Source organism: Phoca vitulina, unplaced genomic scaffold, assembly GCF_004348235.1.
Source record: "Phoca vitulina isolate PV1807 unplaced genomic scaffold, GSC_HSeal_1.0 scaffold17, whole genome shotgun sequence".
NCBI classification, from domain to species: Eukaryota; Metazoa; Chordata; class Mammalia; order Carnivora; family Phocidae; genus Phoca; species Phoca vitulina.
In genome coordinates this window covers 33,494,143-33,564,161 of record NW_022589720.1, presented here as the reverse complement: position 1 = coordinate 33,564,161, position 70,019 = coordinate 33,494,143, and the positions used below count along the sequence as shown (strand labels likewise).

Below are 70,019 nucleotides of genomic sequence, written 5' to 3'. Positions count from 1 at the left end.
CTGCTTCTCCCTCTTCTTCTGCTGCTCCCCCTGCTTGTGCTCTCTCACTCTCTGTCAAATAAATAAATCTTAAAAAAAAATAAAGAACGCTATTTGTGCATAGGGTTCACATACTACTGAAATGGTCTATTAATATGTCTCTCTCTCCCTGAGATTGGAATTTTCTTGAGGATTGATAATATGTCTTACCTGTGGTCTCTCAGAAATCAACAGGGCATGGCCACTTTCGTTTTTGGAGGTTCCTGGTATGTTAAAAAAAATCAAGAAATCCCAAAACAAGTTTCTAAAAATTTAAAATTTCTAAAATTTAAAATATTTAATAAATTTCTGCTTTTTCACAAATTAAAATATAATGCAATAGTTATGCTTTTCAAAAGATAAATGACAGGACTTTTTGTAAAGAATATATTAAGGGACACCTGGGTGGCTCAGTTGGTTAAGTGTTTCTCTCTTGATTTTGGCTCAGGTCATGATCTCAGGGTTGTGAGATTGAGCCCCGCATTAGGCTCTGCATTGGGCATGGAGCCTGCTTAAGATTCTCTCTCTCCCTCTCCTTCTGCCCCTCTTCCCACCTCTCTCCCGCTCAAAGAAAAAAAAAAGGGGGACGCCTGGGTGGCTCAGTTAGTTAAACGTCTGCCTTCGGCTCAGGTCATGATCCCAGGGTCCTGGGATTGAGTCCGGCATCAGGCTCCCTGCTCAACGGGGGGAGCCTGCTTCTTCCTCTGCCTCTTCCCCCTGCTTGTGCTCTCTCTCTGACAAATAAATAAAATCTTTAAAAAAAAAACAAAAAAATTAAAAATGAAAAGAAAAAAAGAAGATATTAATTTATAGTGCAAGAAGGGACAAAAATGTAAAGTTGTAGAATTACCATCTTCCCTTCCTGTCACTGCAGCTCTATGGGTGAGACCTCTCAGGTATATGAAGCTTTGCTTCAGAGGGGCCTCCCGCCTCCTCTGGCACCAATTCTCGAGCCTAGGACAGTGGTTGGTTCAGAGCAGTCAAAAAATGTATGTTGACATTTGTTTTTAAACTAAACTCTTTTGAGAATGATTCACTTGGCTTCTGAAAGTCAAGGTACCAGAATATGAGTTTTCTATTATGACTCTTAAAGTTCCATTCTACACATAATTTTGAGACTTTGCAGTGCTTTCACTAAACTGCCAGTGCATGACTCTCCCTCAGGCTTTCCTAGCATGATTAAAAATTCTCATATGGAAAAATCTAAGCTGAATTCAAGGAATGTGCATATAACGAGGAAGGGAGTGGGGAACAAATAAACGGGAAATCCATGCCTCAGCTTTTGACTCTGTGAACCCATTTTATTAGGGATAAACCCAAGGGATGACCCAATCAGAGAATTATAGAGCCATCTTAGGTGCATGCTAAAGCAGGTGAAAACTCTGGAACATCCTAGATCCATCTTAGCCATCCCAGGCTCCCCTAGACTGGGAAGACCCAGACCAAGTCTTTGGGATAGTGGGAATTCCCCGGAACTCAGCTTCTATCCTCTTCTTATTCCACACACTTGAGGTAGGTGATCTCACTCTTGGTCTTTCTTAATACACAATCCACACCTGTATCTCCAGCTTAGGCATTGATATTCAGCTCCAGGCTGGTGTCTCTGTTGGGATGCTCCTAGGGTACCTCAAAACCACATCTGTACATTGGTTTTATTCCCCTCACTGAAATTATAATCTTGGTTATTGATACCTACATCTACCCATTAGTAGAACAACTCATAAACCTGAAACACTTTTTCCTCCACTTTTCTCTCTCTCACACACAAAAATCTAACTGATATATTACCAAGTCCTGTTGATTTTTTTTTTTTAAGATTTTCTTTTTAATCTCTACATCCAACATGGGGCTCGAACCTACAACCCCAAGAGCAAGAGTCATATGCTGTACTGACTGAGCCAGCCAAGTGCCCCCCAAGTCCTGTTGATTTTAAAGTCTAATAACTTTCAGACAACTGACTAACAGTATTTCTGGAAAGATGTTTGGCCATTTTTTTTTTTAAATTTTTTTTATTATTATGTTAATCCCCATACATTACATCATTAGTTTTAGATATAGTGTTCCATGATTCATTGTTTGTGCATAACACCCAGTGCTCCATGCAGAACGTGAGATGTTTGGCCATTTTTATAAAGAAAGTTTGACAGTTCATATCCTTTCACAAGTTGTATAGTATTATGTAAGTCAGGGGTACAATAAAATCTCCAATTTTTAAATTGTATAGATGTGTGAGTATAGGGATAACAAAAGTGAGCAAAAAGAAAATGCAACAAAATATCAACTCTGGCTGTCTTTTGATGGTGGAGTGAGAGAATATTTTTCTTTTCTTCCTTACAATGTTCAGTATTTTCTAAATGTTTTACACTAAGCATGTGTTATCATTAAATGTGAGCTCCATGGAGACATACATTTTTTTGTTTACTTATGTATTTGAAGTTCCCAGAACAGTGTCTTAAGTATAGTAGGTGCTTAATAAATATTTGTTGAATGAATCTTTATCATGTAAAAAATCATATGAAAAGGATTAAATTATTAAAATTCCATTTCTTCCTCTTCCTGGGTTTATCTTATTTTAATATATTATTCATCCTTTCCTTTAGATCACCTGTGGCTGAAATGGTCATCAGTGGCCATGCCTTCAGAAGTTGTTTCTGGCTCTTGATTTTTTTTTCCCCCGACATTACAAAGATTTGCTCTCTCCTCTTTCCTTTTACCTTCTCCAGCAGACACTGTTAGGCAGACTGGTCCAAAATGAATTTTCAGAGAAGTGACATCAGCATCATGATGGAATAAGATTTTCCCGCATTTTTGTCTGCCCCCTCAACGACGTTAATTTAACAGCCATCCACAGACAAAAGTGCCTTGTGGGAGCTGTGGGATGCAGCACCATACACTAAGGGACCCAGGAGAAGTCTTGCTCACCTTTATGTCAGGTAATAGGCATATATATTCCTGGGTCCTGACTGTGGACCCTGCAATGGTCCATGAGCCAGCTCCACCCCTCTCAGCTATGGTCCTGGAGCCCCTGGAAAACACTGTCTTAGATAATCCCCAACAGACAAAAAGAGCCTTTGTGGAAGTCCAGGTTTCTGAAGAAGTTCTAGCACGACGTTGGAGGAAAACAAACAAATTTGGATGCACTAGAGAGAGTAAGAAAACAGCTTGACTTTACCTTCACCATCCCTCCCCTAGGAGAGCACAGCTTGGGGCCCAGATCTTGGCATGTGATTTCTCTGGAGTGGGAATGGGGAGCGAGAGTGACGTAGTTAGCACTCCCCAGCTGTGCAGGATGCCAACAAGGAGGCTCTCTCCCTACTGGGGAGCAAGAACAAGCTTTGGCAGATGGCTACTGAGCATACACAGAAAGCCAGCTCGAATCTGCAAGCCAGAAACCATAAACTTGAGCTTTAGTGCCACCTTTTGGGAAAACAAAGGAGAAGCCGTCAGGGCTAGGCCAGGTTCACTGCAGGATCCAGAGAAAGCATACAAACTTAAGACTTCTGCCACAAGAGGGAGCAAGAAGCATGAAGCAGGTGTACCCTTAGAAGGTTGAGAGAGCTTCAGAATCTCTAGCAGAGCTAACAAGGCATTTCTCTCCCAAGAGCAGCTAGTAAAGACTGGAGAAAGGTGACTCATTTCAGATGAGAAGATAGCAATGCAAAACTGTAAAGAACATGAAAAATCAAGAAAACATGATACCACCAAAGGAGCACAATAATCTTTCAGTAACTAACCCCATAGACAGAGAGATCTGTGATTTACCTGATTAAGAATTCAAAACAGCTATTTTAAGGAAGCTCAGTGATCTACAAGAAAACACAGAAAGATAATTCAAGGAAATCAGAAAAACAATGTGTGACCAAATGAGAAGTGTAATAAAGAGATAGAAAACATAAAACAGGACCAAACAAATTCTTGAGATAAAGAATGCAGTGAATAAAATGAAAAAGGCAACAGAGAGCACCAACAGCAGAATGAATCAAGCAGGAAAAAAGAAAGGAGAAATTCAGAGGAGGACAAAAGCAGAAGAATAAAAGTGTGAAGAAAGCTTTCTCTTGATAGAAGAGAAGCAATCGGCAAATTATTGGAGAACCAGAGGGGCCAGAAAGTTTATTTAAAGAAATAATGGCTGAGAACTCCCAAATCTGGTGGAGAGATCTCTCAATCCAAGTTCAGGAAGCTCATAGGATCCCAAACAAATTCAACCTAAAAAGATGTTCTCCAAGATGCATTAGAATAAAGGTGTCAAAAATCAAAGAGAGAGAATCTTAAAAGCAGTTAGAGAAAAAGAAACCTTACTTACAAGAGAACCCACATAGACTATCAGTAGATTTCTCAGCAGAACCATTATAGGTTAGGAGAGAGCGGGATGATATGTTCAAAGTTCTGAAAGAAAAAGCTGCCAATCAAGAATACTCCATCTGGTAAAGTTATCCTTCAGAAATGAGAGATAAAGGTATTCCCAGATAAACAAAAGCTGAGAGAGAGCATCGCCACTTGACCTGCCTTACCAGAAATGCTGAAAGGAGTTCTTCAAGCTCAAATGAAAGGGCACTAATGAGTAGCATGAAAACATATGAAAATACACACACGCATACATGGTCAAATTCAGAATACTCTAAAACTAATATGATGGTGTGCTAACCTCTTAACTCTAGTATAAAGGTTGAACATATTAAAAATAACGATAGCTACAATACAGGCATGCCTCAGAGATGTTGCAGGTTCAGGTCCAGACCAAGGCAATAAAGCAAATATTACAAGAAAGTGAGTCAAATGAATTTTTTGGTTTCCCAGTGCATATAAAGATTATGTTTATACTTTACTGTAGTCTATTAAGTGTGCAATAGTATTGTATCTAAAAAAAATGTACATAGGGCGCCTGGGTGGCTCAGTTGGTTAAGCGACTGCTGTCGGCTCAGGTCATGATCCTGGAGTCCCAGGATCGAGTCCCGCATCGGGCTCCCTGCTCAGCAGGGAGTCTGCTTCTCCCTCTGACCCTCCCCCCTCTCATGCTCTATCTCATTCTCTCTCTCACATTAAAAAAAAAAAATCTTAAAAAAAAAACTAATGATGTGATGTACGGTGATTAACATAACATAATAAAAGAAAATTAAAATAAAAAAATAAAAAAATAAAAAAAATGTACATAACTTAAAAATATTGCTAAAAATGCTGACCATCATCTGAGCTTTTAGCAAGATCATAGATCACCATAAAAATATAATAATAATGAGAAAGCTTGAGATACTGTGAAGATCACCAAAATATGACACAGAGATGTGAAGTGGGCAAAGGCTGTTGGAAAAATGGCACCAATAGACTTGCTCAAGGTAGGGTTGCCACAAATCTTCAATGTGTTGAAAACACAGTATCTGTGAAGCACAATAAAGTGGAGTGCAACAAAATGAGGTATGGCTGTAATCTGTTAATGAATATACTGCATAAAAGGAGGTCAATTGTGACATCAAAAACATAAAATGGGGAGTAAATGGGTAGAGTTTCTGTAAGTGAATAAAACTTGTAACCAGCATAAAATGTGGTCATAGGTAAAAGATATTTACAAAAGCCTCATGGTAACCAGAAAGCAAAAATCTATAGTAGATTCGCAAAAGATAAAGAGAAGGGAGTCAAAGCATACCACTACAGAAAATCATCAATTCACAGAGGAAGGCAGTAAGAGAGAAAGATGGGAACAAAGGAAGTATAAAAAAGCCAGAAAACAGTAAGATTGCATTAGTAAGTCCTTACCTATCAATAATTACTCATGTAAATGAATTAAATTCTCCAATCAAAAGGTATAGAGAGGTTGGATAGATTAAAAAAACAAGGCCCAACTATATGCTGCCTACCAGAGACTCACATCAGCTTTAAAGACACGCATAAGCTCAAAGTGAAGGATGGAAAAAGATATTCTGTGCAAGTGGAAATCAAAAGAGAGAAGGACTAGCTATACTTACATCAGACAAAATAGATTTTAAGCTAAATGGTAACGAGACAAAGAGGGGCAGTATATAATCATAAAGGGATCAATTCATCATGAAGATATAACAATTATATATATCATATCAAACATCAAACACCTAAATATATTAATCAAATACTAACAGATCTGAAGATAGAAACAGACAACAATTCAGTGATAGCAGGGGACTTTAATACTCCACTTTCAACAATGGACAGATCATCCAGACAGAAAATGACTACGGAAACATGAGACTTGAACTATATTTTAGACCAAATGAACCTTATAGATATATATAGAACATTCTATCCAACACATTCTTCTCAAGCACATGTGGCATGTTTTTCAGGATAGATCATATGATACATCACAAAACAAGTCTTAGCAAATTTAAGAAGATTGAAATCATACTAAATATCTTTCCCAACCACAATGGTATGAAACTAGAAATCAGTAACAGGATGAAAGCTGGAAAATTAACAAATATGTGGAAATTAAACATTACACAACTGAACAACCAATGGATCAAAGAAGAAATTAAAAGGGAAATTTAAAAAAAATTAAAATTCAAAGGGAAATTTAAAAAAATTCTTGAAACAAAAATGAAACACAGCATATCAAAACTTGTAGGGTGCAGCAAAAACAGTTTATAGTGAAAAATGCCTATGTTAAGGCGTTCACACCTTAAGGAACTAGAAGAAGAACAAACTAGGCTCACGCTAGCAAAGGAAGGAAATAACAAAGAGCAGAAGGAATGAAATAGAGACCAGGAAAATAACAAACAGGATCAATGAAATTGAGAGCTGATTTTATTTTATTTTAATTTTATTTTATTATTATTTTTTTTGATGTAGTGTTCCATGATTCATTGTTTGAGTATAACACCCAGTGCTCCATGCAATACGTGCCCTCTTTAATACCTGTCACTGGGCTAAGCCATCCCCCCACCCCCCTCCCTTTAAAACCCTCAGTTTGTTTCTCAGAGTCCACAGTCTCTAGTGGTTTGTCTCCCCCTCCGATTTCCCCCCTTCATTTTTCCCTTCCTACTATCTTTTTTTTTTTTTTTAACATATAATGTATTATTTGTTTCAGAGGTACAGGTCTGTGATTCATCAGTCTTGCACAATTCACAAACCATAAGAGACTCTTAATCTCAGGAAACAAACAGGGTTGCTGGAGTGGTGGGGGTTGGGGGGGGGGCTGGGTGATGGACACTGGGGAGGGTGTATGCTGAGTGCTGTGAATTGTGTAAGACTGAGAGCTGATTTTATTTTTAAAGATATGAAACTACCAAAGACCCCAAATAACCAAAGCAATCCTGAGAAAGAAAAAAAAAAAGAGGTATCACACTTCCTGGTTCCAAACTATGCTACAAAGATAAAGTAACCAAAACATTATGGGACTGGCACAAAAATGGACCAGTGGAACAGAACTGAGAGCCCAGAAATAAACTCAAGCATATACACAGCCAACTAATATTTGACAAAGCTGTCAAGAATTCTTAATGGGGAAAGGATAGTCTCTTTCATAAATGGTGTTGGGAAAACTGGATGACCACATTCAGAAGAATGAAATTGGATCTCCTTCTTAAGCCACTCACAAAAATTAACTCAAAGTGGATGAAAGACTAAACAAAAGACCTGAAACCTTAAAACTCCTGGAAAAGATAGGAAAAGATATAGGGGAAAAGCTCCTTAACATTGGTCTTGCCAGTGATTTTTTTGGATATGACACCAAAAGGACAAGTAACAAAAGCAAAAACTAACAAGTAGGACTATATAAAATATAGTTTCCTTCTGCATAGCAAAGGAAACAACAAAATGAAAGGTAACCTACAGAATATAAGAGAATATTCACAAATTATACGTCTTATACACACACCATATCTTCTTTATCCACTCATCTGTTGATGGACACTTCGGTTGTTTCCATTTCCTTTGTATATATACCCAGAAGTGAGATTGATAATATCCAAATACATAAAGAACTCATACAACACAGTAAAAAAAAAAAATCCCTTTAAAAAATGGTCAGAGGAACTGAATAGATATTTTTCTAAAGAAGACATACAAATGGCCAATAGGTGCATGAAAAGATACTCCACTGCTAATCATCAGGGAAATGCAAACCAAAACCACAATGAGATATCACCTCACACCTGTTAGAATTGCTATCATCAAACAACAAGAGGTTAAGTGTTGGTGAGGATTTGGATGTGCACTCTTGGTGGGAATATAAATTGGTACAGCCACTACAGAAAACGGGATGGAGATTCCTCAAAAAATTAAAACTAGAACTCATATTTTATTAATCTCACTTCTGAGTATATAACCAAAGGAAATGAAATCAGGACCTCAAAGAGATATCTGCACCCCATGTTCAATGCAGCATTATTCACAATAGCCAACATATGGAAATAACCGAAGTGTCCATCAACAGATGAGTGGATAAAGAAGATAGGGTGTGTCTATTATGTATGACTACTATTCAGTCATGAAAGAGAAGGAAATCCTGACATTTGTAACAACACGGATGGAACTTGAGGGAATTATATTAGATGAAATAAGTCAGGTGGAGAAAGATAAATAGTGTATGCTCATACATGTAGAATCTAAAAACGATAGAAACAGAGTAGAATGATGTTTGCCAGGGGCTGGGGGGCCTGGGAGAAATACAGAGATGTCAGTCAAAAGGCACAAATTTCCAGTTAGAAACAAAAAAGTTCTGGGGATCTAATGTACAGCATGGTGACTATAGTTAACAATACTGTATTGTATACTGAAAGTTGCCAAGAGAGTAAATCTTAAACGTTCTCACCACAAAAAAGAAATGGTAATTATATGAGGTAATGGGAGTGTTAACTAAAGCTATGGTAGTAATCATTTTGCAATAAATAAATCAAATCAGTACCTTGTACACCTAAAACTCACACAATGTTATGTATCAATTACAGCTCAATAAAGCTGGAAAAAAACAAGAACAAAAGGAGTTTTCAAATTTCACTTTTTGGGGGAAGGCAGCATCGCCTCCTAGTGGCTGTATCTAGAATGGCAACGTTGATCAATCCTCAGGACGGTGTGCCGCATTAGGCCCCTTCAAGTTCCAGGCTCGCCTATGAAACCGCAAGGTCCTGCGGAAGCCCGGCGTGCCGCTGCCCCCTAGTGGTGAGTGAGCAAGCACAGGCCTCACAGCTTTTCCCCCAGGCTGAGGGGGTCCAAAACTTCCAGCGGGAGGTTATCAAACGCTGAAATTGGCTGGGCTATTGAAACCAGCCACAGTCCATCGACCTCCCTTCAAGCCTCCGGAAATAATGGAGGAGGCAGGAGGAATCGTCAGGCCCTGCACTGGGAGGGCGGGCTGAGATGTGGTCCCTCAGCTGAGGTGCAGGATTTGAGCACTTTCTTAGTCAATGCCATTCCCCTGCTTGTGGATGCACAATGAACACGACGGGAAGAGAGGACAGAGTGGATCATTCCCCAGCGACCCAGGGCCAAATTGTCTTTTTTTTTTTTTTAATTTATTTATCCATTTGAGAGAGAGAGGGAGAGCACAAGCGGGGTGAGGGGCAGAGAGAGAAGCAGATTCCCGGCTGAGCAGGGAGCCCCAATCGGGGCTCAATCCCAGGACTCCGGGATCATGATCTGAGCCGAAAGCAGACGCTTAACTGACTAAGCCACCCAGGTGCCTCCCCCCTTTTTAAAATGAATTTAGGTGACCCTTGGTTTGCAGGGGGGACGGGTGTCTCTAGTGGACAAAAGGTGACATGTCCATCACAGTTTAATTTGTCTCTCAATTCTACAGCTGTTTTTGTTGTTTTAGTTTTGGGTGTTTTGTTTTCTGTTTTTTGCCTCCCAACCCAAGGTTTTGAAAGAGGATTTCCTCTACCCCCATTTTGACTTCAGTCGGTACTTTCTAATTGATTAAGTTCTTCTTTCCAGCTTATCTCTTAACTCAGGCAAAAGACTCTGTGGACAAAGCATCCTGTGATGGGAACAGGTTACCCCCTTCCCCAAGCAATAAGGACTGCCCTGAGCCAGCAGGACCCTAGGTGATTGACCCCAAGACAATGATCGGCCTGACCTTTACTGCCTGCCGACCTTTGTCTCACATTTTCTTTATATAAACCTAGAAATATTTTCAGCACTTTGGACAGTCTTTGTGATGTTATCAATGTCCACAGTCTTCCCAGTGTTGGCCTCACTGAAATAATATTCCTTTCTTGTTTTACCACTGCTGGTCTCTCTGCCTTGGATTTTGTCAGCGGAGAGTGGCCACACCTGGTCTGTTTGGGACCCCCAGAGCCAGGTGCTCTTGCACCCCTGCGCCCTGGTCAGTTTCCTTCTCTCTCTTCTTTCCTTTCTTTCACCTTATTTTTCTCCCTGGATTCACCTGCTCTGATAGCTCTAAGCCTCTGTGCCATCATCTTTTCCAAGTCTAGAACCAAGACTCATGCAGCCTTAAAGGATTGTGGCATAAATACAGGTGTATTTAAAATGAGCCCATATTCTCCCTTGTTCTCTTCATTCCTCTCTGCCTCTCACAGATACACCTGAGTCCATTATCATGGAAATGGATAGATTCAGTATTGTAAATGGAGAGGGATGACCAACAGACCAATAGAACACAATACTGAGCCTAAAAACAACGCTGCACGATATGGAAGCCACAGTGTCTCAGAGACTATAAACACCACTATTTGTGAGACATATCCTGATTCTCAGTATGCCCAGTCTTCATGGCATTCCCAGTCTCTCCCAGCCCAGTGGACTTCACACCCTATTGTTCTCCATGAATGGATGTTCTTTTCATACCACTTGGGCCCAGAACCTTGCCCAGTGGGCAGGTAGCCTGTAAGACGGCCCCCAGTGATCTAGTATTCATGTCTCTCTTGTAATCTCCTTCTGTTGAGTGTGGGCTGGACCTGATGATTTCCTTCCAAATATAGCTGGGTGTACTCAAAAGCTGAGTCAGGCTTTGCTGAAGCTGAGAGCTGGAGGTTGTCCGATAACTAGGCTCCCCATAGCTGGGCATCAAGTCCTTTTATTCAATGGGGAACTGAACAGTTAGTACCAAACAAACCAAATATACCAAAAAACCAAGTGTTCATACTGATACTTAAAACTAACAAAACCTTTAATAATCAGCATTGGATGTTGCTAGAGCATACCTTTTCTCTGCAAACCGATAAAGGGCAAGAATTAAACATTTATTCAGTCATTGCCATATGAATTGCACTGTAGTCTAAGAAAATAATTACTGAAAGTACATATTTATAGTAGACATCCAATAATAAATGAAGATGAATGGTAGGATGAAGTAACCATCATTTTGCAACCCCCATGATATAATGGATCCAGGTAATAATCATTAACAGATGCTAATGCCATTTATTAACACATTAATGGGAGCATCTGTAACAGAGGGATCAAACCTATATCACCTAAATCCAGTTACAATTCTTAATCTCACTATATTATGTGCTTTTTAATTGACAGGGAGACACAGCATCACTTATGAAGTATTTTTGTCTATAAAATCCAAACTAAATCTAACAAACATCAAGATCTTATGTTCACAAAGCTATGAGTAATAAAACAAACAGCACACAGGAAGCGATCAGTCAAATCCAATGACTGCAAGAAAAAGGGCCTTGGTAAATTGCTACAAATAAAAAAACTATGAGGCAAATCAACCATATGCAATGTGTGGATCTTCTCTGAATCCTGATTTAAAGAAATCAACTGGCGGCTCCTGGTGGCCTCACCCTTTTAACAACCCAGGCAGGGCTCTTCCGTTTGCGTATCTTATTCCAATCTTCAACTCAGCTGTGAGAATCCGAAATTGCTCCCATGAACCTTTCAACTAGCTAGAGCTTTCAATCATCTACCATCTTTACTATTGTTCAATTTTCCTATTTTGTTATTTCTCATTTATTACTTCTGCTGTAGTCTATTTTTTCCCCTGCAGTTAAGCAAAGAATAAAAATCTGGCTTTGAAGGGAGGTATCATGTTTAGAATATTTCTTTCTGGTCATTAAATCATCTCTGGCAATGCTCACAACATTGGCTGTGTTCTGAATGGTCTCTTGACTGTGTCTTTCCTCTCTCCCTAGGATGTAAGGTCTGAAAGCCATAGGCAGTTTTTTTTTTTTTTTAAGATTTTATTTATCTATTTGACAGAGAGAGACACAGCGAGAGAGGGAACACAAGCAGGGGGAGTGGGAGAGGGAGAAGCAGGCTTCCTGCAGAGCGGGGAGCCCGATGTGGGGCTCGATGTGGGGCTCGATGTGGGGCTCGATCCCAGGACCCCGAGATCATGACCTGAGCCAAAGGCAGACGCTCAATGACTGAGCCACCCAGGCGCCCCTATAGGCAGTTTCTTCATCTTTGTGTTGTGTGGGCTGCCGGTACAGCACCTGGAACATGGGAGGATATCAAAATGTGCTTCCTAAGTATTGGGGATAACTAGATGAATATCTAGCTGAGGAAATTCATAAGGTATCCATGGATGCTTTTGTCAATAGGTTGTTTGACATAGACGAAGAGAGATGTATTACTATGCAAGACACCATAATGATATACTAAGGGAAAAAAATAATAATTCATTTAGAGAAAGGAAACTCCCCCAAAAGGCAGTATTTAACATTTGTTCTCATTAAGATTATAATTCTATCCATGAGAATATTGAGAATGATAAATCACAATAATGCAACAAATTAAATTCATGAATGCTACCTTGTAATGAGAGGTGATTTGCTCCCCATTTCAGAGATGACAAAGGGAGACCTAGAGAGGTGAGATTATCTGCTGAGGGTCACTCATCTAGAAAGGGGTGGAACTTCCCCTTCACCCAAGCAGTCCCTTTCTGGAGCTTCTGGGGGGTAACACTGGTCCAAACACAGTCTGAAGTCTTTTGGGTTGAGCAATTATCAGGAGAATGCAACACTGGGGAAGTCAAAGTCCATTTTAAGAATTGGGTCACCACCCTTGTAACCTCTTTCACATCACAAATGATCTTTTGTCACTCCTCCCATTCATTGTTCTGCTTGGAGACCTGGGTTTCTGTTTCCGGTCCAACACTGCAACCCAGTGTCCCCAGTTTTCTTCTCTGAGGTGCGTTAGTACCTTTTATTTTCAAACCCAATTCAATCTACCATAAAAGAGAACTTGACCTTGGATAATTTCACCCAAGATGATTGGTTTTTATTTGAGTATCATCAGGTCTTCTGATCGGGTGTGAGCTGGACGCGGCGCGACCTTGCAGCCCTTTTCCCGGCTATGAGCAGGGGGCCTGGGATTCCGCAGCCGGGGCTCCAGGGCCCCAGGCGCCCCCAGCCCCGAGCTCCGCAGCCTCTGAGCCCTGGCCTCTCCCCTTCTCTCCCGCCCTGGGCTGTCTCTCTTGGGACCGCCAAGACGTCAACTGGGAAATGCTTTCCAGTCGCTGCGGGCTTCCGCGCTGGCGCTACTCGAGCATCCGAGAAACCGACACCTGTAGAGCGCGGAAGACCCGACGCCGGGCAGAGAGCCCGCTGTCGGGACCGGACGGCCGGCCCCCACCAGGGAACCCACGGGGAACCAAGGCGCCCCCGCCAGCCGGACGCCACTGAGGAGCCGCGCCGCCCGCCCCCGCAGTCTCCGGGGGGCGCGGTCGCCTCCCGCCAGGGCCCACGAGAGGAGCCCGAGGCCATTGACGGCGGGGACTCTTCGGACGGTCGCCCCGTTCCTGCCCCCAGGAGCCACCACCGCACGGCCCAAGGCACTGGATCCGAAGCGCTGTGGCCCAGACGACCCTGGCCACCGAGGAGCCCTGAGATTTCCGCCGAGGCCCTTCTGGGCACACCAGCCTCCGCAAACAAAAGATGTTACAGTAACACCTCTGCGTTTGCACGATATCCACGCAAGCAGTTTTGTCTTCAGAGTCCTTAGATAATTTTCATTCCGCTACTCGGGCCAAGAACAATGCCAAAGTCCTTTATCTCTCCCCTGTGTCCCTGGTTTGTCTGCTGGGGAAGGACGAGGCGCAGGGGTGCAGGGGACGCTGCGGGTTCCCACGCGGGACCCTCGGTCGCCTGGCCTCCCGGGGCGCGGGGAAGGCGGTGGGGTCTGCGGTGCATTGGGGCGCGGTGGGGGCCGCCAGGGGTCCAGCGTGGCCCTTCGTCTAAGCTGCCGACTATCGCGGAGCCTTCCAGAACGGCAGCCAGGCAGCAGGCCGCCGCCTAGCCCGGGAAGCGCCCGCCGCGTGGCCCCCGCCCTTCTTGGCGGCGAGTCCATCTCAGGGGCCGCCCGGGCCTCCGCCTCCTTCCCCCACCCCCTCTCCAAACTCACCCAGAAGTTCAGGGTTCCTGACCAAATCCCAGCCAGTGTCCCTCACCCCTCCGACTCTCTTAAAACCTTTTTGCCCAGCACCAGGTTCCGCCGAGCTGCCCCGCCGCACGTTCTCTAAAGTGCAAAGCGGAGGCGGGCGTGACCTGCACACGTGACCTGGGAAACCAGCCACCCAGCGGAGAGGGTGATCCTGGGTCCCGGAGTGGGCGTGCTCGCTTGCAATCCCAAGGTGCCTTAACTCCCAATACCAAAGGGGCTGGAATTAGAGTATCTACTCCAACCTGGACGTGAGAGGGAGCTCTGCCTTGAAAACAATGCCTAACAAGATGGTAATAGTATCAGGCTCAGCATGTGCGACCACTTTGGAATTCCCGAACTAGATGAATTCTAACACAATGTTAGAATGTTTCTGAGAAGCTATTGTGAACCTGTCAATTTTCTAGTTATATATGCATATAAATATGTAACACAGAAATGGAATAATATATATACCCTTATGTAGCTATCTTTTTCATTCCATTTCTTGTAGCTACAAAATGAACTTTTATTTTTTTAAGATTTTATTTGACAGAGAGAGAGAGAGCACAAGCAGGGGGAGTCGCAGGCAGAGGAAGAGGGAGAAGTAGGCTCCCCACCGAGCAGGGAGCCCCATGCTAGGCTGGATCCCAGGGTCCTGGAATCATGATCTGAGCTGAAGGCAGATGCTGAACCGACTGAGCCATTCAGGTGCCCCCAAAATGAACTTTCTTAATCTCATTTACCCACTAGATACATTTCTTTTGGGGTTTAAAATGATTTATTTCAAATTTCCTATTGTTACATTCTTCCCAGTTCTTAGTTTTGACTATAAGCATGCTGAACTTGTGGGCATACTGTGTGTGTATGTATGTGTGTGTGTGGGGGGGAGAAATATGTGTGCTCATTTGTGTGCTGTGTGTAACAGGCTGCCATTTAAGTTTTGTTTTTGGAGGATATGTGCTTTGTAAACTTCATTACCTCTTTATCTCACTGTACTACTGTACCAAATACAGCCCCACTTGCAGTATATGAAATATGTATTACCTTACAATGTAAAGATCATTGGTACTATAGATGTACAATATCTTTTCAATTTGGTAGGTGAAAGATACATGCTGTGGTTTCAATTTCTGTTTTTTTTTTTTATTTTTAGGAGTTTGAACCGTGTTTAATAAACTTAAAAAAAAAAGAAATTTATGTGACATGAATGGTATTTTGCTTCCAACAAAACTAGGTAGCTAAATTTTACTAGTTTGAGATTAAGTTTAAATTCCCCGGCTGGGGCGCCTGGGTGGCTCAGATGGTTAAGTGACTGCCTTCGGCTCAGGTCATGATCCCAGGGTCCTGGGATCAAGTCCCACATCGGGCTTCCTGCTCAGTGCAGAGCCTGCTTCTCCCTCTCCCTCTGCCATTCCCTCTGCTTGTGCTCTTCTGTCTATCTCTCTGTCAAATAAATAAATAAAATCTTTTTAAAAAATTAAAAAAAAAAATAAATTCCCCCGGCTGATGTTGGCTGGGAGCTGCCCTGAGTTCCTTGCCAAGTGGGCTTCTGCAGGGGTCAGCTAGCCAGAAGGCATCCTGCTTCAGCAAAGCAAGCATGAGAGAAGAGTCTGAGAGAGGGAGTATGAGTAGGCTGAGGCAGGAATCAGATTAAGCATGAAGTCTTTCTCTTAGATAATTTGCTTGGTCTAGCTAAGGAGCTATACTTTGGTCTTTAGTTTCAGGGTCCTCTCAACCCTCCACACTCACTACCAGTACCAGTGTCAGCCCCTAAACACATCAGACTCTGGATGCCCCTATCTCTGGACTACTTTGTGCCCATGGGGATTGGAGAGGCTCCTTGTTCCTATCCCAGGACCCCTGTGTTAAGAAAATTAACACATACAGAAGATATCAAATTATTTATTAAAATGGTTTATTTAATTGATGGGAGGATGTGTAAGAAAGGAAAGATGTAAAATTTCAAGATGGAATATTGAGAGAAATTTTTCTTCTTTTAAATTTATGGTTTCATCTAAAAATCATGATTAATATAAAACAAACATTCTTAAAATATCCTGAAAACAGAAAGAAAAACTTTAATATTTACACATTATTAAGGAAATCTGGATTCATTCTTCTGATTGTTAAAAGGAAAAGATTGTAATAAGCAAATATAATGTTGACTGTGATATCACTGTTGTATTTCTTTTTTTAAAGATTTATTTATTATTTTAGAGGGGGGAGAGGCAGTGGGAGAGGGAGAGAGAGAATCTCAAGTAGACTCCCAGCTGAGCGGGGAGTTCTGGAACCCAACGGATGGAGCTCGATCTCCCAACCCTGAGATCATGACCTGAGCTGAAATCAAGAGTCAAATGCTTGGGGTGCCTGGGTGGCTCAGTCGTTAAGCGTCTGCCTTGGCTCAGGTCATGATCCTGGCGTCCTGGGATCGAGCCCCATATCAGGCCCCATATCGAGCCCCATATCAAGCCCCACATTGAGCCCCACATTGAGCCCTGCATCGGGCTCCTCCCTCTCCCACTCCCCCTGCTTGTGTTCCCTCTCTCTCTGTGTCTCTCTCTGTCAAATAAATAAATAAAATCTTAAAAAAAAAAGTCAAATGCTTAACAACTGAGCTACTCAGGTGCCCCTGTTGTATTTCTTTTTATGCTTTTTAGGAATAGAAATGAAATATGCTCAAATAGTTTAAGCATGAAATAATTTATTAGGGGATAAATTTTTTTAATTTCATGGAATAATGAGGACACAGATTTTTGCCTGAACATCAGGAATGGCTTTCAGAACCACACAGCAAAGTGGCTCCCAAAGAGAAATCAGAAACCCTGAATCATAGCTACCACCACTGCTGATCTGTTCAGAATCACCAAGTCCCTGGCAGATGTTAGAATATTGGGTCATTCCAAATATTTGTGGGGAATGTGTGCATTGAGCAATCCTCATGCGTTACCGTTGGAGGGTAAAAGTTGCATGTATCCTGAAGAACAATATGGCATTACTCAACAAATTTAGGTTTTTGTACTTTTTTATATGGCATAATTCTTTTTTTTTTTTTAAAGATTTTATTTATTTATTTGACAGAGAAAGAGACAGCGAGAGAGGGCACACAAGCAGGGGGAGTGGGAGAGGGAGAAGCAGGCTTCCCACCGAGGAGGGAGCCCGATGCGGCGCTCGATCCCAGGACCCTGGGATCGTGACCTGAGCTGAAGGCAGACGCTTAACGACTGAGCCACCCAGGCGCCCCTATATGGCATAATTCTATTCATGGGTATATATAATCTTAGAGAAATTCTCTCACAAGGAGACTATCATATGTGGTGAAGGTGGGTAATTACATTCTGAACGTCCACTGTGGGCAGCAGATAGGTAAAATGTAGCAGGGTTCATCAGATGTTAATATGTCAGCCTTGGAGGGGCACCTGGGTGGCTCAGTAGTTAAACGTCTGCCTTCGGCTCAGGTCATCCAACGTCCTGGGATGGAGTCCCACATTGGGCTCCCTGATCAGCAGGAAGCCTGCCTCTCCCTCGCCCACTCCCCCTGCTTGTGTTCCTGCTCTCCCCCTGCTTGTGTTCCTGCTCTCGCTATCTCTGTCTCTGTCAAATAAATAAATAAAATCTTAAAAAAAAAATATGTCAGCATTGGAAACAACAGATGAAACGTACATGTAGCATGGGCACCTGACTGGCTCAGTTGGACGAGCATGGGACTCTTGATCTTGGGGTTGTGAATTCAAGCCCCACCTTAGGTGTAGAGATTACTTAAAAAAAATTTTTTTTTAATGTTTTAAAAAAGAAATGTACAGGGGGCACCTGGGTGGCTCAGTCGGTTGGGCATCTTCCTTTGGCTCAGGTCATGATCCCAGAGTCCTGGGATCGAGCCCCATGTCAGGCTCCCTGCTCAGTGGGGAGCCTACTTCTCCCTCTCCCACAACCCCTGCTTGTATTCCCTCTCTCACTGTGTCTCTCTGTCAAATAAATAAGTAAATCTTTAAAAAAAATGTACATGTAACAATCTTAGAAACTTGCAAATAATACTAAATTAGATATATAACTTAATAACCTTACATGAACTAAAGATATATATACTTAAAAGAATGTCATTTATTACAAGACTGATACAAAAACACACATAAAAATAGTTTCTAATGGGAAGAATTACAATAGAAGTAGGGAAAGCAGAGAAAGGGCAATCACTAATGATAGAATGGACATAATCACATAAAACAGGATAGGGGTTCTGCAAAAAATCACTCAAAAATGTGGCATTAACTCAATGCATTTACCCAATAGGTATGAAAAGCATAGCACATTTGAAGTCTCCCTTTGATTCAAATAATCTAATGTAGACAAAAATAGAAAAAATACAATTTTAAGTAAGACACTGGACTTTCCTTTTCCCACCTCTAACTAATTACTTCTTTACCCATTTACCTACCTGATATGCATGCATGAGGACCTATACTCTCCATTCAGCTCCAGCTAAGCCGTTTTTGTCATCTTGTAAGAATCTAACCCTCCTGGTCTCATCTCTAAAACCAGGCAATCCTCTCGGATGCCCTAAAAGTGTGGTTTGTCTACGTGTGCCTGACAAGTAGAGGGGCTTTCTCCTTTTTAAATTTTTTTTTATTTTAAAGATTTTATTTATTTATTTGAGGGGGGAGAAAGCACGAGTGGGAGGAGGGGCAGAGGGAGAGGAACAAGCAGACTCCCCGCTGAGGGGGCCTCAATCTGGGATCCCGACCTGAGCTGAAGGCAGACGCTTAACCGACTGAGCCACCCAGGCGCCCCTAAGGGTTTTCTTCAGCGAATGGAAACAGCCAGGAACTGGACCTCTCTTTCCAAAGACCATCCTTTTTCTCCCTGCCCCTCCCTTAATCCAATCACGGAAACCCTTCAAACTTTCAACAGCGCCCGCCAGAATGATGCGATTTTCTCCTTAATCCTATCAGGCTCTGAGGCAATTTGCAGGGCAAATACTCCAAGGATTTGGATTGTCTTTTCCTACCTCCTAGACCCGCCAGAGCAGTATAAAAGGGCCCGCTCAGCGCCGGCCTCCATCGTTTGCCTCTTCTCCCAGACTGGCGGCGCGCCCCGCCAGCTCGGGAGCCCCAAGCTATGGATCCGCACCTGCCGGCGCTGGAAGAGCTGTGTTGCTGGCGGGCACGTCCGGAGCCCCACGTGCCGCCGGGCCTGAGCCGAGAACAGGCCTGGGCCTGGGCGCTGGATAACTTCCCGGCGCTGAGCCGCCGCTCCTGCCAACACCCCCACTTCTGCGGGGACGGGCACTACTGTGCGTGCGGGTTGCCGCGCCACGCTTGCCCCGGGCACGGAGCCGGTCCCCGAGTTGAGAGGGGCCGCAAACGCTGCCGAGACCCAGGTGTCCAGGCTGACACCGCGATGGAGCTGCAGTCACCGCAACAAGAGGTAGATGCGACGGGCAGCGCTGCCCACTGGGGCCTGAACCGGCCGGGGGATGCCCGCGCCCGCGGAGGGGGACAGACCCACGGCCAGATCGCCTCCAGGAGCCCAGGCTGCCCTCGGAAGCTGCAGAAAACCGGGGCTTAAAGCAGGGTGGAAGCCGGACAGGAAAGGAATTCAGCCCACAGCACCCCTTCAACCGATGCCCTGGAAGGAGCCTGCGACACCCTTTGGGGGCCCTCATTCTGTCTGTATGGACTTCTCCGACTTCTGCCGCCCCCTTCCCCCCCCCCCCCCCCCCCCCCCCGCTGGCCCCGAGCCGAGTTCAGCCTTGAGGTCTTTATGGTGGAGAACCTTCCTTATTTGTTCTTTCTTTCCTTAATTACCTACAGGTTTTTTGATTAGAAAAAATTCTTCATGTAATCAATGTCTTTAAAAACTTTTCTTCTACTGAGAATTGACACAATTCTTATCTTATTCTAATCGCACATGCCGATTAAAGCCTTTTTTCCTTATTCTCAGCCTGTGGATTTGATTTTGGGTGGGTGGAGTCACCACCGGAAGAGTATTGGTGGGTTTGGGGCTGAAAGGCTTGCTGTGACCCAGGTCAGAGCTCATTAAAATCAAAGAAATGCAAATTAAAACAATGACTATGGGGGGGTGAGATCGGTGGGAGGGGAGGATGGGTGAAATAGTCAAGAGTATTAAGAGCACACTTACAGTGATGAGCACTGAGTAATACACAGAGCTGTTGGATCACTATATTATACACCTGAAGCTAATATAACACTATACTAATTATACTGGAATTTAAATAATAAAAAACAAATTAAAATAGGATATAACTTTGAGTACCACAGTGGCACACATGAAAGTTTTTCATTTTATCCAATGTTTGTAAACATATAGAAAGTAGTAACCCTCAGATACCCATTTTGGGAATTAATTTGAAAAGCTCTTTGGAAAGGCAATCTGGCAATATTATAGAAAACATTTCAATGTGAGTATTCTTTTGGCCCAGAAATTCTTTTTCTTACAAGCAAGAAATTCTAGTTCAAAAACAAGCATGCTTTTCAGTAAAAAAAGATTGGGAAAAAGAATCATGGTATATCTGTACAATCCCAAACTATGCAGCCCTTAGAAATAAAATGGAAGGCATGATTTTGAAAAGCTATCCTAGAGGCTGAATGTGCTATACGGGACTCTGAACACTGGGAAGGCGGTGACCATAGCAATGGGGCTAAGAGGGTGTAGTTCCAACCAACGTGGGGAAGGACCACTGAGGCTCAGCCACCCAGGTAGGCTTAGAGAAGGACTAAATCCGGGGACTCTTACCTAGGGGGACACCCTATTGTAGTTCCTTCCACAACCACCTACGCTGGTGTTTTCTGGCATTTCTGAGTCATTCAGCCACCTGACCTGCGGTATTAGGATCCAGGAGGCTAATGTTGGACCAGACAGGAACCCAAGGGTCAGCTCCAAGACAGGCCAATCTGGGAGCTTTCTAACTTCTCATTGCACAAAGTCTCTGAGTCCCCATCATTTTGCTCCCCCATTTAGTAGCTCCCATTCCCATTCCCAGAGGGTGTGAAAATTGCTTCAGAAAGCCCAACTTGGTGAGAGGAAGCACATAAATATACTCTTCCCAAAGACATTGAACAAAACTGAGTTGATATGGTTTTGGTCAAGTCTGCGGATTGGGTCATGCTAGCGTGAGACAGTCATAGCTAGTGTACCAGCATTTTCTGAGAAGCAAAAAGAAAAAAAAATTCTTCTAGGAAAGTTATTTTTCTCTTTTTCAGTGACATCTACCCTTTTTCTATTCAGAGAAACAGTAAGCATGCCAGCAAATAAATACGTAAGACTATTTTAGTATAATTGCTATCAAGAATTTTTATAAGTTCATTGAAAAGAAGGTAACTGGGAGGGTGCTATTTTACCTTAAAGAGTGAAAACAGAATTATTAGAGATATGGAAGTGTCCTTTCAACCTAAAACAGGACAACGTGATGAAAACACTATGCAGAATCTAGGGGAGCAGTTATTAAGAGACAATATCAAATTCAAGGATTCTGAGTCCAGAACATGATTAATACAGGCGCACCTGGGTGGCTCGGTAGGTGAAGTGTCTGCCTTTGGCTCGGGTCATGATCCGGGGATCGAACCCCTCCTTGGGCTCCCTGCTCAGCTCCTTCTCCCTCTGCCATCTGCTCTGCCTGCTTGTGCTCACCCTCTCTCTCTCTCTGTCAAATAAATGGATAGAATCTTAAAAAAAAAAACAAAAAAAAAACACAGAAACAAAAAAACCACCAAGATTAATACAGTCATGGACAGAGGGAAGGCAAATGATGGCTTTCTGTGACCCAAGGAAGATATATCTGGACCACAACAATCCTAGAGTCCTCCATCCAAGAGGACCTGCTAGCATGCAGTCATACTTGATAGATAATTTAAATGAAAGATTGGATTTTTTTAGTTCCTTTTGATCGAAAGATTTAATTACCGATAATAACACTGCTCAAATATATGATATTGACCTAATAAATGATGACATTGACCAGATATGTAACCAAGAGATTGATAAGGGAGATCTAACTGATAGTGTTCGAAGGTGTGTTCACATTGTTTTTCTTCATTTTCTCAGATTATATGACCCCCGCACATCAGCTGAGCCTTTTAGTTTCTAGGTATTGTGACCCTGTATTTCCCAGGTAGAATACAAAATAAAGAGAGTATAAGAGAAAAATGTTATAAGTGGTTATTCAAGAAGACTTTCCAGACACTAGAGACCAGTAGAATTTTGGTTGCAAAGTAACATTGTAATTTTAGACTGCATAAATTCAAGATCCCCTAAGAAATCATCTTCTGTCTTAGTCAGCAGTTTCTGTCTAGAGGAGTTAAAAGGAACTGGTGCCATGTTTTGTGCAGTTTGGAGGAAGGGGCATGTGGGCTTGAGGGTGCTCAGTAGGTCTCTGCCTGGGTAGTAGGGCTTCCCACTGGGAACCCCCACTCTTGTGTTATAGGCACCCAGGCACATTCCTCTCTCTACAATACAATCATCCACTCACTGTTCACACCTGGAGAGATATATTCCTGCTATCTGGCACAGCAAAGCTGAAGCCAGCTTTTGGGGGTCACTGCTGAAGTAGCCCCAATAATCACTTGCCAGTTGAGGTTGCTCCTGCTCTCAGTATCCATTACCTAGATACCTAGAGTCCATTTACAGAGATGTTTTACATTTCTGTTTGCAAGAGTTCCCATTCTGTTTTCTAAATAATACTCTACATTGTCCTGTCCCAGTGCTTTAATAAAACCACCTTTTTTACACCAAAAAAAATTATATATATTTTTTACCTCTTGATTCTCTAGATTTGATGTTGCAATAAAGTGTGCAGGCTCATTTCTCTGCATTTGTCACTGGATGAGGACTCCTTTGAAGCCACATTATTTTCCTGATATAAGAAAGGTCCATCATTTTAATCTTCCTTTCCTGAAAAAAAGCTAAATTAAATAGATTGCATAGGCACTCATTAGCTTTGTGACTTTGGATGTGTCTTTCCAGGCATTAAGAATGGGTGGACATTTGCATTGTAGAGAGTGGGCAGTGCCTGGGTGACTATAACACACAGAGGTGTGGGGTTTCCCAATGGGGAGCCACATTACTCAGCCAAACATTTGCTGAGCAGACCCTCACACTGAAATATTAAATTCTGCAACCCTACATTTTCTTACCTATAAAATGCACTTAAAATCTATTTTATTTAAATTTTTTAGAGAGGGGAAGAGGAGCAGAAGGAGAAGAAGAGAGAGAATCTCAAGCAGGCTCCATGCCCAGCACAGAGCCTGGCACAGGGCTCGATCCCATCACCTGGAGACCAAGACCCCAACAGAAATCAAGAGTTGGTTGCTTAACTGACTGAACCACCAAGGCTCCCCAAAATACACTTAATAATAGCACCTAATTAAGTAGGATAATAAAAATAAAACTCTTAATATAATTCCTATCATATAGTAAGTTCTTAGTGAATATTAGCTATTACAATTTAAAGGTAAAGTGAATGAAATTAGAATCCTTTTATTTCTTTCTTAATTATTTCTAAACATTTTCACTATTGAAATAATATATTTTTAAATGAATAGGACAGTAAGGTGTCAAGTGAAAATAGGACTCCTTCTCCCAACCTCTCAACTGATAGGTAGCCACTATTGATATATTTTGGAGTGCATTTACAGTTTTATACAAATGCAAACACATCAATACAAATGAAATGTACAAAAATCATTCCCCTCCAAAAAATCATTTTACACACATAGAGCAATAACTTAACTTGTCAGTTATTACTATTTTGGACACCTTTCTCTCTTTATTCAAAGTTCCTGTCTTCTATTTAAAGCAGCATGGCAATCCAATTTATGGACTATGCTCCAGCATAAGTTGCTAGAACAAAAATTATTGTGTGAAAAAAGTCAACTTTGCCAAAAGTAGTAATATTCTCATAGTTTCGATGCTTAATGGTGGTCTATAGTGCACTATTGTGGGAGTCACCATCCAACCCCTCCCCCATTTTTTTTTTTAAAGATTTTATTTATTCATTTGAGACACAGAGATACAGAGAGAGAGAGCATGAGCAGGGAGAGAGGCAGAGGGAGAAGGAGAAGCAGGCTCCCTGCTGAGTCAGGAGCCCGATGTGGGGCTCGATCCCAGGACCCTGGAATCATGACCTGAGCCGAAGGCAGATGCTTAACCATCTGAGCCACCCAGGAGCCCCACCCCTCCCCCATTTTGACAACTGCTCCCTTCTTCCCCATCCACATGTCTGCAGGAGTAGATGAGTTAATGCTTAACCCTTATGTTAACTGGGTACTGGGTATTGGCCTAGGTCTCGGCATCTTACTGAAGCTGAGCCCCTAAGTCCCTACCCTGGGTTTTGCAACCGGGACTTAGAATTTGATCATACCATGGACTCCAAGTGTCAGTTTCCTTCCCAGTTTATTGTTATCTTTGTCAAGTCTATGTGCAAAGGGGTTTTCTCATCTCTTCCTGTATTGTCCACACAGCCATTACATCACATTCCTCACTGTGGTCCACCCCAATATTCTCAGCTCCTCCGTAAACAAACTTCACATCATTGCTGCTCACCCTCTGTGTGGCAGGACATAGTCACCCTAATAGCAGACTGCTGTCTGTGTGCTGGTACCAACAAAAGGTCACTCTCTTTCAGGATGCATTTCCCTACTACCCCTGCTTTATTCCCACCGAGTGTGAGCATCATTACATGAGGTTGAAGTCAAACAGCTGTATCAGTTTTTACAAAAGGATTGCAGGAAATCACAATATAAAATGGGAGAAAATTAAACTAAATATTAAAAAAAGTTATCATTGCTGAGAGTACCCTATGATCCTCCAGAGAAAATGAACCTCTTTAGAAGTAGTCTACTGATAGGGCACAAGAAGGGTTCAAATTGGAATCAGAACATTTACTGATTCTGTGCAATGACTAGTGCTAAGCAGATATCCTGCCATCTCCACATCATAACCTCCCCCTCCTTAAGGAAGGTGGACCCACCGCTGTCACCAACTTGTGCACTATGTGTAAGAGACACTACTGTCTGTGGTTTTCCCCCTTAAGGAGCCTGCATTTTATCAGACTGCTTTCTCAAAAGCAAAAAGATTAGCAATAAGAAGACAATCAATAGGCAAGGCCTCCTCCTCTTTCTAAGACTAGAACCCCAAACCCTTGAAAAAGGAAGTTTTCCTTCCTAGCATGAAGTCAACCACTATAGGGAGTAAGAGTTGGCTGTATCCTCATGGTTTCTTGCCTGTGATTCTGTTCTCCCCCTAAAATGTGAGCTCTCCAAAAGCAGGAGCCAGTTCTTCAATTCTGCATGTGCAGGACCAATCACAGCATCTTGCTCATGGCAGGTGATCAAAACATGCTTGTTAAGCTCCTTGAATTAAACTGACTTTGTTACATTGAAGATAAATGTCTGATCAAGGAAATGTAGGCATGGATGCACTGACAAATTTACCAACAGAAGGGCTGAAACTTTTGAGGAAGGATGTAATAGGACGCAATTTCACTAGAGATATTATACAAGGAGGAAAAAGCAATCCACCAAGAGTAAATACAAACAAAAAGACATTTTATATTTTTTTCATTGATGTTATATTTATATCAATGGCCATCTCACCAATAATGACAATGAAAATAATAATTGTAACAGAATAACTTAAAAAAAAAAGATCAACTTATTTTCTGCCAGGGATATCTAATTACTTAGACTTTGTTATCAATTTAATCATAAAGACTACTGTATAAAATATTAAGTTTTATCTCCAATACACAGATGAAAATATGTGGACAAGAGAGGCTAGGAATTAGCTGAGTGTCACATACATAGAAATGATGGAGGGGTGCCTGGGTGGCTCTGTTGGTTAAGGATCTGCCTTGGGTTCAGGTCTGGATTTCCCAGTCCTGGAATCCAATCCTGGTTCGGCTCCAGGCTGATCCGGGAGTCTGCTTCTCCCTCTCCCTCTGACCCTCCCTTTAGATCATGCTCTCTCCCTCTCTCTCAAATAAATAAATAAAATCTCAAAAGAAAAAAAAAAAAAAGAAATGATGGACCAAACTTGAACAGAAACAGTGTGCATCTGGATCCCTAGACCTTGACCCCTCCCCATCATACATGTTGGCTGAAATTCTGAAGCTCTTTTAACTTAGAAACAGATAAATACAAGACCAGGGTGTGAGTCTGACGTCTACCACTAACTAGCAGCGTGATTTCATACAGAGATGGCCACTTCTCACTCTGTTCATCTGGGTAAAATCTGCTGGTATGTTCCAAGCAGAAGGAAATCAATGGATGTAAAGTTACCTAAAAGTGTCAGGCACATAGGATTTTTTAAATAAAAGAGTAACCTTCCAAAGAGCTCGTCTTGACCAAGCCCCTCTACCTAAAGTTTCTTTTAAACCAATCTTTAGGGGCGCTTGTGCAGCTCAGTAGCTTAAGCGTCTGCCTTCCGCTCAGGTCATGATCCCAGGGTCCTGAAATCGAGTCCCCTGTCAGGATCACTGCTCGGTGGGGAGTCGCTTCTCCCTCTCTCTGCCCCTCCCCCCGCTCGTGCTCTCTCTCTAATAAAGAAAATCTTAAGGAAAAAAAAACACCTTTAATCTTATCAGTCAACAAAGTACAACTTCGGATAACTCCACATCAGATTATTGGATTTTCCCTTAATTTCATCAGGCTCCGTCTTCTGAAGCAATTTACACCTTAGGAAACGTCACCACCCAGCTTAATATCCTCTCCGCCAGCCGGGCCCTCAGAGCCCAGGCGAATATAAATAGGCAGGGAAGGAGAGTCCCTGGAGACGCTCCCTCCGCTCCGCCGCTGAAGCGATGGAGCAGAGCTCTCCGCGCTGTGTGCGCGGGGCCTGGGATCCGGCCGAGCGGGGGCAGGGAGCAAGCACGCTGCCAGCCTCGAGCTCTGAGGACTCTGGGCCCTGGCCGCTCCTTTTCTATCCTGAGCTCGGCCAACTCGCTTGGGACGACGAGGTCTTCAACCAGGAGCTGCTTTGTAGGCCCTGCGGGCTCCTGAGCCGATACTGCCGGAGACACCGAGCCAGAAGCAGATCACCTCGAGGCAGGGAGCAGAGCCCCCAGCCCTCATCTCAAAGCCCCACGACCCGCGAGCAGCCGGAGGAGCCCGGCGGCAGAGCCCGGTGCCGGCCGCCCCCGCAGCCCTTTCCGCCGGCGTCGCCTGCGGGCTCTTCAGAGCGTTGTCTTCCTCCTGCCAGAGGAGCCACCCCTCGGCTTTCGAAGGCTGCGGGGACTGGGTCCCGCACGCTGTGGCCTGGGTCCCCGGGGCCGCCGCCGCCGCCCGCCTGGAGCGTCCGCCCCTCCCCCCCAGACTTCTGTGCGCGCATTCACGGCAGGATTCTCTTGGAACAACGATGCCGCAGTGATCCGTTATAATTGATCAGTGTAAATTTGCCCTTCATAGACGTTGGGAGATTTTCTTTTTGCTTTCTTAATAAAATTATACGAAAATGCTCAAGTCCTTATTTCTGACTTATGTTCCTGGTTGGCTGTTGGGGAAGGACGAGGCGCCGGAGCGGGAGAGGCCTGTGCCGGTCCCCGCGCGGCGACCCTGGGTCGCCTGGTTTGCTGTGCACCGGGCGGGCGGTGGGGTCTCCCGCGCACACGGATGCCGAGCCGGGTGGGAGGTTGTCAGACTTGCTCTCGCTCGCTGGACTTCCAGGAGATCCAGCACGCCGGCAGCCAGCGGCCCCAAGAACTCCAAATAGGAATGTAGTAGGAATCGCCATCTCTGCAACCTTCAAATCCTTGACGGTGGTACTAATCTCGGCAATCGCCCCAGGACTTCAGTTGTGCTTTTAATTTACTATTTTCCTAGGTGATGCAGTCCTAGTGGCTTCTTTGTGGCTTCTACTTGGCCTTTCACACTGTAATAACACCTCTCCATGGGGCAGGAAACCAATGTGGGGGTTCTGCCTGCTGCTCACTATGTACTATTCTCAATTCTGAACTGGGGAAATAAGCACAGGCTGGGTTTGGGGACCCCCTGGGCCCACTGTGAGACAGACCTGAGATCAAACTCCCTGGATCATCTGACTTCCGTAACTTCCATAGTGACATTTCGGGTCCCCCAGAATTAGTGGCACTTCAGAGCCAGTGTCCAGTAGTCCACAGAAGCTTTTCCTGAATGCACAGTTACCCAGGTAAAAGGCCAAAGATCCCTTTGGGGAAGGTTAGAAGGAAAACTAACAGTATACATTTTTAGTAGTGTGCTGGGGACCTTCCTTCCGCAAGGGGGCCTGGCCTCCCATTCATTCAAGGGGTTCTGGGCCTGCAAACTGGCTCAACGGATTTAAGTGCCATGACTCTCTGTTTTTATGATTCAGGTTAGACTTTTGTTCACTTACGCTAGAACTTTTCTGCTTATACAGATCAAGTAAGAATTTAATAGGCTTTCTATCTCTTTACCTCTAGGAACACCATAATCATCTAGCCATAGCCAGAGGGGTACAAGAATCAGACTATTCTGATTGCTCTTTTGACCCTGCTGTTCCTTGAGGTTTAACACCCTCACCTTGCCTTTGGTAGTTGAGTACCATCACTTGTCACCCCAGGATCCAATTACTCCCATTGCATTTAGGTTTCCTAATTAAGTGACTGCAGCACCCACAGTAAGGTCTGGCCTACAGACAAGAGGTCTGGCCTACAGACAAGAGTGATTACAGAGCTCTTTGAGGGTACTGGAGCTCCCTTTATTTTTTTTTTAAAGATTTTATTTATTTATTTGACAGAGAGAGAGGGAACACAAGCAGGGGGAGTGGGAGAGGGAGAAGCAGGCCTCCCGCCTGCCGAGCAGAGAGCCCGATATGGGGCTCGATCCCAGGACCCTGGGACCATGACCTGAGCCGAAGTCAGACACCTAACGACTGAGCCACCCAGGCGCCCCTGGAGCTCCTTTTAAAATGTTGTATCTCACAGTATTGGTGAAAGAAACGTCTTCTGAACCCTCCCAGTATGGGTGAGTATGGGCCTGCTGGGACTTGAATTTAGTTATAGGTCTAGAGGCAAAGAGGGGTGGCAGGTATGGATCTGAGGAGACTCATCATTTTCTCTCATGCAAACTGCCTCAGGGGAAGCCATTATATTTTCCTCAGGCAATACAGTTTCTTCCCCTTAGATAGAGATAGAGTGACCAATACCCCTGAGGGTAGGAGTATACTTCAACTAGCAAAGAAGATTCATCAAAATTTAAAGGCTCAATGTCCCCAGTTTCATGAGGGTCTTCCTGTATATCCCATCCCAATTTACAGGATTCCACTGGTTCCCAATCAATGTCCTACTTTAACAGTGAACTCCCTGCCTTGCAACTTGGGTTGCAATTAAGATAGTCACAGTACGAGATATTTGCCAAGTTAATCGTCAGTAAATCTTGAGGGGAAAAAACAACAACAACAACAACAACAACAACAACCAACCTTGCTCTTCTCTAGAAACTCTTGGGTGATCTTTTTCTTTTCAAACCAAGGAAAACTCTTCCTCAATAATTTCCATATGTAGAAATGAATTTCAAAATAAGTGAAACATATCTTTTGGGAAGGTGTTTTCATATTGGTGTACTGAAGAACCTGATAACCTTGAATTGTAACTGAATGGTGAAGAAATCTTTGTTGTGAAATAATAAGAAATATATGTATTGGTCTCTGTTCCAGGTTCCTGATACAGAGCTACTAAAACCCTTGCACTTTTCTGAATGGGGGAGGGTGATAGGAGGGTGACAGAGCTCCTGAACCCCTTGGAACTTCCTAGGTGATAGGAGCATCTTTCATTCTAAGAAGGCAACGATTGGTGGGTTCCTGGATGGGGGTCTGGTTACCAGAAATCTGAAGCCAAGATTAGGAGCTTGGAATTTAGAGCCCCACCCCACATCCTCCAGGGAAGGGATGGAGTCTGGGGACTGATTTAGCAATCAATCATCCTATGTGATGAAGCCTCCACGAAAATCCATAAACCCAGGTTTCAGTGAGCTTCTGGGTTGATGAACCCATCCACATGCCCTGAGGTTGGCAACCCAAAGCAGCTCTCTGCCCCCTCCCCATATACTGCCTTATGCATCCTTTGCATTTGTTTGGTCCTGAGTTGTATTCCTTGTAATAAACCAGTATTCATAAGTAAAATGCTTTACTGAGTTATGAGAGCTGTTCTTGCAAATTATTGAACTCAAGGTTGGATGGTGAAACCCCCAATTTATAGCTGGTCACTCAGAGTATGGAAGACCAGGACTTGAGATTGGCATCCATCTAAAGTGGGGGCAGTTTAGCGGGACTGAGCCCTTAATTTGTGAGATCTGATGCCTGCTCCAAGTATACACTGTTTAAAACTGAATTGAATTGTATGACAGTGTCCTGAGAATTTGAGAATTGCTTGGTGTGGAAAACCCACACATCTGGTGTCAGAAGAGTTTTGAGTAAGGTAAAACAAGTAGACTGGTTTTTCTTTTATTTGTATAGCTTGCTCGAATGAAAAAAGCTATTGTTTTTACTGTTCTAATGTTAGGATGACCTGAGGAGGAATAATTTTCATCATTGGGAGATTTGCTTATTTACACAAAAATACAGTCTCCTAGAAGGCAGCACAAAACCCTATAGCTGGGCAGTTGTTGAATCCTTTGCCTCATCTCTCAGCACAACAACCGTGGAGGCTGTGGTCGGGGAAGGAAAGTCTCATTTGGAGCAGGTTTAGAATTCACCACCTCTTGAGATTGAGCCCCAACTGCCCGCTAGAGGAATCAACAGCAGAACAAGCGGGCCTAGGACGCCTGGGTAACCAGGTGGCTTAAGCATCTGCCTTTGGCTCAGGTTGTGTTCCCAGGATCCTGGGATCTGGTCCTGCATCAGGGCTCCTTGCTCAGCAGGAAGCCTGCTTCTCCTTCTGCCTGCTCTGCCTCCACTACCCCTGCGTATGCTCTCTCCCTCTCTCTCTGACAAATAAATAAATAAATGAATGAATGAATGAATGAATGAATGAATAAATAAATAAATATCTTAACCAAAAACAAAAACAAAAACAAAAACAAAGTGGGCCTGACTTTTCCACTAGGCAAAATGCCTAGGGCCCCACAATACTTCCACGGGCCCACAAAATTGTTTTAATTTATTTTTTAAAATTTTTAAAAGATTTTATTTATTTATTTGAGAGTGAGAGAGAGAGAGCCCAAGCACAGAGGGAGAGGGAGAGAGAATCAGACTCCCCGCTGAGCAGGGAGCCCGATGCTGGTCTCCATCCCAGAACCCTGGGATCACGGCCTGAGCCGAAAGCACACGCTTAACCGACCGAACCACCCAGTGGCCCCTGTTTTAATTTCTTTTAAAACCAGAAGAAAGAAATTAAATTCTAGGTCAAAGAAAATGTATATTTAATATTAATATATTTTCTTAAAAACCAATGCACACATAAAATACATGTTTTTTGTTTTATGGATCAAGAGGCCAACGAAGGCAAATGTGTGCCTAGGGTCCACGAAGATCATAATATAGTCACGGGACGGGCGGGGACGCTGTTCCAACAACCCAGGTTGGGAACGGCTGCGACTCCAGACTGAAGGCACACGTTGTGGGCCAGAAGCTTTGGTCGGAGTCGGAGGGCGGTGCGCAAGACGGGACAGCCGGGCCTGGAACTGCGCCTGCGCCTGCGCCAGCGCCTGCGCGGAGGGCTTCCATGCTGTGCCAGCCTAGTGCTCCCCGACTTTGCCTCCCTGAATTCTTCTCATCAAGTTTTATTTAACTCTCCAGTTTTAAATCACCTTCATTTGTTCCCTAACAGTGTCCCAAAGTCATCTATAAAATTAAATGCTCAAAATTCCATTGGTTTTGAGGACATTATTTCGTAATGACATTCTACCCTATACCAAAGCTTTCTCTTACGTTTTACAGATGTGGTTGATGGCGAGTTTGGCCGCTGAGGCGGAAGGAGGGTCCCTCCGAGCGAGTGGGTGGGCGTGAGGGCCGCAGAGCTGGCAGTTACCGCGGAAGTGGGGGCGGGGGCGGCCCCTTTCCGGACCTTGGCGACCGGGAGCCGCCAGGTCAGCGGGGCGGGAAGGAGGGCTGAGGGCCGGCTGGGGGCGCGGGCAGCGCGGGGACTGGAGAGGCCTCGGCAGCCGTCTCGCGGCGTTAGGACCTCGGTTGTGGGCGCGGACCCACACAGCCGGCGAATCTCGGCATCCTCCCAACCGACGTGAAGGCGTTGGAGGAACCTGCGGGCCTCGAGTCTAGGCCCCTGGTCCACGCGACTCGGAGGATGACCCCGGAGAAGGAACCTGTGAGGACCGGGCGGAGTAGTCACCAAGAGGCCAATTGCGGAGCAGCAGATTTGGGGGGAAAAGGAAAAAGCCTCCCTTCCTCCAGGCTGTGCAGTTTTCCTTCGTCGCAGTGGACAGCTGCAGAATTTCTGGAATGGGGCGGCGGGGGGCATGATTCTCCTGGGAACCTTGAGCGTGAGATTGTATTTGGGTAACCGTTTACACTCAGGCTCACAAAACGTCAGGTGTATTAGAAAGAGAGAAGGAGGTGGAGAGGGAGGGAGAGAGGAAGGAAGAAAAGAAAAGGAAAAAAAGAATGGGAGGGGTTTTTGGAGGAGGGTAGTAAGAGACTACACTATGAGTGCTTGGAGAGCTAGGAGGCTTGGCTGGGCATTAAGCAACATCCCCCCCCACACACACCCCGTCCGTTGTTAGGACTGGTTTCCTGCCCACTTTAAGGAGTGTGGCGGGCTCTTTTCTTCTTTCTCTCGCGAGCCACCCCAAGTGTTTTCCATTGCTCCGCTCTTCTCCCTTCCTTTCTCATGTTAACTTCTGCTCACCCGACCCTGGCCGGGCGGTGTTAAAATCACTGCAGCCCGGTAGGGATCCTCGTGTGGAGAAGGAAAGTAGAAAAATTGCTTCCATTTTCGTGGTACTGATTTGGAGCCAAAAGTGGGAGAGCTTTTCCACAACAGCTCCTGAATGTGCCCGCGCCGGTGCGCGGCTCGGAGTGTGACAGTGGGGGTAGTGGGGAGTTCAGACGGAATGCCCTGCACTCGGAGGATGACCCCGGAGGAACGTGTGAGGACCGGGCGGAATAGTCACCAACTTATAAAGCTTTACAAGTTGCAGAGGAGGCTCACCCCGTCCTCAATAATTTTCCCATCTTTCTTTCTATAGCGTATTTTCCCGGAGCCATTGTGATGGATCGAATAAAATAATAAAGCATGGTTCATCTGAATGCTTATAGGAAAATAAGTATTGTACTAATATATGAGTTAATAGAGACACATTAAAATTTTTATTTGTGTAAAAATATGGGTATATATTAGTATATATATAGAAAATATATATTTTCAGGGCACCTGGGTGGCTCAGTCAGTTAAGCTTCTGACGCTTGGTTTGGCTTAAGTTACCATCTCAGGGTGGAGAGATCCAGTCCCACGCTGGGCTTCCTTGCTCAGTGTGGAGTTTGCTTGAGATTCTGCCTCTCCTTTTGCCTCTCCCCCTGCTCTCTCTCTCTTCTCTCTCTCAAATAAATAAAATCTTAAAAAAGAAAATACGTATTTTCAGATGAAATAGAGAAATCAAACTGTAAGGGTAATCTTGAATATTATCTTTCAGTTTATAAGAAATTTCTATGAAATTTTGCACAAAATTTGCATTAATTTTGTAACTAAAATGTCATTATTGATCTTAGGCTTCAATCTTTTTTAAAAAAATTTTTTCTTTTTTTTTTTAAAGATTTTATTTATTTATTTATTTATTTATTTATTTATTTATTTATTTGAGAGAGAGAGAGCAGGGGTGGGGGATGGACAAACAGACTCTCCGTTGAACTGGGAGTGGACTGGGGGCTGGATCCCAGGACTCTGAGATGGTGACCTGAGCCAGTCAGATGCTTAATTGAGCTACCCAGGTGCCCCAAGCTTCAAATGTCTTTTAGTTTCTCCCCTTATGTACATGAAATCTGGAATTTCTATCTGCACCCATATAAATGAATTTTTTATGTTTCATGTTCTGACCTTCTTGATATAGTACCGTTAGAATTCATTTCCATACACATTCCAAAGGTTTCTGCCAATATAAATTATCTACCCATTGCAATTGTTTTGATATATGAGCAATAAATCCAAATTTAGATTTTACAGTTGTCCCTTTGGGGCATTCTAGTATCTGCATCTAGTTATGGGTTTGGAATGAGTTATGATGGTTATGACTTGAGGCTAATTGACATTCTTCTAGAAGCTAACTTTCTCAGGTGAGATCTCAGTGTCTTTAATCAAGAAAGGGCTAGCCTTGGGGTGCCTGGGTGGCTCAGTCGTTAAGCGTCTGCCTTCGGCTCAGGTCATGATCCCCAGGTCCTGGGATCGAGCCCCGCATTGAGCTCCCTGCTCGGGGAAGCCTGCTTCTCCCTCTCCCACTCCCCCTGCTTGTGTTCCCTCTCTCACTGTATCTCTATCAGTCAAATAAATAAATAAAATCTTTAAAAAAAAAAAAAAGAAAGAAAGGGCTAGCCTCCTCAAACAGAGGAGGAAGTTCAGAAAGATGTGGAGATTCAAGGTTCTTATATTTACAAAGATCCACCGAAATTAACCCATTTGGATCCAGAGAGTTCTATTACTTGCTAATCAATCCCACTGCTTGCACATGAGAGGTGTGGTGAAGATGTGAATTCATCTTATATTTTAATTCTGCCTCTAAAAGGATCAAAGTTGGGGTCTGATTTTTGGCTCTCTCATCACTGTACCTATAAGAAATAAGGCTTCTTTCAGGGCCATTACTGAAGTTTCTGGTTCAAAAAATTTAAAACCATGAATCTTTTTTTGTTTTTGTAAATCCTGCAATTCAGTGGAAGTAGGCATCACACCCTACAGTTATTGTAGCCCTCAATCCCATCAAAATGGTCTGTAGAGACGACCAATTAGACGTCCAGTATTTTGACTTCAGTAGATTCTTCACTACAGAAATAAAAAGTTATAACCTGTCAACTATGTTTCAGTAGAAATGAAGCAGTCATCATGTTTAAGTTTAGCAAATTCACAAATCAGCACTTATCATCTAGGGTTATGTTTATTTCTAGGTCTGAGAACTAATTCTAAATTCTCATTTTTAAATTGTTTTCTGAAACCACTCCTGGTCACAGTTACTCTGCCTGTCAAGAAAGAGAAAGCAGCCAATGCTGTGTGAGCCTGACTGTGTTCCTATTACACTGCCAAAGCCCTAAGTGGCATGACTTTTTCCTGCCTCAGATCCAACCAAGGGTGCCTTCCATTTACAAAGACTAACTGCAGCTCTGTTGGCAAGGAAAATTTGGAAATGTAGTTTTCAGATGTCTAGGCCTTACCGTTCAAGGAAGAAGACAGAAGATTAATTGTGGCTGAGTACAGAAGTAGCCAAGCCAGCCACACGGTAAAATAAAAATCTGGTGAGTCTTAAAACATCACACTTAACAAATGCAATGCATTATCCTGTACTAAATACAGGATTACAGAATTTTAAACATCTTAAAAGTTGGGACATGACAATTTTCACTCCTGTCCATGAAAAATGGTGACTATAGGTACAATGTCAGTTCAAGGAAATATCTGATGTGTAAATCTGAGGATCCTTATGAGTCTGAGGCCTTGGCCAAATGGTCCCTCTGCTGACATCCCCCCTCTCTTGACCCCAAGCCCACCATCTGATTAGCTTTTTTTTTTTTTTTTTTTTAAAGATTTTATTTATTTTTTTGACAGACAGAGACAGCGAGAGCAGGAATGCAAGCAGGGGGGAGTGGGAGAGGCAGAAGCAGGCTTCCTGCCGAGCAGGGAACCCGACGTGGGGCTCGATCCCAGGACCCTGGGATCATGACCTGAGCCGAAGGCAGATGCTTAACGACTGAGCCACCCAGGCGCCCCCATCTGATTAGCTTTTAACTTAGTCCTTTGAGTGGGCTCTTGGAACCAGGAGCCTGTTTCATGGGACATTTTGGTTAATCTTTGTTGAGTTTTAAAAAATGTATTTTTTCAAAAGTGGTTATCAGAGGATAGCATATAACTTGTAATTAGAGGAAAGCTTTCTGATATTCAGATATCAGGGACTCCTAACTAAAACTCTGCTCTGTTAATTAAAAAAAAAAAAAAACTTGACTCTGCATTCTAGTTCCTACCTCTGACCCTGCATGGTTATTCCCCCCCCCAAGTGTTTTCTTAGTATGATTCCTTTGCAAACATGTATGATATTAAGCTGGGTTCAGGGGGAATTCACTCTGGAAACAGAACACCTCTCATATTTACTCTGAATGAGACTCAAGTCCTCCATAGGCTCACTCTAAACTAGAAAATGCTAGAAATATTTCAGCCATTCCAGGTGCTCCAATCTAGGAACATTCAAGTCAAGTCTTCAGAACAATTTGTGGCCCAGTATATGCATCCCTTTCTTGCTATACTCCCACCTCTGATGGGTACACCACTCCCTTGTCTTGAAATACAAGGTAGTACCAAAGATACACACATCTATATCTCCTGCTCAGACTCTGATGCTACAGGCCTGGATCCCTCATTTACTGGTCAGCAATTTTGGATGTCTTCAGACAACTCTAAATAAGCCTGCTCTTCCTTGGGCATTTCTTGTCTTGGCCAATACTTAGTCTTAAGTATTAACCAGAAAAATACTTAGCTTAGTACAATTCAGAAACCTCGGAGAAATTTTATCTTTTTATCCTTTCTTCCTCCCTTCCTCCTTTTTTTTTTTTTTGATTTTTTTTATTTATTTATTTGACAGAGAAACAGCGAGAGAGGGAACACAAGCAGGGGGAGTTGGGAGAGGGAGAAGCAGGCCCTCTGCCGAGCAGGGAGCCCGATGTGGGGCTCGAACCCAGGACTCTGGGATCATGACCTGAGCTGAAGGCGGATGCTTAACGACTGAGCCACCCAGGTGCCCCTTCCTCCCTTCCTCCTTAACAATAATCCTAACTTCAGAGGAGTGATTACTTAGTGCCATATTACTTGTCACCTTCCTGATAAGCTCTCCCGTTTCCCAGGAGAAGTTGTAACTTTCTTTTCACTTTCCTGAGCAGATGTTCCAGGTTAGTCCATCCAGAAAGGTTCCCTTTGTGTTTCCTGCATTTTAGGGACAGCAGAATCCTCTCACAGGGCCTCCTGGGATTCCAGTTAACACCAGAACATTCATGGATTTGGATTATACTGTGAAATCTGAACTCTGCTTTCACAAGACCAGGTTCATACTGTCCCCAAGTAACACTGCTGTTCTCCCACAGGGAGACATGCAGTTTTCAGCCAAGAGTTTATTAGGAGTTAAAATTGGATGCACTTGGGGCACCTGGGTGGCTCAGTCGGTTAAGCGTCTGCCTTCGGCTCAGGTCACGATTCCAGGGTCCTGGGACTGAGCCCCGTGTCGGGCTCCCTGCTCAGCTGGGGAGCCTGCATCTCCCTCTTCCTCCGCCTGCCTCTCCCTCTTCCTCCTGCTCTCCCCCACCCTTGACAAATAAATAAAATCTTTAAAATTGAATGCACTCTCAGCATAAGTCACTCAATATAATCCTACATTACTAGAAGCAATTGTATCAGAAATAAACCAAGAAGAAGAAAGTATCTGGAGGTACATTGAAGATGGTAACCACAGAGCCCTTCTGTACCCTGCAGGACTAGAAGATCCTGGGGTGGTAAGCTATCAGTCTTTTATGGAGCATGTCTGAAAGGAAACCCCTCTGAGTTGAAGAATGGATGCAAAACTAAGACTAGATGGGAAGAGGGTAGAGTGAAAGTTCAATCCAGAAAACCAGGGGCAAAGAGTCCATTTTGGGGGATCGATCTAGAGACATGGTAGAGTCCTCTCTTGCCACAAAAGGCAACAGTGAGCATTCTTCACTTTCTAACTTAAACCAGTCAAAATCAAATAAGGAAAGACCCTGCTGAAGGAGCCAACTTTTTAAACCAGGTGGCTTGCTCCATGATTTTATATAATGGAATTTCAACTTCTCCAGAAGTATTAATCCAGGTACAGCTGGTGGTGTTGGCCACAGCACAGACACCACCTTGCTCAGCCAAAAGAGAATCAAGAGTTACCCTATGATTAAGAACTACCTTGGACAGAGAGTCTAAGGATCTTCACTGGGCAGCTATCGTCTTAGCAACGGAGTCTGCAATATCTTCAAGAGTTAAAGAGAGGCTCCTGATCATATTCTCATTTACACTTACTCCTAACTAGGCGAGTACGGCCCTGCCAAAAGAAGCAAATCTTGAGTCATGAATGCCTCCTGGTAGGTCCTTTCTACCAGGGGATTCAACCAATGAAATGTCTTAGTTTGTCTGTGGAAAGTTACAGGCACAGTTAGGTAACCTACAAGGCCTTGCCTAGCTGTGCACCAGCCATCTAGGCATCATAAGCCCAAGAAGAAGGACAAAGACAAACCCTGTAGAGGACAGACCATTCCCATTAGGGTGGTACTATTAATGGGTTCATTCACAGGGATTACTGCATTTTACTTGTTCAAGCGAGGGGTCAGTCAGATTTTAAGTGCAAGTGGAAAGAATCCCCAAGCCTGAAAGAGTCATTCTAAATGTCTTGCGGACACAGGTGTTGCCAATAAGTTCTCTTGATGAGTGGGGGCAGATCTGATCTAGACAATCATGGGAATGTGGGGGTGCAAATGTACTAAGATTTATATAGGTTTTCTATCTAGTTGGGTATTCCATGAAAGGGAAAACAACCTCCAAAGGCCAAAGGAAGACTCCAAAGACTGAAGAAAAAAGGCTAATAAGTCCAGCTTGACAAGAAATGGTTTATTAAAGGGACTTACAGGCAGAAGTGTGTTTTGGGCAGCTACAAGATGAATAGATCCCCACAACCCCACCTCCCATAAGACCTTTTTTAGCCCTAGTGGCTGGGGAGTATGTCCTGGGGGACCACCCAGAAGGAAATGTTCGAGGGTCACACTCATATCTCCAGAACAGGTTAAGAACATTATACCCAAAGAGTGCACTTAACACTGTGGTTAAACAAAATTTAAATGTGCAGTTAAACAAAAATTAAAAATGAAGAGGGTGTGGTGCTCAAGAAGTCTTCAGGTCACAGGACAATCATCATGGCAGATTTGTCCAAGATGGTGTTTGTCTGGCTCACACACTCCACCCCTCAAATCCAGCTCTTACAATCTCACGTGCCTATCTCTTCCGCAATATTCCCTGAGCCATCATGGAGGGATTCATCATGGAGGGGTAGGCTTTTTGCCAGACAGTGTTCCAGTTGATGGCATAAAGCACAGCAGCAGTACAGACAGCAACAGTAAAAGAGACCTCTGAAAAAGGGAGCAAAAACCACATATCCAGCATGAATCCCACTGTAAACCATCCCTGTAGGTCTGCGCCCATTGCAGAAAAGGGTTTCCTTTACCAGAATAAGAGAGGAGCAGCCAGCAGGCTAAACACAAAAGAGTAAGTGCTTAGTGGGTACTTGTCCGGGAAAATGCTCTCCCCCAATTAAGATAATGTTAAGTGGCTGGGGTGCCTGGGTGGCTCAGTCGGTTAAGCACCTGCCTTCAGCTTGGGTCGTGATCTCAGGGTCCTGGGATCAAGTCGCACATCGGGCTCTCTGCTCAGCAGGGAGTCTGCTTCTCCCTCTCTCTCTCCCTCTGTCTCTTTAATATAAATAAATAAAGATCTAAAAAAAAAAAGATAATGCTAGTGGCTTCAGTCTTGTCATGAGGACAGAGGCAGTCTGAGGTGCATGAGAGGAGGGACACACTGAACATGTTGCCCAGGGGCCAAAGAGTCAGCCTGTACGTGTAAAATTAAAGGTGGCACAAACAACCACGTTAGGTAACCAGCCGTATAGTGCCTTGTGGTAGAGGTGCCTGTCTGGAACGTAAATGTTGACTGTTTTGGCCCCAACTCCAGCAGGATCAACGGGGACCACTTTAGCTGTCCAGGACACTGCTCACACTCTGGCAAGAAATAGCCTATCCAACTTGGGGGAAGTTGCCATTCCAGCCCCCATTCAAGTGTCCCCTCCCCTGTGGAGAATGGGCTGAGGAGCACAGAACCATGGTGGCTTCCGGCCTGCTTTGAGCTCAGGAACCAGGGCCTCAGGCCTCGTTTTCCAGACGGTAATAGTCACAGGCGTGCTGGTTTTGGTACCTAACTGGGTGTACGGGGTGTGGCCACAGGCTTCAAATTTAACAAGCGTATGGCCTCTGGCAAGATGTCCAACTGTCTGTAAGAGGGCTCTGAATTGAGCTTTAAGAATGTCATTCTTCTTTCAGTGCGTCCAGCAGCTTGTGGATTATAGGGTAAATGATACTCCCAATGTATGTCCTGCTCATGAGCCCAGGCCTGCACAGGATGTCTAGTGAAATGTATTTCCTATCACTATCTATCCTTCGAAGTTATCCATACACAATACTAAGTTGTTCTAGGCCATTGATGTTGGCATTTGATTAGCCCTTTTACAGGGGAAGGCTTGTGTAAGCCCCAGAGGCTGTATCAACACACGTTAGGATGTACTTCTTTTCTTGACTCGTGGGTCGAGGACCGATATAATCAACTTGCCAGTCTAAAACTGGTTGGATCCCAAGGTGAATGCATGGTGTGTGGAAACTTCCTAGGTCTCAGATGGTAGGAGATCAGGCAGTTGCTGAAGGCTGCGAGGACGTCAGTACAGCAAAGGGGCATGCCAGCTCCCTTCACTATGTTCCAACCCACCTGAGCACTGCGATGCCCCCTGTGCTTATGAATCCATGCAACCAATTCTGAACTTTGTATGGGGTAAGGGCCCTGATGTTTGCTAAAGTGTCTTCCTCAATAGTGTCAGGGGGTGAGGTCGGCCTATGCTCTGAGACATGGAAAACAGTAAACGAGGCAGTGGGGTCCTGCATCCTTTCCCATATATTTTTCCATAATTCTGCTCCCTATAATGGTTTCTATAAAACTTTCTAGTTGTCCCTAGCCCACTGGGCCACCCAGGTTGTCAAACCCTTATAGACAGCCCAACTGTCTTTGCAGAGGGTAAGGAGCCAAGGTTCATATGTACTTATACCATCCAGGCAGCCCTCAATTCAGCCTATTGGCTGCTTTTATTATCCCCAGACTCAAACCACATAGTATCAGTCTGGGGTTTGATTGCTATGGCAGTCCAGTGACTAGGATTTTCTCTACTAGAGCCATCTATATACCAAGCATCTTTAGGAATAGGGTATGTGCCCTCCTTTATTTATTTATGAGGGGGTCTCTATAGGAGGCTGGGGGGAGACATTAAAGGTTTCATATCCTACCAGCTCAAAGATAGCATGTAATTCAGCTCCCAGTGGACCAGTGGAAAGAACACTCATTGGTGTAAGTAGGCATTATAGAGGCTTGTGCTATGGCAGATGCCAATCTTGCAAACATCCTGTCTATCCACCCCTTTATAGGCAAACCAGTCCAGACATTTACCAGAAGAATGGTCATTATGGGCTCCACTTATTAAAGGGTCTTATAGACTCAACACTTGTTCAGTAGGAGAATATCAGATCTCTGCTCCCTGACAGCATTGTGACCAAAAGCCCAATGGAGTTAACTTCCCATGCTGTTCTTGCCATAATGCCTGATTCATCTAATCTCATGTAACAGCCACATCTAGGGTCCAGGGATACAAGGTAAAGGACCATTCCATGACCTGAAGCCTGTGTTTGAGCAACTAATATCTTAGCTTGGTCAAAGGTAGCTTGATGTTCTTCTACCCAATGCCAATTCACTCCCTTTTTTACCAGATGATATAGAGAGTGCAGGCATGCTCAATGTAGTCTGAAAGGTTGGGGAGTATGTGCTAGGGGACCACCCAGGAGGAAATGTTTGAGAATCACAGTCATATCTCCAGAACAGATCAAGGATGTTATGTCCCAAGACTGTACTTAAGTGTGTGATTAAACAGAAAGAAAAACTGGGGAGGGTGCTATGCTCAAGAAGGCTTCAGATCACGGAATGGTCATCATAGTGGATTTGTCCAAGATAGTGTTAGTCTAGTTCACACATTGGGTAAGTACAGTTATTACTGGAGAAAGGTAAAAACAAGGCATTGGGATGTTCTGGCCATAAAAGCTGAACTTAGTAAGAGACTTCTAAGGGTGATTGATTGTATTTTGCAGTGACATTAGGAAAAGAAGAGAAATTGGTCACAGGGAGGATGACAGGATGGATCTCTAGCATCATGGATAGATCAGAATCTTTGATGACAAATCCAACAATCTGAGAGGTTATTCCCCTTAGCAGTGGCCTGGGAGATATGAATGAGGGTGGTCTTTCCAGGCCAATGCCGAAGAAGGGAAAAGAAAAGAGGGAGAAAGTATTTCATGTTTAAAGTATGAAGTCTTGATCCCCTGTCTTGGGCAGAAGGAGTTTACCTCAATGTCAGCTACTTCTCTTCCTTGTCAATTTGTTTCAGAGATCTCTAGTGTCTATACAGGACCAGATATCAGAAGGAGCCTTCTTCAGTTGTGAGATGTGTATCTAAGGCTCAATGCCTTCTAATTTTGTAGCAGTGTCCCTGGTCAGGAGCACTTGGTAAGGTCCCTTCCAACGAGGCTCAAGGGCTGTTTTTCTCTAATGACATTTCCAGAATACCCAATCACCAGTCTCCATACTGTGACCAGCAAGATCCTTTGAACTGGAATCTGGGGAGGCTTCTTTAACCTGTTGATGATAGGCTTTAGCATAAGACATTAAAGACTTACAGTAGCCAGTCATATTAGCATGAGATAATAAAGGATCAGCAGAAAGTTGTATATCAATAGACATTGGTCTGTTGGTAACTATCTAATGTGGAATGAGTTTATGTTTCCCAAAAGGATACCATGAGCAGTCAGCAAAATCAAAAGCATACCTTAGGTCAGGGAAGTCCAGTTGTTTTGCAAGTTTAGAGGTTTTAAGTTTGAGGATCCCATTAGTTCTCTCAACCTTGCCTGAAGATTGAGGATGATAGGGACAATGATAATCCCAAGAAGTTTGCAAGGTTTTCATTAAGGTTCATATGATTTGCCTGGTGAAGGTGGGTTCTTCGATCACTAGAGACTGGGAAAGGTATATCAAGTGAGAAACATTTTCTAACAGTTTCTTTGCTACCATGAGGACATCAGCTTTGTAGCAGGGGAAACCTTCAACCCATCTGGAAAACCACATACAAATAACAAGAACATATTCATAACCCAAAATAAGTGGCAGTTGAATGAAGTCCAGCTGCAGATGTTCAGAAGGTCCAGAAGGAGGTCTGAAGCCTCTGGTAACAAAACCAGTTTTATAGGATTATGGATTATATTCCAGGATTATTACTGGTAGATTATTTTTGCAATGTTATGGAAGTTTTTCCACCGATGTCTATTCATAATTTGAGTCACCTTAAATGCACTAGGGTGGGTGAAGGAATGCAAAAACCAAAAAATGGGGTTTGCCAGGCAGCTGGGAAGAACCAAGCAGGTGTCTTGGGTTTCCCATGGCCCTGATTGTTCATTTAATTTACAACCACTGTTCACCCATCTTAATTTCTCTGATTCAGGAGCAGAGTGTTGCCATGTTACAAAGACATCAAGATGGCAAAAGCCTGGCAATGAAGGGCCATTTCTTGCAGAAGGAGAACGGACTTCATTCACGTGTACCACAATCTTAAAATACAATATAAAGAAGGCTTAGTATTACTTATTTGACAATAGGTCCCATGAAATGTACATATCAAATAAGCCTAATTTAACAAATACTTTACATTTATTTACATTTCAAATAAGCCTAATTTAACAAGTACTTTGAAATAGTGCATGTCAAAAAGACTTCATTTACAATTTGACTTTGGGTAGTTTGTAAAAAATATTTAAAAAAAAGGTTTTAAAGCACTTGTCTAAATAGAACCACAGATTATTATGAAACTTAATACTTAAAAGGTAAAGAAACTTGGGAAGTGTAGCCAGTCGGTGGAGGGAGGCAGTGGTGGTGGGAGAGGTTTGGCGGTTGATGGTGGTATAGGCTCAGAAGCCTCTCTCATGCTCCCTCTGTCTGGAGCCCCTTGAAGGATTCACAGTGACATCTCTTCAAGAAGTCCCCTTGCAGACTTCCAACTTTGCCCATGTCATCTTTCAAAATGTGGCCAAGAGTTATCTTCCTAATGCACACCTGGAATGTCATTACACCTTAACTCCATATATCCATCCACATCCAAAAGATTGGGTTGGTATATTCAAGGTTGGATGGAGTACTGCTTGCGATTATTACACAATTTTATGGTCTCCTATGCCTGAACATTACATAGAAGGATCAACAGTTAATTGTGTGTTAGCATTTCAAGGATATTACCTTCCAAATGATGATGGAGAATTTTATCAGTTCTGTTATGTTACCCATAAGGGTGAAATTCATGGAACAAGTAAACCTTTCCAGTTTCAAGCTTCTCCAGTTGAAGAGTTACTTACTGTGGAAGATGAAGGAAATTCTGACATGTTGGTTATAACCAAAAAGCTGGCCTTCATGAGTTGAAAATTGAAGAAACCATGAAAGAAAAAGAACTATTAAAGTTCATTGCTGTTCTGGAAGAAGAAACAACACAACTTTGAGAATAAGTTGGAAGACTGGAAAGAGAGCTTAACCATCAAAAAGATGTGACCAACTGCAAGCAGAGCAAAAGGGTCTGGTTGAAGTATCACAAAATTAAAAACGGAAAATGAAGAAATTAAGAAGAGATACAATGATGCTACATCCAAAGCTCTCCGGCTTGAGGAAGATATTGTGTCAGTGACACATAAAGCAATTGAAAAAGAAACTGAATTAGACAGTTTAAAGGACAAACTCTGGAAGGCACAATATGAAAGAGAACAACTGGAATATCAGTTGAAGATGGAAAAGGATGAGAAGGAACTTTATAAGGTACATTTGAAGAATACTGAAATAGAAAATACCAAGCTTGTGTCAGAGGTCCAGACTTTAAAGAATTTAGATGGGAACAAAGATAGCATGATTACTCAGGGGCACCTGGCTGGTTCAGTCAGGGAGTAAGGGGGAAGTGTATGCCTCTTGATCTTGGGGTTGTGAGTTCAAGTCACATGCTGAGTGTAGAGATTCCTTAAATAAATAAACTTAAAAAAAAAGAAAGCATGATTACTCATTTCAAAGAAGAGACTGGCAGGCTGTAGTTCTGTTTGGCTGAAAAGGAAAATCTGCAAACGGCTTTCTTGTTTACAACCTCAAGTAAGGAAGATACTTTTTTTTTTTTTTTTTTTTAAGGAGCAACTTCATAAGCAGAGGAACATGTTCAGGCAACTTGGCAAGAAGTTTTCTTTCTGGCCAAAGAACTTTAGTGATGCTGTAAATGTGCAAGATAAAACAATGGCAGATCTGCATACTGCACACTTGGAAAAAAGCTGATGCAGTGGCAGAACTTAAACTAAATGCTGTGGAGGAAAAAAGGCCAGGAAAAGACTGATAGACTGGAACGTGAACTGAGAAGTTGAAGACTTGAAACTTTGTCTTCAGATGGCAGCAGATCATTACAAAGAAAAAAATCAAGGAATGCCAGAGGCTCCAAAATCAAATAAACTTTCAGACCAATCAGCCAATAGCAACAGTGTCTTCACAAAGAAAACTGGGAATCAGCAAAAAAGGCAATGGTGCCTCCATAAACACAGACCCAGCTACTGCTGGGTCTACTATAGATATAAAGCCACCCCGTCTGCAGCCGAGACAGATTCTGATGGTGTAACAAAGGGGCAAGTCTGTGACGTGACCAAAGAAACTGCTGACAAAACAGAAAAATATAATAAAGGTAAACGACTCTTGCGGGATGAGAAAACAAAATTCAATAAATATGTCGATGAACTGCAAACATGGAGCTGAAACGGAAAGAGCAAGTGAAGACTGCTGGAAATGTAACACTAGCACTAGCTGAAGTAGAGGACAATTACAAACTTCAACTGACAGAGAAAGACAAAGATAAATGGTCTAACTTCACATCTGGAAAACTTCTCGAGGGAGAAGGAACTTAAAAGGAGTCTAGAAAATCAAGCAGAAAGGACAATGGAAGGTCAGAATTCCCAGAGTCCTCAGAAGATCTCACGGTGTCTCAACACCTGCTCCGAGCAAAATGGTCATGTTGCTGCAGCGCTGAATACACAGCCAGTTCTGCAGTCTGGTGATCCTCAACGCAACACAGGAAACCAGGGATGGAGCAGATGGTGCTGTTTACCCAGGTGAAATCCAAAGGCTGCCTGTGAGAGTAGCTTCTTGGGGACTGGAAGATCATGTTGTCTGCAGCCAGCCTGCTGGAAATGTTAGTGGGCTTGATGGTTTAGAAGACCCTGAGGACAGTAAAGAAGATGAGAATGTGGGGCGCCTGGGTGGCTCAGTTGGTTAAGCATCTGCCTTCAGCTCAGGTCATGATCCCAGGGTCCTCGGATGGAGCCCTGTTGGGCTCTGAAAGGCATGTGCAGACCCATTTTGATCAGAATGCTTTAAATTTTGACTAGTTACTTTTTATTATGAGTTGGTAATACAGTTTAGCAATTTAAAAAAATCACCTCAAATAGACCACTATGGAGACCACAAGGTATCACTATGCACCCTCTACCACACTTTTCTGAACAAGAGCTACTTTTTTGAGTTTTGTGTTCCTCGGGTCAGGGTCAATCATCGGCTTATCACTAAATAGAATTGTATTCTCCGTTTAATCTTACAAGTTTAAGAAGAGAAGTTTTTCTGTGTTTGTATCCTTATTTATTCCCCAGTTTGCAAAACTATGTGAATAAAGGAAATGGATTATTTCAATGTTACCACATTGAAAATATATGTATGTAGAGTGTGCTATTTAGCAGAATATTTACAAGTTTCTGTTGACCTTCTTGATTGAATATACCTACAAAATACTATGTAATAAAAATAGTTTATCATAAAAAAGTAAAGAAACTTTACATAATCTGTTATCAAAAACATACCAAAAATCCAAGAAAACTGTCCTTTTAACAGAGAAAAAAGCAAATTCTAATTTTGCACCAGGTTACTTTTGATATTAAAATTCATATTTAAGTAAATTAATTTTAATCTTAGCCAGTTTGACCATACATTAAAATTCCTTTTCAAACATTCCTTTTCTATAATCTTTCTACAACTTGTTTTTTTTTTTTTAAGATTTTATTTATTTGACAGAGAGAGACACAGTGAGAGAGGGAACACAAGCAGGGGGAGTGGGAGAGGGAGAAGCAGGCTTCCCACTGAGCAGGGAGCCCGATGCGGGGCTCGATCCCAGGACCCTGGGATCATGACCTGAGGCGAAGGCAGCTGCTTCACGACTGAGCCACCCAGGCGCCCCTACAACTTTCTTTTCTTCTTCTTTAAACAATCAGCCTCACTTTAAAACAAAATTACTTTCTCTTCCCTTAAGAAAAAACACCCCCATTCTTCATACCTTGTCTTACTGAAAACACCTCCTATGTTTCTGGCATGTGAAGATGCTTCCCTTATTATTTCCAGTAGCTTTAATTATATGTATTATTTAGAATTTTTAACTCTTAGAAGCCTTAATTTCTAGGGAAAACTAAGAAGTATTGTGAACTGAGTGTTATACCAGCACTTTTTAAATTTGCAAATTTATAAATACATTTCATAATTTCTTTTTTTAACTTTTTTTTTTTTTTTAGAGAGGTGGGGAGGGGCAGAGGGAGAAGGAATCTTTTTTTTTTTTTACTGTTATTTATTTTTTAAAAAATCTTATTATGTTATGTTAGTCACCATACAATACATCATTGGTTTTTGATGTAGTGATCCACGATCCATTGTTTTCATATAACACCCAGTGCTCCATGATACCCATCACCCGGCTAACCAATCCCCCCTCCCCCCTCCCCTCTAAAACCCTGTTTGTTTCTCAGAGTCCATAGTCTCTCATGGTTCATCTCTCCCTCCGATTTCCGCCCCCTTCATTTTTCCCTTCCTTCTCCTAATGTCCTCCATGCTATTCCTTATGTTCCACAAATAAGTGAAACCATAAAACATATTATTTTCTAATTTAATTTATCCCTCCAGACAACCCAGAATTTGTACGTTAGAAAAGCTCTGCTGTCCGCAGCATACCTACTCTAACATTTTAATCTCCTGCCATTATCCTCAAGTTTCATGGAAACTTGGTAGAGGGTAACACAGTTGTGCAGCCTGATGGCTCCCTGATAATGTTTACGGTGTGTGTGTGTGTGTGTGTGTGTGTGTGTCTATGAGACACTTTGTATTCTCTGCAGATCAAATTCCACTTCAGTGGTGCATAGCAATGGGTGTCTTGGGGTACGTGATTCTGCCTGAGGTAGGCATGGTAATTACTGCTCACGTGTACAGGCATAATTGCTGTTGAGGAAATATGATTAAAAACCAAATCTCCCAAGCTAGCCAAGGGGTTCGGGACAGCACCCCTACCTCCCATGTGCCACTTGGGCAGGCGGATCATTTTGACCCAAAGGCAATCAAGTCCTTGCTGGCTCAAGAGAAACTTCTCCCCTCCCTTAGCTACACAGAAGAATCTAAATTGAGGGTCTTGCCCAGAATAAGGGTTATTAGCAGAGATAAATTTTATCTGACTGACTCATCTGTACGGCAGGGCAAACAACTAATTACCAAACATCTCTTCTTATTGCCCCGTGAAGTGCATTCCTGTCCTCTGAGGTCCCAGGCCCTTACCGTTCTCTTTAGTTCAGGATGACATTTATACCTCATTTTCCTGACGGTCTTTGGAATCTCCATGTCTATGTGGATTCCCCCTATGTACGCTGTTGATTTGATCTCCTGTTGATCTGCCTCATGTCTATTTGATTCTTAGTTGGGCTGGAAGGACCTTTGAGCGGACAGGAATTCTTGCTCCCTGATGCTAGAAAACCTCTCCACAAAAATAGGAGAGAAAGAAAAACAATTTTATTATTGAATAAGCATTAAACCAGAATTCAGTGAGGTGTTTCTGAATTGAGGCAAGGCCTCTAGCAATCCGAGGGATTATAAAGACAGAAGGAAATCTGTCCTTTTATTTAGTCAAGCGGATAGAGCCCGTTATATACATGTTGTCTGGATAATAACTAGTCCTCAAGTAAGAGGAGTTAGCTCCATCTGTCACACAGTCCATCCTAAATTCATCTGGTAATCAGGATAACCGTCTGTGTTAGCTCATAGGCTCTATCCAAAGGAGGTGCCTGGGTGGCTCAGTCACTAAGCATCTGCCTTTGGCTCAGGTCATGATCCCAGGGTCCTGGGATCGAGCCCCGCATCGGGCTCCCTGCTCAGTGGGAAGTCTGCTTCTCTCTCTGCCTCTGCCCCTCCCCTGCTTGTGCTCTCTTGCTCTCTCTGTCAAGTAAATAAATAAAATCTTAAAAACAAACAAACAAACAAACAAAAAATGAAAACAAAAGTAGAAACAAGCTTCTCCTGTCTTCCTGACAGGAGTTTTACAATTTAATGCAAGGCACCACCAAAGTTGGGCTCTTCCTTCCCCAGAGAGTGTGGCTCATGTTTACATTTCAAAGAGATGTCCCAAAGCAAGCTTTGGGAGCTGGGATCTGGCCTGGGCCAGATGTAGGGACCTGGAATTCCCTGAGGGAATTTGCTCCTTTTGATGTGTGCAGTTAGTACGGCCTTAAATGTCCACTCTAGATCTAGGGGAGGCAGATTGCAAGATTTCTGTTCCTCCTTCAGAGCTGGAGCCTAAAAGGGGACACATGCACATTGCAAAGGGGCTGTGGAAGCTGTCGGTCAGCTGCATGCCTAAACTCAATTAAAAACATGCAGACGCAGAGGGTTTTCTGTATAATGCAGTCCTTAATATGGCCTTAGGAGTTAAGGGCCTTTACGGTGGAAGAGGCCTTGCCTCAATTCAGAAACACCTATTGCTGCTTCCAATGGAAACTGAAACCATCTAAGTCCTCATGGTTTTTGTGGAGAGGCCTCCCCCCTCTGGTTATGTCTCTGAGCCCAATCCTCCACATTTCCCATTTGAGTCACCAGGAGCTGCTAATTTCTTATCCACTTGAGCCCCAGCTGCACCCCCTATTGATTCCATCTGTCCAATGCCCGCCCCCCAAATCCTTCCGTCCGTGCGGACGTAAACTCACTTGGCTCCCACTGCGCATGCGTGCTTGCCTGAGGCCCTCCAAAATATCCTAGGGAAGTTTAGTATCCCTGGGCCACCGCATAGTGGCTGAGCACCATTTTGACCTGGCAGCGGGTCGTGCTCAGACATTGTGCCCTGTTCCTCTTACCAGCCTTCTGTTTTGTTCCTGAATCGAAGCCCCTATTTCATACCAGCTCAGCATCTTGCCCAACCCAGCCTCTTTGCCTGAATGACTACATTTATAATCTACTTAGGACTCTACTTGCTCTGAAACCTAGGCTCCCACTTTACAGTTACTCTCTTGCCCTTGAACCAACATGCAGAGTCCGGGCTCCATTCCCTGGTGCTGAGAGTCCCGATTCTCCTCCGGGGTCCTCTGCGGAGGCCTCTTCCCAATCCTCTTCTCATCCTCGGGCCTTTAGGACACAGCCATGCTTCAGGCTTGTGTCCCCAGTAAGTGTCTTGATGCCTCCTGGACATTGCATCTCTTGGATTGGATCTGGACTCCCAACCCCTAGGCACTCAGCATCCACTTCACCCTGAAGAGTTGCTCTAGCCTGTCAGGAATCCACTTCTCCTTCTGCCAGCCTATGTCTTTTCCATTCCATTGATGCTTCCATCTGTCCCTTCCTGGTGTGGACACTGACTGAGCTTGGCAGTGGCAATAGAGGTGTTGTGTTAAAGGTTAATGGTCTATTTCAGGAAGAAATGTAACCCTGAAACCCTGGTTGAAACTTGGGTAGTACCTTCCTTGAGAATCAATATGATAATTAGTGTTCTAAATTACTAACGATTGTACTTTTTTTTTAAAGATTTTATTTATTTGACAGAGAGAGACACAGCGAGAGAGGGAACACAAGCAGGGCAAGTGGGACAGGGAGAAGCAGGCTTCCTGCTGAGCAGGGAGCCTGATGCGGGGCTCAATCCCAGGACCCCAGGATCATGACCTGAGCCGAAGGCAGACGCTCAACGACTGAGCCACCCAGGCGCCCCTAACGATTGTACTTTTAAGAAATGTACTCATTATCCAAATACTACCCATTCATTATAAAATTAGAAATTATGCTTAGAGGAACAGAAATATTCACTTATGATCTCAGTTAGGCTCAGTGGTTTCCAGTGTGATTGTTTGTCATTATATGGAGAGATTAAGAATACATATTTCTGGTCTCTAATCCAGAACTGCTGAGTCAAAGTTTCCAAGTGTAAGGCCTGAGACTATGTTTTAATTTTTCTTTTTAAAAGATTTTTATTGATTTGAGAGAGAGAGCACAAGTGGGGGAGAGGGGAAAAGGGAGAGGGAGAAGCAGGCTCCCTGCTGAGCAGGGAGCTGGGCATGGGGCTCCATCCCAGGACCTCAGGATCTGACCCGAGCCAAAGGCAGACGCTTAACTGACTGAGCCACTCAAGCGCTCCAAGACTGTTTTAAAAATTTCTGATGTAGCAAGTTCACTAATTTGAAATCATGGGACACCTGGCTGGCTCGGTCGGTTAAGTGTCTGCCTTCGACTCGGGTCATGATCCGGGGTCCTGGGATCAAGCCCCACATCAGGCTCCCTGCTCAGCCGGGAGTCTGCTTCTCTCTCTCCTTCTGCCCCTCCTCCTGCTTGTTCTTGGCTCTCTCTCTCTCAATCTCTCTCTTGCAAATAAATAAATGAAATCTTTAAAAAAATTTGAAACCACAAATCTAGATAGAACCACTGTTAACATTTGGCAGAGTCCACTATGTTACCTGTTTGCAGATAATTTTATTTATTTATTTTTATAAAAAATTGGGATAATATTATGTATTACTTATGACAGAACCCAAACCCTAATTACCTTGAGCAAAAAGAGTTTATTAACTCATAACTGAGAAGTCCAAGGCTGACTGACGTCAAGAATACTCAAGCCAGGGTGTCTGATGCCTTTACCACCTTTACCTTTATTTGGAAGTTAAGGCCCTTCTCTAACAACTCCTGGAAGAAAAGTTCCAGGAATTGTCCTCATTAGCCTGCCTTTCATGTTGTGCCAAGGGATTCAGGTACTTAGATTTGATCGGATTCACTTCTTTGACCTGCACAGGTTGAAGTCAGCACCACTTAAAACACGTGCAATTGTTGGGCGCCTGGGTGGCTCAGTTAAGCATCTGCCTTCTGCTCAGGTCAGGATCCCAGGGTCCTGGGATGGAGTCCTGAATGGGGCTCCCTGTTCAGTGGGGGGTCTGCTTCTCCCTCTCCCACTCCCCCTGCTTGTGTTCCTGCTCTCACTATCTCTCTCTCTGTGTCAAATAAATAAATAAAATCTTCAAAAAAACCCCAAAAACAACAACAACAAAAAAACACGTGCAATTGTTTCTCTATGAGAAGGGGAAGTTCTATTAGCAGAAGGAGGGGAAGGACATTTGCTGATCAGAGGAAACCCACAGATATGCAGCACACACTGCACAGATGGATCTGCTTCCCACTATTTTCACTTAATATAGTATACTCATCACATTTCATGTCATCAAGTATTCTTTGAAAATCTGTTATTTTATTGCCACATAATGTTCTACTTTATGTGGACACTGTATTAGTTATCTATTGCTGTGTTACAAATTACCTCAAAATTTAGCAGCTTAAAACAAAACAAAAAAATATGTATCTATTTTCTCACAGTTTCTGAAGGTCAGTATTCTCAGAGTGGCTCAGTTAGGTAGTTCTGGTCCAGGGTCTGTCATGAGGTTGCATTCTAGCTGTCCACTGGAGCTAGTCTTTGAAAACTTGACTGGGGCTGGAAGATCCTCTTCCAAGCTCACTCCCATGGCTGTTGGCTAGGGGCTTTGTTTCCTCATCAAGTGGACCTCTCCACAGGGCTGATGATAACATGGCTTCCCCCAAGTGAGAGATCCATGAAAGAAGACTAAAAGATGGTGGGGAAGTGCTGGTGGTGGTGGGGTGGATGTAGGGGTGTGTGGGGGGAGGAGGGGGAGGGGCTATGGGGAGGGAGAAAAGAAAGTTGCAGTTTTTTTATAACTTAATCTTGGACATGAAATATCATCACATTTGCTTTATTCTGTTGGTTCACACAGACCCACCCTGGGGCAATGTGAAGAGGCTACACAGAGCTGTGACTACCAGGAGGTGGAGATCATTGGGGGCCATCTTAGAGGCTGCCAACCACAGACACCATTTCTTGTTGTCCGATAATTAGGTTGGTTCCAGTTTGTCAAGAGTTAAACTTATCTATAATGAGCATCTAGTATAGCAAGCATTATGTTTAAAATTGGGAAAATATTTTATTTTTTTTAAAGGAATTAAGAGCAATTGTTGAGAACCCTTATGATCAACACAAACAAAATTATATTTTGGCCAAAAGAGGAGATTCTCTATTGTTCTAAAGAGAACTTGTGAATCTGTTGAGCTTACACATGCAAATGGCAGGTATATAAGTGTTTCGCTCTGTGGTAAAGCCTCTGGGCCACCATCATATCCTCTCAGCACACCTCTGATTTCAGGGGCAGCTGTGATGGGCAGGTATGACTCATTTTTGGCTCTGGCCTTATGTCTTTCCATATTCTACCCGGGCTTTCTCCTATGCCCCAGAGCTTGTCTGGCTCCTGCTGAGTGCAGCTCAGAAGTGCTAAAGAGTTAAAGGCCTGGGACAACCCTTGGAGAATCTATCATAGTATTTATTCCACCCTCTATCTTTCAGGAGAACCACTGAAGGGAAAATTCTGCCCACTACGCTACTCAGAAGTCCCGGCAGAACTGAGCGTCAGTGGTCTATGGCAGGGACCTCAATAACACACCTTTATGTGAACTCCTCCACCTTTCCTATCTCACCAAGCCTGCTTACTCCTGTTTCCTGCGATAACCTCTCCAATAAACTCCTGTACCAAGTGCTTCACTCCGGGTCTGATTTCAAGGGCATACTAAATAAATCAGCATTGTTTTAGAATTATATAGCAATCATCTTGTTGAATTAAACTGTGGAGTCCCAGAAAAGACCCAGGATTCTTTGCTATCCTATGAAGTACATGCAGCATGATATATATATATATATATATATATATACACACACACACACACACCCTGTCTTACTGTGCTTTTTGGGTTAAAGAAACATCATTTCCTTATTTCCTTTACTAAACACATTACAACAAGCTACATTAATATATGCTAATAGAAACCACTGCTTCCCTGATAATTTTCTAAGCTATATATTTCAAACTATCACAATAGTTTCTCCTCCAGAAAAAAGGGAGTAGTTAAGATCCACCATCTGTGGCATCTTCTCTCCTGGGAAGTCAAGGTTTCTAACTCCTTTGGCAGGTCAAGGCCAGTAAGGAGTGGGATGTCTCCATTTAAGCAGGAAGGGCTTACACTGACTGCACCATCACTGGCTGAGATGTGGAACACACCAAAGCTACTGTTCAGGACAATTTCCAACTTCGTGATGTGTCAATCCTAATAAAGTACAAAAAACAGTCTGAAGTCCTGTGAGTTGGCCATGGACCAACCCCCAGCACTTTATGTAGAATCCCATTGCTGGGGATGTGGCTTCAAGTCAAATCTAAATTACCCTGGGTTTATGGGAGGAAGAGAGGCAAGGCATCTGCTCCATCAATGTCCTTTGTCCTTTCTGTACACATTTTTACAAGTTATGTGTATGCCTTACTTTATGTAATAGAAATCTAAATGAAAAAGTTTTGAGCAAATCATATCACTGTTTAAAATGACTATACTTGGGGCGCCTGGGTGGCTCAGTCGTTAAGCGTCTGCCTTCGGCTCAGGTCATGATCCCGGGGTCCTGGGATCGAGCCCCGCATCGGGCTCCCTGCTCAGCGGGAAGCCTGCTTCTCCCTCTCCCACTCCCCCTGCTGTGTTCCCTCTCTCACTGTCTCTCTCTCTCTCTCTATCAAATAAAAAAATAAAATCTTAAAAAAATAAAATGATGATACTTAACTCTAAACTCATCAAGTTATGTATGTACAGGTTTTTGTATGTAAATTTTTTGAAAATAAAATCACTATAAAAATGGAGGAGGAAGGTGTTTATTTACTCATGAGAAGATGGAATAGCATTAGATTTAGATTTTATTCTCATTAAAATTTTCAACATTTGAAAAGGGTGCTAGCCAGTCTTTGGTCCAGCTGTCTGGTAAAATATTTGTGTCAGAACTTAACTGAAAACACATTCCCGAGGGACTTGGCAGAACTATATCTATAAACTTGCTGTGACTCTGTATGTATTAAAAAGTTAAGATGAATGTATAAGAAAACACTAATATTTAAACACTGAATATTTTAGTGAAGTAAAAAATACTTCTATCATGTAAGGACCCAGTCTGATTTATGTTTGGATTTTTCACGTATTAGATTTTCTGCTGAATCACAAATTATCTGTATTACTAAAATGAATTGACATAATTTTAGCTAAAGCAAAACAAAACAAAACAAAAAAACCAAAAAAACCCCACCAAACAAAAAACCTTGGGAGTCTAGTAAATATTTGTCCCATGAGGGTAGGCAAATGAATATAAGAGGTTTTTTTTTTTTGAGATACAATTTTTTTAGCGTCCCCATGACTAATTTATATTTTCAATTACACATATAAATACATTTGGCATATTTTTCCTTGCAAAAATACAATTAACTTGAACATATGGGACACTTGTACCACAGCATGGACTAAAAAATTCAAACGGATGTCATTGGAATACCAAGAAATGGCATGTTTGTTTAAGCATAGTAAAATTCAACATAATCACTTTAGCCTAAATTATATTCTAAATTTATATATTTATATATATAAATATATATTTATATATTCAATAAAATACATATATATTTTTATTGAAATATATATGTATATATATTTTTTATTGAAGTATAGTTGACATTGAAACACAATCTTAAAGAAACTTCTCAGGCTCCATTGCCACTTTCAAGGAAACTTGGGTATCTGAAATCCCAGATTAAGAGCCCCTGGCTTAGGTCATTCTTCTATTTCTTGAAAGTTCATCTGGATCGTTTGGTGCAAATCAAGCAATTCTGGTAATCCAGAATTATCTCCCTTCCAATATCCGACTACCTGGTAACCTAAAGATCATAAAACGATCTCGGACAGAGGGCCTTGACCTCTGGGAGATGAGTTCATGTCAAGTCCATGCTGGAGGTTACTCCTTGACCAGTGGATTCTGCAGGGAAAATACTTGATTAGATCGAAGTTTCCACTTGTGAGGTCAGTTGGCCTCTCCCTGACATAACATGCTACATACATATGCATGTGCACACACACACAAACACACACACATGCACCACACACATACGCATACACTTTGTGCTTAGGCGTAGGAAAATGGACCTGAACACACACACTAAGTATAGGCCTATAATGTGCTTTTTCATGTTTGACATCTAATGATTCCAGATGTGTGCTATCCCAGAGAAGAGCTAAATATCCGGACAAATAGTCTCTCCTTTTTTCTCATTGAAGGCTAAACACTGAATTCACCAATTTCTTAAAAAGATTTATTTATTTATTTTAGGGAAAGAGCATGAGCACAGGAAGGGGCAGAGGGCGAAGGAGAGAGAGAATCTTCAAGCAGACTCCCTGCTCAGTGTGGAGCCTGACGCAGGGCTTGATCCCAGGACCCAGAGATTGTGACCTGAGCTGAAACCAAGGGTCAGATGCTTAACTGACTGAGCCACCTAGGTGCCCCTGAACTCACAATTTTTATAGTGAAGCCACATTATTTTTTGCTACGTCTAACACTCAGATTTTTGAGTAGTTGGCTTTAGTCCTAAAAATAAAATTTATGAGTTTTTTCCCTTCCAGTCCTCCCTTTAGAAAACATCCAAAGAGAGTTCATTTTGCATTTTGGGTAGTAAATTTAAGATTAAAATCATTCAAAAACAATGTGTGAATATGTGTCTTGGTTGATAGAGCAGCAGATGGAAATCCAGCATAAAATCTGTCAACGGCGCCCATACCATTTGTTTCAGCAGCTTTGGTTTTGTTCTGTTAACTCTCTGGATGTTGACCAAGGGTCAGTTGTTAGAATCTGATATTGAATAAATTTTCAGGGTTATTTTTCTTCCTCTTGTCTCATTTTTTTTTTTTAATTTTGGAGTCATTGTATAAAGATTATTAGACCCGTACTCTCCCAGCAAGGATGCTGCCTCCCAAGGCTTCTGTTTCTGCCCCAAGGACAGCTCTGCTGCACTTTGCCTGTCACTTTCTGTGCTCCTTCTACTGACCCTGAGTCCTTATTTAGAAGGTCAAATGCTTGAGAGAGAACTTGATAAGACAGCCAAGAGGGACGTGATGGTCTGAGCTCTCTGGTCTCCTCTGGCCTTTGATCTGGATCCCCATGTGCTCTTGAGTTTAGCAGGCCGCAGAATTACCAAAGAGGGGAAGCAAACTGGCCTTTGCCTTCTCCTCAGAAAGGTCCTCTTTCCCACATTCCCTGGGCCCTCAAGCTTTCTCCAGCAATCTGAAGTGCAATGCCTCAACACAGCTTAATTAATGATGACAGCAAGCGGCACTGTGTACCTATGGTGTTGGGGGGCACGCACTAGCGATATTATATGCTATCTCATTTCATGCTCAAGTAACAGATGCAGATTATTACTTTAATTTATGGGTGATGAGGTCATCTACACAACTCTCTGGGTAGAACTTTTTCCTAAAGCCTGTGTCCCATGCCCATAGGCTGCTTTTTGAATGCCCAAATAAGAGTAGAAGCTACCATTTATTGAAGGTCTGTTAAAGTCCCAGGCATTAAACCAATTAATAAATAAAAGTAAATAAAGTCTCAGGCCTTTTAACAGCAGCCTGAGATAGGTTATCTAACTCAGCTTATTCCTTACCACCCTATTAGTCAGCTAGCATTACACCATTTGCTTATGAGAAAATTGTTGCCCAAAGAGTTTGAATTGCCCAGTCACCTGGCTAGTAAAAGAGAAAATATTCAAACCCAGTTTTCCCAATTGAAGGAAAAACATTGCCTTTCCAAGGCTATTAATTATGACCTTGCTTTCTTAGCTAAAAATTAATACATGAATTGAAATCAGGTTCAGTGTGCAATGGCGCCCTCTAATAGAATATTTGAAGTCATGATTGTCTTAAATGAATGGGAGACATGTTGACTGAACCCTATTTCACAGTGACCTCTTGTCCTATCTCCCACATGCCCCAACCTGGTAGAAATCAACTAGCTGTTAGGAAGGAAGCAACGAGATGAAATAAGTCATCCCAATCAGGCTGCTGTGTTTGTTGAGTTGTGTTTTGTTTCCCTCTGTGGTGTGAGCAACAGATGGCCTTAAATTATGGAATGCTTCAAAGATTTTCCTGTTTTCCCATCACTGTTTTTATGTGGAATTTTAATATATATGATTGCTAACTTGACAAGAACTCTATCTTTTCCTTTCTTCTCTCTTCTTGAGCAACATACAAAAGGTCCAAGTTTCCTAACGGCCTCCCCCAGCCGGTTCCAAGCCTACCTTCCTCTGTATTCTAGACAATGCAACACCATGTGATTTCTTGTCAATTTATTTTTTCCCTTTAATAATCAGCTTTGTAAAGGAAGGTAATTTACCCTGAACTGAACCTCTAATTGGTGGGTTTCTTGCTGGTGCAGTTTTCTGATTCCTCTGAAATCACATACTGGGTGGGCATCTATGCAGCCCAGGAGTAAAGTAAAAACTGGTGGAAGGAAGAGAGGGAGAGTCCATGAGCTCCGCAGGGGAGGAGGTGACAAATCCAGGGATGCTGAGACCTCCCCACCCCCATTCAGTTATCTTCTGGATTATACATGAGGCAGGTGGCCCGGGCCCTGAGGGGTCTTAAAGTAATGGCTTGGTGGTCTCCTCACCAAGATGGCTTCCCCTGGACTGACTCCTGGTTTCTGACCCCAGGGTAGACTAAGACTTGTGCCCATCCACTTCCTGTTTTCAGCTTGACCATGAGCTCTGCTTCCTCTTTGACCTCTGTGGACTGAGGAAGAGGAAAGTTGACTCCCCAGAGGAAACAGAAGCTGGGCTGAGTCCAGAGACTTAAGTGAGGCTGAGCACTTCTCACTGGAGTGGAGAGTGGACATCCTGAGGGTAGATTCTGGATCTTAGAGGTTTGAGACTCTGGGGGCCGAGGAAAGGACACCGGAGAAAAAAGGCAATCTAACAGACCAATAGGATCTGGTAAAAGAGGTTGCAGCATTATGATTAGGGGACCTGCATCCCAGACCCAGTGAAGCAGGTGAAGAGGGTGACATTTCTGTCCACACACTGGTCCACGAGGGTGCCCTCAAAACCTCAAGGATCAGAGGTTTTTATTAAAATTTTATACCAAATTATTAACTTTAGATATGTTGATCTTCCAATTCATTCAATACTCAAATTTTCTAAGTTGTTTTTGCTGTTTATTCATTTCTGGGCACCTTTTCACAAGGGTAGGGAGAAAGGGCATGAACACATCACAGCACCCCCCCCACCCCGGCAACACAGGCATATTTACTCTTGATAAACCACTGATATCAAACTCAAGTGGGCACAGGCGACCTGTGTTTGGTCAAGTCTCTGAAGCTGACTTTCCTCTTTTGTAAGTGTGGGAGAAAATACCTGCCTTGTCTTTTTTATAGGATGTTGTGAGAATTAAATGGGTTAGTAAGTTTTTGTTTGTTTTTTTTCAACAGATATTTTTCAAAAGCTTATCTTGTGTCCACCCTCGTCCAAACTTTGGAGTTCTCAGTGATAGACAAGGACCCTGATAGCAGGGCACTGGCCGTGTGTAGTGCATCAGTGGTTTCCAATCTTTTAGAAAACATTTTTTAGTTTTTTTTTTAATTATTTATTTTTTAAAATAATCTCTCTCTCTCTTTTAAATTTTTTTTTTTTAAGATTTTATTTATTTGCGAGAGAGAGAATGAGAGACAGAGAGCATGAGAGGGAGGAGGGTCAGAGGGAGAAGCAGACTCCCTGCCGAGCAGGGAGCCTGATGTGGGACTCGATCCCGGGACTCCAGGATCAGGACCTGAGCCGAAGGCAGTCGCTTAACCAACTGAGCCACCCAGGCGCCCCTCTCTCTCTCTTTTAAAGACTTATTTATTTTAGAGAGAGAGAGACAGCACAAGTGGGTGGGGCAGACAGAGAAAGAGAGAGAGTGGGGGGAGGGGCAGAGGGAGAAAGGGAGAGAGAATCTCAAGCAGACTCCACGCTGAACTTGGAGCCTGATGTGGGGCTTGATCCCGGGACCCTGAGATCATGACCTGAGCCGAAACCAATTGTCTGACGCTTAACTGACTGCACCACCCTTATAAAACATTTTTTTAAATTGGGTAACCCTTTGTTGATGGGATGACTTATTTGTAGTAATCTTGTCTGGAAATCACCATGTAAAATAAGTAAAAAGGAAATAACAGCAGAAGCTAAAGTTCTGCTTGCTCATCCCAGCCCCAGTTTCCCAGGGAACTTTGGGACTACTGTTTGAGAACTACCTCAGTCAATTTCTTCACACATACAAGAGATACAGATTGGAGACACGATGACTCCCAAATTTGCAAATACTCTGTGTAGATAGATGCTGCTGGTGTCCACCCAGACCCGCTGTGCTGGCCGGAGAACCAGCCTATCTGCAGGGAGGGTCGGCCACTCACAGCTCATAGCTGACCCCTGATCCAGAACTTTGTCCAGGTCCCACAGAGCGCTCTGAAGCTGGAAGAGCACCAGAGAGTTTCTCTATCTTGAGTCAAAGGAAGGAGGTGTCCCTTAGCGTCTCTGGACAAATAGGTTCCCCAAAGCCAAGGACAAAGTGTTTGCAAATACAGGTATTTGCAAGGACAGGATAGGACTCTTGTGGGACTGAATGATACATGAGCTGCAAAGCATTTGAAAAATTTACCATTTCTGTTAAAAACATTTTCAGTCTAATACTTCTACAGTTTTTTGGTTACTGTTATATTTTAGTTCAGTCTTGAAATTAGAATCCTTACACATAATATGGCTTTTATGCAACAAGTCTTGAATTTAGAATCCTTACACATAATATGACTTTTTGGCCTTTGAGCCAAAAACCTGATGTTGATATGCAACATGTTTTTGTCTCTCTCTCCGACACGACCCTGTCAGGGAAATGTAGGCCCTGACCCTTAGCTATTTGGCAACCTGGTCTCCTTGTCAGTGTAAGCTGTTTTGCTAATAGCATTAAAAAGTATCTGCAGGGCACCTGGGTGGCTCAGGGGGTTGAGTGACTGACTCTTGATTTTGGCTCAGGTCGTGCTCTCAGTGTCGTAGGATGGAGCCCCGTGTCTGGCTCTGCGCTGGGCGTGGAGCCTGCTTAAGATTCTCTCTCCCTCTCCCTCTGTCCCTACCCCCCCAACCCCTGTGGCTCTCTCTGTCTCTAAAAAACATAAAAATAAATAAGTAAAAGGTGTCTGCAGTAACCCAGTAGAAAGGAGGAGGGACCCACCCGACTCCCACACCATGTGCCAAGCCAGCTCACAATGTCCTGCATCTTTGAGGAGGGACAATTGACAACTGTAGGAAACATGATGAAACGTGCAACAAGATAGTACATGATGTGTACATGACATTACTTAACTTAGGAAACCTGTCACAGCTCTATGTGGCGACAGGGTAAACATCATGTGTGCATGGGTCCGCATGCGAGGGTGATTTTAAATACTGAAAACAAGCAAAATACGTGGATTGTACAGATCCACTCTGGCATTAGATTGTTCCTTCTCCTCTCAGTCTGTCTCTGTTATGATGAGAGTAGATGTGGAGGTGGGTGCATGTGTCAACCTAAGCTGGGGGTGGCTGGGCTCCTGTCGCCCGAGCGCCGATGGCCCTTGTTCTGCAGCAGCCGATCTGAAGGCAGCTCCCGGGCAGCCAGAGGGTCTGCTGGTGCTTCTCTGAGCCCGGGGGAGAGCCCCGCAAGAGGGGACGAGAAATCTCCTCCTAAATGCTGTAGTTCCATCTCAAATTGAAATGCCACTTGGATTGTCAGGAAACATTCAAATAAATTCTCAATCGAATAAAACTGTGAAAAGAATCGTTTTTGGTCAGAAAACATGTGTTGATCTTTCTAAAGGCCAGCAAACGTGGATAAACCTCTGATTTATCTGATGCAAGACTCCATGGTTTTGACTTGATTTTTCTAAGAATTTGAAATGAAATCATTTCATTGAGATAGAAAGGAAGTGGTTAATTGACCCCCTCTCAGAATCCAGTCTTCAAGGGAAAGGGAAAGGAGGAGCCAACGCATATATTGGCAATACTCGCCCCTGTCTGAGTCCCTGGGAAGGTGGAGAGGTTTTAACGGACCCCGTTGGCTCCCTTGGCAAAGCAAAACCCGACAGAGATGGTGTTTACAAGTTCCTTTCTGAAAAGTAATACAAAAAGATCAGAAAGGTCTGTTTTGAACACTGTCTGACTTGGTTTTCAGAAGCTGCTGTGTTTTCATTCACCTAAGATGCTTTTTAAAAAAAATTTTATTATGTTATGTTAATCACCATACATTACATCATTAGTTTTTGATGTAGTGTTCCATGATTCATTGTTTGTGCATAACACCCAGTGCTCCATGCAGAACGTGCCCTCTTTAATACCCATCACCAGGCTAACCCATCCTCCCACCCCCCTCCCCTCTAGAACCCTCAGTTTGTTTCTCAGAGTCCATAGTCTCTCATGGTTCGTCTCCCCGTCCCGATTTCCCCCTCATTTTTCCCTTCCTACTATCTTCTTCTTTTTTTAACATATAATGTATTATTTGTTTCAGAGGTGCAGGTCTGTGATTCAACAGTCTTGCACAATTCACAGCCCTCACCATAGCACATACCCTCCCCAATGTCCATCACCCAGCCGTCCCATCCCTCCCACCCCCCACCACTCCAGCAACCCTCAGTTTGTTTCCTGAGATTAAGAATTCCTCATATCAGTGAGGTCATATGATACATGTCTTTCTCTGATTGACTTATTTCCCTCAGCATAATACCCTCTATAATGCAGCCATCAAAAAACCCGAAATCTTGCCATTTGCAACGACGTGGATGGAACTAGAGGGTATTATGCTGAGCGAAATAAGTCATCTAAGACGCTTTTTAGAGGTGCACTGTGGAGGTGAACCAGAGAAAGTTCCTCTGGCGGGCATGTAGGGGGAAGGGGCCCCACGGTTGGCAAGCAACACGACATACACGTTGTTAAACCAGTAAGCATACGCAAGGCTATGAAGGGCTGCTTTCACCGCCGGCCGCTGGGCTGCTTGGGGTGAGGAGAGCTGGCCCTCCTCCTTGTCACCGGGGACGGGAGAAGGAGGCACACCATGTACCCGAGGAAACGGTTCATGAACGGTCTGCACTTTGTCTTGGGAGATTCCTTAGCGAGTAAGCAGAGTCAGCATGTTGACCATTTAAGGCTCGCTGATTTTCTTTTCATGACTGTGTGACTGGTACATTTTTTTTTTTTTTTTAAATCAGAGGTTTAAAGTACCAGTATTACTAATGGAAAAACTGGATGGAAGAACGTGGTTTGGACTAAATGCCAAAACACAGCTTCCTTCTCTTTTCCCTTTGAATCGTGTTAACCCATTTAGCTATCGAGAGTTGAAAAAGAGCCAGTGGAAAGGTAGCTGGGGCTGCCAGCGAGGGAGGAGGGTGGGAGCCTGCCTCTGGGCCCCAGCAGGGGGAGCCAGGGAAGGAGGCGGGCAAGGAGGAGAAGCAGGGCCTTGTTTAGTCCTGCCCATGGATTGTTTCTTTGTTTTTGTTTTTGTTTTTTGCTCAGTTGTCCCACCGCTAGGATAGGGGAATGAATATCCTCCTCCTTTTCCTGGTAGTCTCCTTTTGTAGCGGCCACACACACCACTGTACGATGTTGGTGTGTTCCTTGGGCAAGTTACTTAATTTTCTGGTTCCTCATCTGTAAAAAGGAAATGATCATAGTCCTTAAGCATCCTGAGGATTCCTTGAGATAATCCACTGAAAGCCCTTAGAACTGTGTCTAGCAACAGCAGGTTCCCAGCGAAGGCTGAAAAACATCACTGCTCCTACTGCTGATAACCTCTTTGGATTTCCCCCAGGCCCTTTGATCACCGACTTGGGGTGAGGGAGGCCATGGGTATAAGCAGCTAACTGGGAAGTGGAGAAAAAGAATTTGTCAACAGAATCCTCTTCTTTTTGGAAATTCCTGGAGATGGTAAGGTCAGTGGCAATGGTTGATTAGGAGACCATCTAATAAGCACTGAAGACCTAATGATAAGGGGCCCCTTCAATCTGTTGACTGCACCACACAGACATGGTAGTTAGGCCTGCAGATCTGCAGCGGGCCATACGTAAGAAAGAAATTATTCGGGGCACCTGGGTGGCTCAGTCGGTTAAGCGTCTGCCTTCAGCTCGGGTCATGATCCTGAGGTCCTGGGATCAAGACCCATGTCAGGCCTCCTGCTCAGGTGGAGGTCTGCTTCTCCCTCTCCCTCTGTCTCTCCCCCTGCTTATGTGCTCTCTCTCTCTCATTCTCTCTCTGTCAAATAAATAAGTAAGATCTTTTTTTCTTTAAAGAAAGAAATTATTCCTCCAGAAGCGGAGAGGAGCTGTGTACATAGGGAACGGGAGTAAAAGGTGTGGGAACACCTCTAGAAGGTTAGGATTAGCACCAAAAATCTTGACTTGCAGAGAAAACCCACCCTGGCTTGGCCTGAGGCTGTGGGACTGACTTCACTTCCCCCAGGAGGCTTGAGAATTTGAGCAGATTCACTTCCCCCAGGAGGATTGACAACTTGAGCAGAGTAAAACTGGTCAAAGTAGCAGGACTTTGTAGGGAGAGTTTTGAGATAGAAAGGACTATGGCCAGAGATGAGGCCGAGAAATCCTTGCTATCACTTCCACCATCGACAGAAAATATTTACTAAATCTCTAGACAACTTTTATCTCATAAGCAATATACCCCTGGATTTTGAAACCAGACTGTTCACATGGAATAATCTTAGTTGTATAGTGTTCTTATTGTAATTATTCCAATTATAGCAAAAGCTTTTATTTCTAAGTCACTGACTGAGTGGAAATGCATGATGAATCCATCTGCACCGAGGAGAAATGCATAGGAGAAATAGGGCAAAGCTTACAATGTTGAGGTCTTTGTCCCCCAACATGGAATTCACCTTCAGCCCCTGTGGCATAGAATGAGCAATGTGTTCATTAAACCACATACATTCAGTTCCCGAGCACTCAAGGAAACTGCCTTTCCCGGTGCTTTGGGACTGTACGATTAGTTGTGGTCAACAGAACATTAGCAGAAGTGACACAAGCCCCTAACATCTGCAGATCTTCAATTCTCTCCTCCTTTTCAGGAGGAGAGCCATTGTTGGAAGGGAACCTGTATCCCGAGTCAAAGCTTAGAAGAAATCCACCCGGGAAAGCCACCTAACCAGCATCAGATTGCAAAATGCACTAGAAATAAAACAGCTTGGGGCACCTGGGTGGCTCAGTGGTTAAGCGTCTGCCTTGGGCTCAGGTCATGATCCCAGGGTCCTGGGATCGAGCCCCGCATCGGGCTCCCTGCTCCCGGAAGCCTGCTTCTCCCTCTGCCACTCCCCTTGCTTGTGTTTCCTCTCTCGCTGTGTCTCTCTCTGTCAAATAAATAAATAAAATCTTTTTTAAAAAAGAAATAAAACTCCTGTATTAAGCCACTGAAGTTTTAGGATTGTTTGTTATAGAAGCTAGTAGCATTAATGACCCTGACTAGGACAGCCTCAGACAGCAAAAGTGACCAATGTGGAAATCTTTTATTTTTTCTTTTCTTTTTAAATTTTTAAAAAATATTTTATTTATTCATTTGAGAGAGAGAGAGACAGAGAGAGCACAAGCAGGGGGAGAGGCAGAGGGAGAGAGAGGGTAGGGTCCCCTCTGAGCAAGGAGCCCGATGTGGGGCTCCATCCCAGGACCCTGGGATCATGACCTGAGCCCAAGGCAGGCGCTTAACCGTCTGAGCCACGCAGACATCCCCCAATGTGGAAATCTTATTATTAAAATAGCCATGGCATTTCACAGCAATAATGATTTGTTTTGCCTTAAGAGTTTCCCGTTAAAGTACAAATATAGAAATACAATATATTATGTGATCAAAAGGCATGATGACATTTGCTGAAGTCAGAGACACGTGGGAATGCATAGATTTAACCATTTACTCGGTATTGAACAAGTGTCTACTGTGTACTTGGCAATGGGCTGGATGCCAGAGGTACTGGCAGTTTTTCTGACTGGTAGTTTGTGAAGGGCTTGTCTACTAGGATAGAGATGTTATTTATTATTATTATTATTTTACGTAATCTGTACACCCAATGTGGGGCCCGACGACCCTGAGATCAAGAGTTGCATATTGTACTGATGGAACCAGCCAGGTGCTCCTAGGATGGAGATGTTTTAGATCTAAATGAGAAACTTCCACTTTCTGGCATGCCTCCTCCCTAGTTTTTATTCCTCAGTCACACCCAGGAAAGACAAGGAAAGAATGCCAAACTATGAAACTCTGGACTCGCCCTTTGTAGCCATGTAAGTGGAGACAAGTCCTTGGTTGAGAAGCCCTGAGCTGGGAGTGGGGAAGAACAGGGAACCTTACGTACCCAAGAAGGTAGGAGAGGACTCGACTCATTTATGGTAAGATAGGAGCCAGGATGACTTAGAGGGAGCTTGGGATTCCCCGGAGTTGGGACCGGTTAGAAGGTCTCATGTCTAACAATGTTCATTCTATATTCAAACAAAAGCAGCATGATTTCTCCCACCTATCAGCAGATGTCCTTTGAAATTCTTTCAGCTGTCTCAGTATGATGGAGATTCTGAATAATGGACGTGAGTGGCTGAAGCAGAATTTTGAAATATTACATGAGCAAATTCCATATTTATAGAAAGATAGAAAATCACCTTGGTGTAGACATTCGTTTCACTTTTATGAATGAGATCATTGGAGTGGCCTCCTCATAATTGTCAAAGATGAGAGTAGAATGCACTTATATCCTAGGAACGGGATCTGAACTTTTGATGTGATGAAGAGAGCCCCTTTCTTGCCTGGAACTTGCAGAGTTCTGGAGAAGGGGAGACCAGTTGCACAAAGAGATCAGGCCTTCTTACAAGGAATGGGACTGACCAACACTGGCTCCCTGTGAGGTGGGTGAGGGAAACCTGAACGAGAATCTGTTGGACACCGTGGACCCCAAGGCAGACCTTGCCAGGAGGACAGAGGATTCTAGCCTCAATGTGGGGGTCTAAGGGTTTTGTGTCAGGGCTGGTTTCAGGACAGTGTGTGTTGAAGGCAGGAACCCCTCTAGATGACATACATTGGCAGGGTTTCAAGCCTTTGCAGAACAAACTTGCTGGGCACCAGAGGCTGGAAAAGAAAGGAAAAAAAAGAAAGAAAAGAAAAAAAAAAGAAGAGAAAGTTCTCACCGGATTTTTATTCAGAATAGTTTGCAGGAGGTTGTATGGGATGCACATACTGTAAAGGAGTACAGGATTGCGGCTGTGGTGAAACAGACAATTTGATGGGCAGCCTTTACATAAACGGATACGCGGTGTGTCTGCATGATCACGGTCATGCTTTACAGCGGTGGTAATGATACCCGATCGCTGGAGCCGAGCCCAGCTGATCAGGATGATCACAGACCACAGACGGGCCGCTCGCCATCTTCGCTGACATGCTGGGCACATCACCATTCCTGCTTGCCATTCTCTATCACCAACTGACTGTGGTGATAGAGGCACTGCGGTTACCTGCCCTTCAAGGATGCCAAGAAGCAGGAATGAAAAGGGCGCTTTCTGGGCCCCAGGGTCTCGGGGTGTGGTCTGCGGCAGGATGGAGGGAGTGCGGGGCCTTTCACGATTCACTTCTCCCTCCACACAGCACAACCTACGAAGCAACCATACCTGGATTTTCCCAGGAAATAAACAACTGTTATTTCCTTAAAGTCTTCCTTAATTCTCTGGAACAAGAAGCAGCCACCAAGTAGGTAGGGCCTGGGATAGGGGCCGCTCTCTTTTCTACTCCCCTCCTCAATATAAAAATATAGATCTATTTTTCTGTGGCTCTTCCTCCCCAAGAAAGATAGATTATTACCCCAACTGTGTCTTTACCCACCCCAGTGAGAAGATCAGAGACTATCAGGTGGGCCGGCTTCTCAGGGCCTCAGCCCAAATACACCAGAGTTCATCTCTTCAAATACCACGTACCACCCATGTTGTCTCAAATACCTGAACTTCTACCCGGGAGAACATTCCTCTGCTGTTTAAGCCCAATGTGACCCTTATTACAAAATGACAAAGTTCCCCCAGATGGTCTTCCGATTTCCCTAAACTTACCAGATCTCTGTTCACGACCATCGACCCCAATCTAAACAGGAAGCAAACAGGGCGCCTGGGTGGCTCAGTTGGTTAAGCGACTGCCTTCGGCTCAGGTCATGATCCTGGAGTCCCTGGATCGAGTCCCGCATCGGGCTCCCTGCTCAGCGGGGAGTCTGCTTCTCCCTCTGACCCTCCCCCCTCTCATGTGCTCTCTCTCTCTCATTCTCTCTCTCTCAAATAAAAATAAATAAAATCTTTAAAAAAAAAAAAATAAAAAAAAATAAACAGGAAGCAAACAGAGTGCAGTTGCTGATATTACACAATAGTGAACTTAAAGTCTTGTAAGAAAAACAAAACATGTACAGATCTGACCTAATGTACAAATAACAGTACATACATACTATGTGTTATAGGATTTCATTCTTTACATTGTGGCTTTTTATATGTACCTAATTTGATTCTCTAACTTCTCCGTAACATGCTTATTATTAGTGTCTAAGGATTACACATTACCCTTAATTTTGTCATAAAATATAATGCTTGTATATCACAATGGACACTGCGGTTACCCGCCCTTCTTCTGGTAACCACTCCATAATTCATTTGTATTTGTGGCTCCTCATGGACTTTTTAGAACAGGGTTTCTCACCTGGGAGCTATTTTGCCCCCACTCCAGGGATTATTGGCAATGTCTGGAGACATTTTCAGTTGCTGCAATTGGGATCGAGGTGCTTCTGGCAACTTGTGGGTCGATCCCGGGAATGCTTCTAAACGTGTGACGATGCACAGGACAGTCTCTCACATCAAAGAATTATCTGTCACAAAATGTCACTAATGCACAGAGAAGTTAACTCCATGGCTGGATCTAGCAGTGGGGCGCATGGTTCAAGCCTAGCTGAAAAATCACAATCCCATGTCCTTGCAAGACTTAAGGGTTCTGGGTGAACACATGACCATGAATGATCAATGAATCAGAAGAAAACATTTTCTGAGGGTTTCTGGTGAAGAGAAGCTTCCACACTCTTTTGAGAAGGATTTTGAAATTGACTCTCGATGGTTCACTTTCCAGCCAAGATGGAGTAGCAGGAACACTTTTACTTTCCTGCTGGAAATTATTAAAAAACAGGAAAAAATATATATGAAACAAGGATTTTAAGATTTTGGACATCAGATTGTGCAGGACAGTAATTCCTGAGAAAGGAGAACAGCTGAAAGAAACAGAGTATCAGTGAGCTACGGAACAACTCAAGTAACCTAATTATATGTTATTGGATTAACTGGGGTGGGAAGGGGGATCAAAAAATAAAGAAATAATCGCTGAAATTTTTCCAAATTTGATTTAAAAAAACAGAAACT

The 70,019-nt window shown here is 43.4% G+C and overlaps 1 pseudogene; it reads left to right on the top strand.

Moving 5' to 3' along the window:
* Positions 1 to 20,229: 20,229 nt before the first annotated feature.
* On the top strand, positions 20,230 to 47,046 carry LOC116639078 (annotated as a pseudogene).
* The last annotated feature ends 22,973 nt before the right edge of the window (positions 47,047 to 70,019 follow it).